Consider the following 72,089-nt stretch of genomic DNA (forward strand, 5'->3'; position numbering starts at 1 on the left):
AAATTGGATTCTTGCCAGCTTATCAGTATGAAACCTTAGGGATTGGATAAAGTGCCCCAAAGCACAGTTTTGTGAGAATAAACCTTGTAGAACTGTGTCATTCCAGTTATAAAAATGGATTATCTTAGCAGTTTGATTCAGGGATCTTACTAGCACTGTCTCTGAGACCTAGGATTGCCTTTATTCTAGCTGGTATCTGTTTTTGACAGGACAGAGCTGGTATGATGGATTCCCCTATCTTTTTCTCTCTAAGGCAAGATATTGTTTTAATATTATCTATAGGTTTCCACAAAACACTGTTTTTCAGAATCCAATATAAAAGATTTGATTTAATAACCATTATTCAGCTTTCAAAACAGTCACTGATGATTGGCTTTAGAGTAGGGGTGCTGTTAACCCAATCTATCCTGACTTCAGAAAAATCCTTAGTATGTAGTCATTGTGCCCCATGTATTCTCTTCCCCACCACCAACCCCCCAACAACCTCGCCCACCCTGGGCTGGGTCACTGTTATTCAGGCTTATAGCACTCATTTTTTTACATAGAATTTATCAACCACTTTTTAAAAATAAAAATTACAAATGCTACTGAAAATTATCTGAACAGGCAATAGATTCTCATGTATTATATGAAAAATACCTCATGATGATGATTCAGTTGGAAATGTAATGAAATTCCAAAATGAGATCCCTGTGTTGACTATGGTACTTTTGATTTTAATTGATCTTACTACATAATTTTACAAAGATTACTTTCTCTAAATGTTGTATCAACTCATACTCTTATCAGCAGTGTTTGTGGGTTCCTGTTTCCATACAGGAAATGTTCCTGTATGGAAATGTTCCTTGGTCTTTACTTTTTGCCAATCTGATGGGTGAAAAAAATGGTATCTCACTGATTTGACTTTTACTTTCCTGAGTACTAGTGAGATTAAGCATGTTTTAATATATTTTTTAGCCTCTGCATCTCCTCTTATATTAATTATCCATTTATATACTTTGCCCATTTAAAAAAATGAGTTTCATCTTTTCTAAAAATCAATTTGTAGGGTTTCGTTGTATAATATGGATATTATCTTTATTTTATCAGATATATTACTAGTATTTTCTCCGAAACCGTCATTTTTCTTTTGGCTTGGTTTATGATGTCTTTTGTCTTATAGAAAATTTTATTCTCTGGACCATCAAATCAGTCAATCTTTTATAAATAAAGCACATACTATGTATGCATACAGGCGTAGTATTATTTGAAAGTGCATTTGGATTATTTGTAAATATATATTGCAAAATCTAGGGCAACTGCTAAAAACAGTAAAAAACCCCACATATAACTGATATGCTAAGAAAGGAGAAAATATGGAATGATATAAAATGCTCAACTGAAATCACAAAAGGCAGAAAAAGAGTAGAAGACACAAACAGTAACAAAAAACAAGGGCAGTAAATAGAAAAAATAATAAATGTGGTAAATATTCATCTAACTATATCAATAATCATTTTAAACACTAATGGTCTAAATATACCAATTAAAAGAAAATTGTCAAAGTGGATCAAAAAACAAAATCCAAATACATGCTATCTATAAGAAACCCACTTTAAATAAAACTACACATATGGATTAAAAGTAAAGGGATGGAGAGAGATGTACCATGCCAACACTAATCAAAAGGAAGCAACAGTAGCTATATTAATTTCAGATAGAGCAGACTTCTGAGCAAGGAGAATTTTCAGGGATAAAGAGAAGCATTGCATAAAGATAAGGTCAATTCTCCAAGAAGATATAAAAATCCTTAATATGTATGTACCTAACAAGAGAGTGTCAAAATATGTGAGGCAAAAACTGATAGGAATGCAAAGAACAATGATGAATCCACTATTTTAGCTGGAGACTTCTACACCCATCTAACAGAAATGGACAGACCCTGTAGGCAGAAAATCAGTAAGGGCAGAGTTGAACTCAACAATACCATCAGTCAACTAGATATAATTGACATCTATTAACTACTTCATCCAACAACAGCAGAACACACATTATTTTTAAATTCACATGGAACATTGACCAGGAAAGGCCACCTTCTTGGCCATAAAACACACCTTAACAAATATAAAACAACAGAAATCATACAATGTCTGCTTTCAGACCATAAAGGAATTAAGCTAGCAATCAATAACAAAAAGATATGAACATCCTGAAACACCTGAAGATTAACACATTGGTCAAAAAAGAAATTTCAAGACAAAACAAAAAATTCTTTGAACTAATGAAAATAAAAATATGACTTGTCAAAATTTGTGGGATGCATTGAAAGCAGTGGTTAGATGACATTTATATCATTTAATGCATACATTAAAAAGAAAGATTAAAATCAATAATCTATACTTTCACCTTAGGAACTAGAAAAAGAAGAGCCACATAAATCCAAAATAAGCATAAGAAATAAAATAATAGCTATTAGAGCAGAAGTCAATGAAATCAGTAGAGAAAATTAGCAAAATCAAAAGCTGGTTCTTTGAAAAGATCAATAAAATTGATAAGACTGTAGTCAGGCTAAGAAGAGAGAAAACAAATTATTAATATCAGAAATGAAAAAGGTGACATAACTACAGATCTGATGGACATTAAAAGGGATACTCTGAACAATCATATGCCAACAAATTTGATAACTTAGATAAAATGGACCAATTCCCTGAAAAACACAATCTGCCAAAACTCACACAAGAAAGAATAAACAATTTGAACAGGCCTGTATCTATTAAAGAAATCGAACCAATAATTAATAACTTTCCAAAACAGAAAGCACTAGGCCAAGATGGATTCACTGGTTAATTCTACCAAATATTTAAGGAAGAATTTATACTGATTCTCTATGATCTCTTACAGAAGAGGGAGGCAAAAGGAATACTTTCTAACTCATTCTATGAGGCCAGCTTTCCCTTAATACCAAAATCAAACCAGGCACTACAAAAAAAGAAAACTATAGACCAATATCTCTCATGAACACAGACCCAAAAATCCTTAACAAAACATTAGCAAATTGAATCTAATAATGTGTAAAAAGAATTATATGTCATGACTAAGTGAGATTTATCTTAGGTATGCAAGGCTGGTTCAACATTTGAAAATCAATTAGTACAGTCCATTACATCAACAGGATAAAGAAGAAAAGCTACATGATTATATCAATAGATGCTGAAAAAGCATTTGACAAAATCCAACACTCATTCATAATTAAAAACTCTCAGCAAACTAGGAATAAAAGGGAACTTCCTCAACTTGGTAAAGAATATCAACAAAAAGCCTACAACTAATATCATGCTTAACGGTGAGAAACTAAAAGCTTTCCTGCTAAGATCAGGAAGAAGGCTAGGATGTCCTCTCTCACAACTCTTTTCCAACATTGTATTGAAAGTCTTAGCTAATGCAGTAAGATAAGAAAAGGAAATAAAGGGGATGCTAATTGGAAAGGAAGAAATAAAACTGTCTTTATTTACAGATGACATGATTGTCTATGCAGAAAATCCAAAAGAATCAACAACAAAAAAAAACTACTAGAAATATTAAGCCATTACTGCAAGTTGTAGGATACTACAGTTAATGTACAAAAGTCAGTCAATCACTTCCTAAACACCAGTAATGAACAGTAAAATTTGAAATTAAAAATGCAATGCCATTCTACATTAGCACTCCCAGAAATAAAATACTTAGGTATAAATCTAACAAAATATGTACAATATCTATATGAGGAAAACTACAAAACTCTAATGAAAGGAATTAAGGAACTACATCAATGGAGAGAGATTCTATGACCTTGGAAAGGAAAACTCAATATTGTCAAGATGTCAGTTCTTCCCACTTGATCTATAGATTCAATGCAATCCCAGTCAAAATCCCAGAAAGTTTTTTTGTGGCTACTAACAAGCCGATTCTAAAGTTTATATGGAGAAGGAAAATACCCAGAATAGTCAACTCAATATTGAAGGAAAAGGACAAAGTTAGAGGATTGACACTACCCAACTTTGAAGCTTCCTATAAAGCAACAGTAATCAAGACAATGTGATATTGGCAAAAGAACAGACAAATAGATCAATGGAAAGAATAGAGAGCACAGACATACACCAAAATATGTATAGTCAACTGATCTTTGACAAAAGAACAAGGGGAATACAGTGCAACAAAGATGGTCTTTTTAACAAATGGTCTGGAACAACTAAAGATCCATAAGTGAAAAATTGATTTAGACACAGAAGTTATACTATTCACAAAAAAATTAACTCAAAATGGGTCAAAGACCTAAATGTAAAATACAAAACTATCAAACTCATAGAAGATAACAGGAGAAAACCTAGATGACCTTGCGTATGGTGATGACTTTTTAGATACAACACCTAAAGACACGTTCCATGGAAAAAATTGATAAGTTGGATCATTAAAATGAAAACTTTTGCCCCACAAAAGACTCGTCAAGAGAAGGAGAAGACAAGCCAAAGACTGGGAGAAAATTTTTGCAAAAGACATATCTGATAAAGGACTGTTATCTAAAATGTACAAAGAACTCTTAAAACTCAACAACAAGAAAACAAACAACCCAATTAAAAAAATGAGCCAAAGACCTGAATAGACACCTCACCAAAGAAGGTACACAGATGGCCAATAAGCATACAAAAAGATGCCAACATCACAATTCATTAGGGAATGGCAAATTAAAATAGGATATCACTACACATCTACTAGAATAGCCAAAATCCAAAACACTAACAATACCAAATGCTGATAAGGATGTGGAGCAACAGGAACTCTTATTCACTGCTGGTGGAAATGCAAAAGCCACTTGGGAAGACATTTTTGAGTTTCTTACAAAACTAAACATTCTCTTACCATATGATTAAGCAATTATGCTTCTTGGTATTTGTCCAAATGAGTTGAAAACCTATATCCACACAAAACCTGCACACAGATGTTTATAGCAGCTTTATTGATAATAGCCAAAACTTGGAAGCAACCAAATTGTTCTTCAGTAGGTGAACAGATAAACTGTGGTACATCCAATCGATTATTATTCTGCAATTAAAAGAAACCATGAAAAGACATGGACAATCAATTAATGCAGTCCATCATATCAATAATATACATTAAATGTATATTATTAAATGCATATTTCATATTGCAAATAAGTCAGCATGAAAAGGCTTGTCAATAAGAGAAGAAAAAAGAAAAAAACATGCAGTTCAGATAGTTCTCCTATGCCCCACACACGAACAGCCTCCCCAACCATCAACATCTTGACAGAGTGGTACCTACATTGACACATCATCATCTCCCAAAGTCCATAGTCTATGTTAGAGTTCATTCTTGATGTTGTACATTCTTTGGGTTTTGAAAAATGTGTAATGAAATATATCCATTATTGTAGTATCATCAGAATAGTTTTACCACCCCAAAAATCCTCTCTGCTCCATGTATTCATCTCTCTCTTCTCGCTAGCCCCTAGCAACCACTGATCATTTTATTGTCTCCATAGTTTTGCTTTTCCCAGAATGTTACACAGTTTGAATCATATAGTATGTAGCCTTTCATATTGACAATTTTGAGATAGACATGAGATTCAAGTTTTAAAATATGGTGAAGTGAGGGCACAGTGGTACGTTTGTATAGTTCCAAGCTACTTGGGAGGCTGAGGCCAGAGGATGGCTTGAGCCCAGGAGTTTAAGACCAGCCTGGTGATACAGAAACACCCTGTCTCACCAAAAAGAAAAAAAAAAAAAAAAAGGTGAAATGAGTCTTAGAAATTGAAATGAGACCAGCTGAAAAAGGGACAGTGGTTAAAAAAAAAAAGGCACATAGCCAAGATGTTAACAGATGTTTCCCAGCAGGGAAATGGGGCTTTAGAGAACAAAGATTAGGTAGGTATTACAAAAATGCAGCTGTTTATACAAATATTGAAGAACAGGAATTGATAATAGGAAAATGTGTGCTCTCTTTGATTCTAACTGATGCTATTTGCTTCTGTGACTGTGCTTGCTTTTAGTTGTTTGATAAATATAGTTAATCAGAATGAAAAACAGGTATAAGAGCAAGGGTAACTCCATGATAGGCTAGGCTCCCTGGATGTGAGAAGCTAACAGCCTAGTTCTGCTTCTGTATATATGGCTTGCTGGCTTGGTGCTTAGCGTAAGTGGAGCCATGGCAGGCTTCACTAAAGTTAAGGAAAACAAGGCCCTGGGGAGGTAACCGCAAGTTACTTCCTGATAAAGGGCTGGAGAGTCCAGGGGCCCTCCAACCAACTAAGTAGATAAGAAGAGCAAGACATGATCAGCGCATGAACGGCTTGTGCAGGGCGTGTGTTCCCAGTATCGCTTGTAACCAAAAACTAGAAGTTATGCAACAACAGCCCCCGCCCCCGTCGGAGACCCTCCTCTTCCCCTAAATGACGTTAACTACAACTGGCGCCAGCGCGAAAAGCCCAAAGCTTAGAGTCAACCAATCAGGAGCCAACGCGATCAGCCACTTCTAAAAGAACAAATAAACTAAAGGGGGATGGAGTGCAGACCAGTATGTCATGTGCAGACTAGTGTGTCGTGTGCAGACTAGTGTGTTGTGTGCAGACTAACGTGTCGTGTGAAAACTAGCATACAGAAAAGTATAAAAGCTTAACCTTTACCCCAGGGCAGGGTCCTAGTTCATGGAGAGGCCACTGCGTTGGTGCTCTGGGACTTGGACCCTAGCTCGAGCTAGCCAATAAACTCCTTTGCCTTTTTGCAGCCTCAATGACTCTGCCTCTCTGTTCCTGGGGCCAAGGGGAACCGGCTCTAACAATATAAATATGTAAAATTTATGTAAGTAAAATAAATATCATTATTACTGCACACACATATAGATGATGATCGAGGATATGGCATGTAGGATTAGCCTTGAGAAATGGGTTGGAATTTGGGCAATACCTAGTTGAGAAACAGGAATTCAGGAGAAGGGAAGAGCTTGAGCAAAAAGGGCAAAAACAATACAGAACTGCTGCAGGGAAGCACAGAACTGGCTTAGAGGACCACTTTGAAGTCCACGTGGGCCAGATCATTAGGGTGTGTTAAGGGGATGATAAAGCTGGATGGGCAGTTTGCATCAAACGGTGGTGGTGATTCAGGTCAGGCGCAATGTCTAGTTTCCTCCCCACTGTAACCCTGGTGGTCAATAATCACTTGCTAAAAGAATGAAGTGACTGAACTACCAGGCGGTGGAGCCTCTCTTTTATGTTATACTAAGCAATGGACATCGAGTAAGGATACCGTTTAGAAGGGAATGACCTGGGTAGTCGTGTGAAGCAGGAACATTACTGAGGAGCCTCATCTCCACTCTGGGAAGAATTAGCCTCAGCTGGGAAGTTGAACAAAGAACAGTAGCAGGACCACTCCAGCCTTTGCGGACACTTTCCTTTTGGGGACCCTGGCTGATCCCCAGCACCAACACTTGCTGAAGGCTACTTTCCACCCCAGATTCTTTCTGGCATTTGTAATTTCTAATCCACTTATTCCACTTTTACTTCTTGGAAACTGTTTCTGTTGGAGCCATGAGAGGAGACAGTATAAGACGTCCAAGACCCCAGGGACGCCAGGTCCCTGGAACCGCCCATTCCACCCAGGACCACGTGTACCTTGCTGGCATCCGCCCCTCGCCCTCCACACAGCCAGAGGGCGCCCTTGGTCTCGGGCCCTCCTAGTTCGCAGGCGCGCTCCCTCCCTGCCGTGCCCGGCTAGACCACATCCTCGGACCCAGAAGCCTCGTCAGAGTTCCACGCCGGCCAATCAGAACTATCCATGTACTATCGGGGGCGGGGCTGCCAAGGGAGGAGGAAGATGGCGGCGGGGGCGAGGTGAGGTGTTGGCAGTGGAAAGGGGCTCGGGCGCGGGGGGCGGGGGGACGCGGAGCTATGGCCCGCGCCGGCCGCTGGGGCGGATAAAAAGCCGTCGCGCCACGGGTGTGGGCGGGAGGGAGGTGAAGGCGCCCAAGCGCCACAAGAGTATGACGGGGCTGTACGAGCTTGTGTGGCGGGTGCTGCACGCGCTGCTCTGCCTGCACCGCACGCTCACCTCCTGGCTCCGCGTTCGGTTCGGCACCTGGAACTGGATCTGGCGGCGCTGCTGCCGCGCCGCCTCTGCCGCGGTCCTAGCGCCACTCGGCTTCACGCTCCGCAAGCCCCCGGCTGTGGGCAGAAACCGCCGTCACCACCGGCACCCGCACGGGGGGCCGGGCCCGGCCGCCGCCCACCGCCGGCTTCGCTGGCGCGCGGACGGCAGTTCCCTGGAAAAGCTGCCTGTGCATATGGGCCTGGTGATCACCGAGGAGGAGCAGGAACCCAGCTTCTCGGACATCGCGAGCCTAGTGGTGTGGTGTATGGCCGTGGGCATCTCCTACATTAGCGTCTACGACCATCAAGGTGAGGCCCGGTGCAGGGGTGGGGGATGGCCGAGGCGTCTCCGACCGCGAGGACCGCTCAGCTGGCAGGTGTGCCTGGGACGCGTGCGCTGTACACTGCCGCTCTCCTGGCTCCTCGGAGTAGCCCGCGGCCGCTATGTGCAAATCATAGTGCTGGCGCTTTCGAGGAAGGGAGATTAACTTTATTGAACACCTACTAAGTCTTTGGATTTGATTCAGTCGCTTTTTAACATTTAAAAAATATTTCTTGTTCGTTGTAGTAACCCAGTGAGGTAGATTGTGTTTGTATACTTTCGTTTCACAAAAAAGGGAGCCGAAGTTCAAAAACATTAGCTGATTTGTCCAAGGTCACAAAGGTAGCAATGGGGAAATTGGAATTTTAGCTAGTCTGTGCTTTTGCACAGTCTTTGCCCTCTGGTTACACTACCGTGTTTCTTTGAAGAGGTTCAAGGTCTTGTTGTTAAGGAGCAGAGATGCTGTGGAGGATTTATGTATCAGCTGGGTGCTTGGTACTGCAAATGAGAGTGGTTGGGGCCAGGTGGTATTTGAACTGGGTTTATGCAAAGTAAGTGAGAGATTGGATAGGCGGAAAGGAAACTGGTCCCCTTCTGTCTCTGGAAGCCTGGGATGGCACATGATCCTTGATCATCAGTGGCCAACACAATGCTTGATAGAATTGTCCTCCCGTAAGTTTTTATTGAGGGAATCAATTTCACCATAGGGAGTACAAAAATTCAACACTTATTGTATGGTAAGTGCAAACCTAAAGCATGGTGCTAGGCATATTCCTTGGAATCTTGCATGTAATCCCACAGACATTCAGGCTTGTGGGAGCTAGGTACATACTCACATAGGTGACATGGTTAATAACAAGAAGTGTTAGGACTAAAGTAACTACCGTGAGGAAGGAGGAGAGAAATTCTGAATGGAGGAACTTGAGAAGTTCATGCAGAGGAGATGGGATTTAAGAGGACATTGAGGAATTGGTAAGGGATAAAGTTGAGGAAGGCTCTAAATGTCCGTCTTGGGTTTCAATCAAATCTTGAAAGCTTCGGAATTTCTTTAAAGATAAAGGTGTATGTAGTAAGAATGATTTAGGAGTATTGGCTTGAAGAAAGGGAAAAGAAACTTTTATTTTTATTTCAATAACTTAAATTACCAGTATGCTCTAGAGAAGCCACAACTTGATTTGTACCTTTAAATCTTTGTCAGATAGGTAGACTTAAGTGTAGGGTTTTGTCAGAGAGCGTAAGTGTAGGTCAGACAGTAACTTACTGGGTAAGAATAATCTCTGCTCTCCCTATCATCTTCCTTGCAGCTAGCAGGGAATATGGTGACTCAGTAGCCTGTCATCATCAAATGATGATTTGCTCTGTACATTTGATATATTCAGGGACAGACATTTTTTGTTTATTTTGTTTTTTTACAGCAAGTCAGAAGCTAGAGGGACAGACATCATGGAACTTGCTAAAGAACTCTGCAGACCAGTAGAAATCATGAAACTGTTAGAGGGGACACAATCAGTGCCTAAACCAATACAACCAGTAGTCTGGGGGAAAAATAAGTGAAGCAGAAATGGAAATTAGTTAAAGACATTAAGGAATGTGATAGATGGACTTATATGCAGGTTGTTATTATTTTTTTTTTTTTTAGGCAAGCACGAAAATGAGGTTTATTGAGGAAAGAAAGATAGGATTATAGGGCAAGTGCAAGATATAGGTTTACAGAACATGCTATATATGCCACAGATGATGACCAGACTCATTGTTGCAGCAAAGGGAGAGCAGAAGGAAGGGCGCAAAAAAGCTAGGTTATTCTTTTAAAGCAAGTATTTTTTATCTTCCAGTAGGGAAGGAAAATTATTTGTCTTGGTGACTGTGCCTACTAGTACAGACTATAATGTTGCCACACTTCCTTGTTCCGGCAATTCCTGTTACTGAATTGCTGATGTGATTCAGAAGTATCCAGTGTCATATTTGCTAAAAGAAAAATGATTGGTAATGACAAAGAAGAAGTCAAAGTCAAGCTAAACCAAGTTTTGAGTGAGAACTAAAAGGCAGTTAAAGAGCATTTTTAGTGAATGGACTTACAGGATTTTGTGTCTAACTGTAAGAGCAGTTTTTTTTTTTTTTTTAAAGGGATAAGGGATAATTTCATTCTGAAGTAAGAGACCTTCAGTTTCCCCATTTTTGTTTTTGATTTATTGATTCATTTTACAGGTGATAGTTGGGTGTCTATTAAGTTCCAGGTACTCTTCCAGGCATGGGAATGTGGACGTGTACAAAACAGACATTTCAGGAGATGTAGAAGTGCTTTATTCAGTTTTTCCAAATAAACTTCTAATTAAGCCTATTTCTGTATAGATATTAAACTTATAAAAAAATTCCTGTTGACATACTCATAAATGCCAAATTTATTAACTGCTGTGGTGTAGTGCAATGGCAACATTCCGTTACACTAGCTGGAACAATAGCATTGAGTAAAGTGTTGGGAACAGTGACTACAATAGGTTAAGTTTATGTAATGAAAAGTTGGGACATGTGGTCATATGAAGGCTTGGACAGCTGTTCTGGTTATCTGTTACTTTGTAGAAATCTACCCCAAAGCATAATGTTTTCAAACAGCAGTTTACATGTTGACTCAATTCAGCGGCAGTTTTCGCTCATAAGGTAGCAGTTAAATAGTGTCTGAGACATAAAGATTTCTTGTTATAATGTCAGATGCCTGGTTTATGGTGGCTAGAATAGATGAGGGCAGGTTGATCATCTGTCTTCACATGATCTGGAGGGCATGGCTAGCTTGGGCTTCCTCATTTAATAGTGGCTTCAGGATAATCAGACTTCTTACTAGGCGGCTGACTTCCTCCAGCGAATGTTCCCAGAGACTTACCGAAAGGCGCAAGCTGCAAGATTGTCTTATGACCTAGCTTAGAAAATGATGCACTGTTACTTTTGCCGTATTCTCTTGGTCAGAGAAGTGACATGTCTGCCCTGAATCAAGAAAATGGGGAAATAGACTTCACCTCCTCATGAGAAAATGGCTTATGCCCAAACGTGGGGAGAGGGGTGGTATGGAGGGGATTGATGATGTGGCCATTTTGGAGATAGGCTTACCACCTTACGTTTTTCCCTGCCCTCCATCCCTTCACCCCTTTCGCCCCCTTCACAAATCTAATTATGCTTGGATCTAGATTATATTTAACCCTCAGACTGAAAAATCCATTGATATTTACCTTGATTTGACTCTGTCAACAAACCGAGCATTTTATTTTTCATTTCATGATTATAATACTTTTTGCCAGTTCTTTCATCTATCAGAAATTAGAGTGGTTTTCTCAGGAGAGTAATCAGGAATTTTGAGCTTAGAATTCTAGTGAAGAAATTTGATTATTTTGTCTACATGATTATAATTTAAGAAATGACCATAACTGAAATGGTACAAAAACCAGGGTTTGTGGCGTGACTCTGACTTAAATGACTTTAGTGTTGCAGCCTTAGGGGTGTTAAGTTTGCCTGTGTCTCACTTGGAAGTATACCTAGTTCCAAGTTATCTGGATATACATTGCTATGTTCAGAGATGGAGCCTGTTTTTATTGCATGGCTATATTGTGCCATGCTGGGAACCTTTCTCTATGTCAGTATTTTTCAAAACCTGGTTTGTAGACTATCTGTGAATCATTCATTGGGGATGCTTATAAAAAATACAGATTCAACACACTTAGTGATCAAACTGGATGAGGTGAGTGGGACCTGGGCATCTCCATTTTTATCAAGCTACCTATGTGATTACTTCTGCACATTGAGATTTGACCCTAACACAGATTAAAGGATACTCTGCTACTTGCCTTAGGTCAGATTATTCATCTTACATGTTCCTTTTCATAAGTGAGGATAATTTGGGGGGGGGGGTACAAGGGGGCTTAGTATTATTTACTGTAAATTGAAATGATCCAGAATAAGGCATTGTCTTCTGTATGAGAATTCAGCAGTAAGACAACAAAAATCTTTTGTGTTGCTCTTTTAGTGTTATTTCCTTAGTTTAAATATGTACTAGGTGTCTTTTGAAGTGGTTTTTGGGTATAGGTTTCTCACACTATAATTAAAAAAATCTGCCTAGTATGATCCCAGTCTTTTCAACCTAATTATCAATATTCTGTATATTGAAAATATTTTGCTTTATCCATATTTAGGTTGCTTAATGTTTCCTCGTCCTGAAATATCCCCTTCTCCTTTCTCTGACAAATAGCTACATACCTGCCAAAAGGCTATAGTTGATCCTTCCAAGTACATCCTAACTATCACCACCTGTGTAGCATCTCTCAACTATTCATTCCATTCCCTGTCTCGCTCTGTCCCTGAATCTCCTTAGAATGTTGTACATCTCTAAAGGTACTTCTGTCTCTTTTGTATAGTAATGTTTATATGTATATGTACATGAATTTTCATGCGAGATTATAAGCTCCACAGATGCTATCCATTCTTCTCATTTTTGCTTCTCTTACAGAGTATAGCATGTCATGAGTAGTTAATATGTATTCTTTGAATTCAAAGAGGGCTGCATTTCTAGTAGATAAGAATAACAAACTGAGCTCCAATTTGTTTCCCAACACTAATACCAGGCTTCTTAAAGCAATGGAGGAAAATGAACATAGTTTGCCTCAGCTTACTTATTTCGCACACTGACACAGGTGCTATTGGGAAATATGACTTTATTAAGTATTGTTCTTCTTATGTTGAATTAGGTACCGGAAGTGTTGAAAGTCCAGATAGAAAGGTGATTACATTTATTATACTGAACAGTGCAACCTAGAGTGCTTGTCTTCTTTCATGTGGAAACTCACGTAAGGAAACATTCTATTCCTAATCTTCACCTTTGTAGTACACTTCTTGCACAGAATTTCACATCCATCTTAGTATCCTGGAATGTCCTCTTGTTTTTGTAGCAAAGGGCCAGCTACTTGTGAAAAGGCTATCATTGATTCTTGTAAGTCCATTCTGTCACCTCCTCAGTAGCCTCTCTCGACTATCCATCCCCAGTCTTGCTCTATCTTTAAAAAACTCGGTCTTGCTTTTGTCAACTTTAGAAATGACTTCATTTTCTGCATACCCTTTAATTTAATACCGGGTCTTTGTATTAAAGTAAACCGTGATCTTAATAGTAATAATTATCCTTTGTTGAGCTCTTACTCTGTACTAGATACTATATAAAAGTGCATTAAATCTTTAGCAGTTTTACACATCAAGAAACAGAATTAAAAAGCCAAGACCCATATCTAGTAAGGAGAAGATCTAGAATTTGAACCAGATTTTATTCCAGAGCTTTTGTACTTAATCATTATGTTATATTGATTTCCACTGGTAAGAGAATATGACCACAACAGTCACTTTTAGTACTATTCTTGATTAAACTGGGTCATCTTAAAGCCTTGATAAAGTGATACTTATCTATAGGTGATAGAAATTTATTTGTAAAAGATAATTAAAGGCAGATAGAATATTCTTTATCCCACCAATATAAATGTTCATCCTGTGCTTCATAGGACACACTTTTTTAATCAACTAAATTTAATTTTATGGAGCTCCTGCTTTGTGTTGAGCTATTACTTTGTCAGGTGAGCAGAGTCTGTAAAGATACTCTCATTTTTAAAATGTGCAACTGGAGGCTGAAAAAGCCCACATGACTTGTTCATTTTACACATCTCTTGAGCCTAAGAGCTGGGACTGAAAACCCAGCACTCATTCCATTACACTTTGCCACCGTTTAACACAGTACCTGTTTCTCTCCTACAGATGCTAATTCCAGGATAATTTTCTGTGAGGTATCCTGGGCCTGGCTCTTGAAATAAAATAGTTTAATGGCTTATTTATTTTGTTACGATTTATCTTGTTATGACTACTTCAGTCGTGTAAAATTTTAATGGTAGTTTTTTTTTCCATTTTAAATAATTGCTCCATAAGTATATGTTTTCTTCTCTGAAGATTGCTTTCTAATAGTTTTATAATTGGGTTGTTAGAGGTAACTTACTTAAGTGTCTAGTTTATAAAGAAAAAACATAGGCCCATTTGAAGAACTGGCATTTATTTATAAATATTACTTTAATTCCACAGCTGGTGAGGTTCTTTTTAATGAGGAGAGATTGTTTCAGTGTTTATATCGTTGTCTCCCTTCTTTTGTTCTTACAAATACTTACTATATTTCTCTAAAAAAAATGTTTCTATAGAAAGGCATGGATACCCATAGTAAAAATTCTAATTTCAGATTTAAAAGAAGAGATATTAAATGTGTATTTTTAAAATCTCATTTTATAGACTTGATTATACATTTCACATAAGTTTTAAAAGAATCAGTATTTAAGGCATACAGGTGAGATTTGCTGATGGAATACTCATCTAATTAAACTCCTTGTTACTTAGTTCCCTTAATTTGAAAAAAGTGTATGTCATGGCTTTATTAGCCAGTACATGCTTGGGTGCTAGGGTGGACTAAATATTGAAACCTATAAATAGTTCCAAAATGTCATTGTAACTTGTAGAGATTTTAAAAAACTCCAGTAAGGTATCTGAATACAGTGTATAATCTAATAGGTAGATTAGGCATACTTAATTCTACTCTCTCTGAAATAGTTTCTGCTCCTGGCTTCCATGACATCAAATATGCTTGAATGTCTTCCTCTCACTGCCTGTTCCTTCTGATCCTTATGTCTGGCTTCTCTGTTCCACTTCCAAATGTTGTACTGTCCTAGAGTTTCAAGCAGTATATATGCCCTTGTCTTTCTGTTGTTCACTCTATTACAACTTCTCAACTCTGTGAATATAGGAAATAAGCAGCCATAAATGAATGTGTGTGGCTGTGTTCTCATTGCAGTAGTTTGCTGACCCCTGTCCCAGATGATCTCTCCAATCCTATGGCTTTATGTATGGTGAGTGCTTACATGCAGATTTGTATCTCCAGCCTTGACCTCTCCCATAATTCCAGACTTCTGTATCCAGCTTACCTAATATCTCTACTTTTATTTTATTAGGCAAATCAAGTGCCTAACACATCTAAAATAGTACTTTTGCATTTTTCCCGAAACTTGCTCCCTCACAGTTTTTCCCCATCTCAGAAAAATCTACTACCTTTTATCCACTTGCTCAAGCTAAAAACTGAGATATATGTGAGTCTTTCCTTACATATTGTTCCAACTGTAATCAATAGGCCTCCTGGGTCTTCTAGAATATATCCCACATCTGCCACCTATTTTGGTCTCCATTGTAGCCATCCAAGTTTGCGTTACCATCATCTTTCTCCTTGATTACTGTTGTAGCCGCCTGATTGGTCTTCATTTCTATTCTGGCCCCAGTATAATCCATTCTTCACCCACCAGCAAAGTGATCTTTTTTGATAACATCATTCAGATGCTGAATAAAACCCTCCAGCAGCTTTCCATTGTTCTGGGAATGTTTTCTAAGTTCATTACCAAGGCCCAGAGGCCCCTTCATGTTATGGCTGCTGCCAATACTGCTCTTTCTACTTACTTTTTTGTTGTTGTTGTTAGTTTGTTTTGGAGTGTTTTTTTTTGTTTTTTGTTTTTTTTTTTTTTTTGAGGCAGAGTCTTGCTCTGTGGCCTGGACTAGAGTGCAATGGCATGCATCATCATAGCTAACTGCAACCTCAAACTCCTGGGCTCAAGTGATTCCTGCCTCAGCCTCCCAAGTAGCTGGGAGTACAGGAGTGTACCACTACACCCAGCTAATTTTTCTATTTTTTTGTAGAGATGGAGTCTCGCTCTTGTTCAGGATGGTCTCGAACTCTTGGCCTCAAGCAATCCACTTGTTTTTTTATGATCATAGAGGCATTTTGCTTTTCTTTGAATATGATGAGAAACCTGAATGCTGCAAGATATGCAATAGAGTCATCCCTCTAGTAGTAATCTAGCTGGAAAAATATTGATTTTTATACTTTTAAGAACTGACCAAAATCAGCAAAGAACTTTTGAAAAAAAATAATGCGATTGTTAAAATAATCATGAGACTAGTACCAAGGAAGGATACATGTTATACAAATGAAAAAAGCAGTATACAATATTGCATAAGCATATACACCAGGATTGCATATGCAGATAGACAAAGACTAAGGAATATCAATAAGTGGAAATACCTGTGTTATGATGGTAAGGTTAGGGAGATTCCAGTGGTTTGTTATCATCAAAGGTTAGGGAACATTCCCTTATTGTCTAAACTTTGAACATCTTAAATAGTTTTTAATCCTAGAATTTAAAACAAATGTTTTTTAGAATATAAAAGAAGCCTACATTTAGCTCCCAAAGTGCATAGCTAGTATTTATCAAGAAATACCAAAAATATTATAGTCTTCCTGAGATATAACTTTGCTAGAATAAAATTTTATTCATCATGGAAATTGAAGATTTTCTTCTGTGTATGTTTTTCCAAATATGGCCCTTTCATTTATTTTATATATATATATATATATATATATATATATTTCATATAGTTTATGGTTGGGAAATTGAGAGTACATGAGATATAGTTGTAGAACAACAAAACATAATATAAAATTCTTTAAATCATTATTGCAAAAACTTATTTTATATTCCCAAGTCATACCTAAAGGATTCAAATATGTTTCTCCTTTGAAACCTCCTTAAAAACTTTTAAAAAAGAGCTCTAGTCTTATTTTTTCCAAAAGATACTACTCGTTTGATAAGAGATAAGTTGTATTTATTTAATAGAGTTCAACTTTTTTGGAGGGACATCCAAAATTTAATAGTAAAGTAGGTTTAGCATTGTTCATTTATCAGAGTTGGAAATAGTTATTGAACTGAATAATTAGAAAGGAGACCTGGATTTCAGGTCATATCCTTAGATGCTTGGCCAAAGAATTGCTTGCACTTTCCAGGTCTATTTCCTCATCTGTAAAAGGATGGGATAAAATAATTCTTGAAGCTCAATACTATATAATTTTGTAAAATGCAGTTTTCTTAAAAATTTGAGTATTTTCAAGTGTTTTCCCATTAAATCAGTTATTTCTGAATGAATGTTTATAAATGATTTTTGTGGTAGTTTCCTTTATTTCATCATTTTGGCTTTAAGTTTAAATTCTAGAAGGGAAACAGGATGAATTACCAGAAAAAGAATCTCTACATATGTTACTACTAGAGGAATTGACTATCTCAGTCAAAGCCACCCGTATGTTGTTGCATTTCTTGTGTATCACATGCAGTGTGTTTGTAGACTTTGAATCCTGAAGAAAATTGAAAGCTGATGATATTGCCTATGGGTAAGTAAGATAAGTAGCATAGAGTATAATCAGATTTCTGGATGGATGTCAAGCTATAAATTATTAGGGATCATCTTGCTCATAATTTGTCTTATCTATGTACTTAAAACTTCTAGAAACTATACTTTTAAATTTCATTTTTTTATCCAAATCAACCAAGACAAAGGTTCTGTTTAAAGTAACTTTATGAAAGTCTTTATAAAAGATACTTTGTAATTGTGTCTTCCTATAACATTCTTCCTTTTTAACTGAATTTCTGCCTATATGTGTGCAATAAGGAAGTATCTGCTTTTATTATGAGAGGTTCCTGGAAACTTTTTAAAAAATTCCATTCAGTGACATGTTCCTTTATGGGTTTTTTTTGTTGTTGTTAGGTGGCACTTTGTGCACTGGTAATTCTGTTTATTAAATAAACATTGAATTCCTGCTGTGTGGAAAGTGGCTTAGGGTAAAAGAGATGGATAAGATGCAAGTTCATAAGTAAGACTACAATTTAGGGGGTAGGGGTAGATTAAACTATAACTATAATAAAGAGTATAATATTAGTTTATTAAGAAGTTTGAATAAAATATGTGTATGTGGAGAGGGTGAGTCAGAGGAGGAATGGGGTACATCAGTCGGGGGAATTGGGAAAGGCCTCCTGAAGGAAGGCGACATTTCAGCTGACCTGTGAAGAATTAGGAGAATTTTATAGGTGTGGGCTTGGGAAGGTAACGTAAAGGATGAAGACGGGAATCACTCCATGTGTTTTTGAGGAACACGGGCAATTCTGATTTGCTGGGGATAGAGTATTAGAGAAATACAAAGATTCATTTAGTTCATAAACAAATTATTTCCATCAACCAAGCATGGAAGCATAGGCTAGAACGTTAATGTCGAGCTGAGCAGTTTGTTCTTAATATACTAGGCACTTTAGGAGCCCTTGAAGACACTGAAGTTAGAATGTACCAGAATTGAAGATGCAACTAAAGAAGATGAATCTGGTAGTCAAGCTAGTGATACTTGCTGGAAGGGGCAGGAAGACCCAAAGAAAGTGATTGTAATATTATAAAGAAGAAGGCAGTGGAGCTTGGAGCAGTAAAGGCAGCGGACAAAAGGAATATGGATACAGGAGATATTGCTGTAGAGGAGCATCTGGGCGTAGCATATTAATAAGGCATATGGGGAGTGATAATGCTAGAGAGTAGAGAAGATGCCTGGGCAGATAGTAATGTCTTTATTAGATATAGAACATCAAAAAGAAGGGTTGTGTTGTTTTGTTTTCTTTGCAAAATTTATATAACCAGCTTTACAGCAGTTAGGATTTTAAATCACCTGTTATCCCACCACCCTTACACATTTACTGTTCTCATTTTGCCTATTCTCTTCCAGAGTTTATCCTTCAGTGCATATAAGTTTTATGCTTGTAGTCCTGCTCCTTAAAAAAAAAAAAAACCCAAAAACTTGATGTAATATAAATGTTTTGAGAGCTAGCTTTATAGGTAAGCCACCAAGTTTTTGCTTTGTTCATTCTCAGATACTGAACTTTGAGGTAGAATGAGATGTTTCAATGAACTGGAAATGTTAGGAACCAAATGATGATCCTATTTCTACTTAAAATTTTAATGTTTTGTTCATTATGGATGCTTTTGCATTAATTTTAATTTTTAAAGATATTGCATTAAGTTATTTATCTTAATTGCTGAATCTTTTGCACCCCCTTAAATTTTGCACCCAAAATTTTGCCTCACTCATCCTTGTTCTGGCCCTTAGTGTTTTAAAGTCTTGTGAATGACTAGAATCAGAGAAGGAAGAGCACATGGATAGAAAGAAAGGGCTGAGATAGGAACCCTGAGGAATAATCTCCATTTAGGGGTGGAAAGAGGAAAAGGATTCAGTGGAAAGTGAGAAGGGGCCATTCAAGGAACAAACTGAGAGTTGAACCAGGAGAGGACATTCAGACAAGCTGAGATGAGGATAGAATTTTGAGAAGAAAGCAAGGTGGTCATTAATGGTAATGCTCCAGAGAAGTTGAAAAGGGAAGACTAAAGCTTTAGAGGAGGTAGTGACCATTTTGATGATTAAGAATGTCATTGATTGCTTTGAAGAGAGCAAGAGTTCTTGAAAAGATTTCCCACTGTAATCTGGAGGCTAAGGTAAAGATGAGCAAATTAGTGAGAACTACAGTGTAGGTTTTTAAAAAGAATATCAAAGAAGGGGATTGATATGATGTGAGTAGACAAAGCAAGAGTTCCTAGTGTTGAGTTACTGTTAAAATGAATAAATCTTAGTTTATATGGGAAAGAGATTCAGTTACCATTTTGTTTTTAATAAACGCATGTTTTGGCTGGAATGTTGGGGAGATTTTGCATTGTTTTTAAATTAAGAAATTTTCAAAATTCAAATGATTTCCATAATTTATACCTACAGTATAGACTAAAGTGTGGTCTAACTTGTGTATTCTATACCTGCATGGATAATTGGAAATCTTGTAACATTCGTACACCTGTATCATATATTTATATGCTGTTTTGTAGTATATGCCTTTTGTATTGTACATGTGCATTTTATGATTGATTTGAAGATGATTATATCCTGTACATCTGTATTATTGTATAAGTATTAATATTATTATTTTAAAGATTGCCATTCAGATAGCCCTGATATTAACCATCTTCCTTTAAAAATTTTGTGAGTATTCAGTAATATATTGTTTGTTTAATCTTGCTCTGGATATGGATGTTTCAAAATTTTCCCGTTTATATTTCCAAACTTAAGAGTCTTATGATTATTAGCTTTCATAATAATTGTGGGCATTCATAAGGAGTCATATCTTAGCCCTGTACTTTTCCCCACATACACCCATTTACCTTTGAAATCTTATTTATCACTTCTTGTGTATATAGCTTTCTCATCTTAAGGAGGATGACTCCCGAATGTATATCTACGTCTCAGTCTGTGAGTTTTTGTCTTTTCAGCAGACATTTATTTGTTGAGTGTTTGCTATATGCCAGGCACTGTGCTAGGCCCTGACAAGCAAAACAGATAAGATACCTACCCACATGGTGCTTATATAACCTCTTTGAACATCCTTCTGTCTCATGTCTCTTAACTATTGGGAGTTAGCTACACTGCTAGCAAAAAATTGGGTCCCTTTGGCAGGGGTCGTTGTAAGGGATAAAGAAATATTAGAAAATAGAGAATATAGAAATAAAAGAATACACAGAGAACAGTTTTATAAAGATGGGGAGCCAGGGGACCTCCAGCATTCCTGAGAGCTTTGAGGCCATGAGTGAAGTCCCACATCAGTATTTATTGGTACAGTGATCGGTTGCCAGGGGTAACAGATTTACATAATAACAGGTAGTTTGTTTTAGGTTAAAAGTCTCTCAAAAAGCTTCTAGAGATCCCTTAAATAACTCTCTCTATGTGAGCAAATGGTTACAAAATCTTTCTAAGACAAACTTTTAAGTTCTAAGATAAAATTATCACTTAGCAGAAAGGTTAAACAGAAATATAGTGGCTCTATATTTCTTTATCTAGTTTTTTGTTGATTGAGACAGGTAGTGAGGAGTGAAGCAAGAACTGTCCCTTAGGCTAATTGTTTTTAGCCGCTGGTGTCTCTGGCGAGGGCACTCTTTGATCAGTTCTCATCCTGGGGACCCATACCAAGCTTCTGAAGCATCAGGCGCAAGCCCACAGGTCTGAGACACAGCGTCACCATGGAAAGCTGCTACTGATCTGTGAGATGCCCTCCTGAGGCAAGGCAGCTTTTGATATGTGAACTAACATTTTCACATATTCCTTTAGGGCAAAGCCCCGCAAAACTCCTGAAATCTTGTATGTTTCTATAGAACAACATTTCTATAGCGCAACATTAATCACTTTTGTAGTAACTCCCACCTTAATACTCTCTCATCAGCTGTCTAAAACTGAACTTATCTTTTCCTTCAAATCTATTCTTTTTGTAGAATTTCGTCACTTTTAAAAAACGTTACCATTTTTTGCTGCCTAGGACAAAAGCCAGGGAATTTTCTACATTCACCTGTAAGTCAGTCATGTACCATATTCTCTCAGTTCTTCCTTTGTGGTAAATCCTTCTTTTCCATTTCCTCAACAGATCATGTATAGACTACTGTAGTGGTCTGCTGCCTGGCCTTTTCTATGCTGTTGCCAGGTTAATTCTGCTGAAAGAAAGACATACCTTTCCATGTTGCTCAGAAATTGTTGATTATCCATTTGGTAGGCCGGATGAAAGAAAAATTAGGACTACTCCCTCACCCCTCTTCTCAGATCTTTGTATCAGCAGTATTTATCCCTGTCTTTTGAACATTCTGAACTCATACTTTTTCTTAAGCGTCTTCCCAATGTAATGTCCTCTCTGTTTTCTTCTTTTTAACTTTGTGAGTTAGCTCCACTCAAGTCTTGATTATTTTACAATCAATCTCCTTCCCCCACCAAAGGAGACTGCTTTTGTAAATGCTGTTACATATATACTATCAGCTTGGCATTTGTATACATTATATATCAGCAGATTCTGTGCTATACTTTTATTATATAATTATTATTTCTATTTTTAAGTTGTTTTTTTTTTTACTGTGTTCTCTCTCCCAGTTAATCTTTGAACTGCTTTAAAGTCAGGCCTGAGTACAGAGTAGGAACACTTGATAAAGATCAAAAAAGCAATGGCCAGTAGAAAGCTGCCTCTTTAAAAATAGTCAAAAACTTGTGGCCCTTTTTTTTAGTTAGAGCTGTATATTAGTTTTATATTAGATGTGTGTCATGTAGTTCCTTTGTCTTTCTCAATAACATGGTGGTAAAGTGTTAAACTTTTCTCCGTATAGTTGGAGAGTATCAAATACTGTTTTATATAGTGTTTTATATAGTTTAGTTCTCTGCTTTGTTTGAATTTACTAAATTTTGATTTTGTTACTTTTGTCTGTTCTCTACTTTTTATATAATTTATATTAGTTCCTCTTGAGATTAAAAAAAATAATCAAATTGAGGCAGTAGTTTAATGCATATAGTAAATCTGTGGTCTCAAGACCACTGCTGCAGTATTATCCTGGATAGAGCTGGAGCCCATTCCACTAAGTGAAATATCACAAGAATGGAAAAATAAGCAGCATATGTACTCACCGTCAAATTGGTATTAACTGACTTAACTGACCACTTAAGTGCACATATAGTAGTAAATTCATCGGGTATCAGGGATGGGGGAGGGAGGGGATGGATATATTCACACCTAATGGGTACAGTGTGCATCGTCTGGGGGGTGAACAAGCTTGAAGCTCTGACTTGGGTGGGGCAAAGGCAATATATGTAACCTAAACATTTGTACCTCCGTGATAATGCCGAAATAAAAAAAAAATTAGAAAAAGAAAAAAGACCACTGCTGCAATTTATAAATTCTTGGAGAGGTCCCTTAAAGACATTAGGTCTCAATTTCTTAATCTGTAAATAAAAATTTCAAGTAAGTTAGCTCTTAAAACTCCTTGCTAAGTCAAATTTCTTTAACATTCATATTGCCACTAAGTATTTGCCCCTGTCCTCTTTAGCTTGAAGCCAGACTCTTGTATTAATAAAGTTTTGTTGTCATGTTTTCCTTTTAGATTCCTGGTTAGGATTAGTCATTACCGCTTTATTTGGAATTTTTTTCAGTTCTGGATCCAGTATTGTTTTCACAACAAGCATCCATTAATCATTGAAGAGGAGAAATTGACCTAATCATGATTTGTTGTTTTATTTTTTTCTTTTTAAGGTATTTTCAAAAGAAATAATTCCAGATTAATGGATGAAATTTTAAAACAACAGCAGGAACTTCTGGGCCTAGATTGTTCGAAATACTCACCAGAGTTTGCAAATAGTAATGACAAAGATGATCAAGGTAAGCATGAGTGTAAAATTAAATATGTAACTTATGAAGATGTATATTTTGTGTTTCAGGGCTATTTTTGTTACTTATTTATTTTCACTTTGCTCTGTTAATCTTTATTATCAATCTGTTAGTCTTTACTGTGGACATTTTTAATCATCAGATTTAGACCCTTCCCTCTTCATCTTGTTAAAAGGTAATTTTCAGAAAGAGATAAAATAATGACTCTCATACTGATATTAAAAAGTGAACACGTGTTAAAGATTTTATTTAACTGGGCAGATTTTATAACTGGTTCCACTGAGAATCCAAAGAATGGATGCGTTTATGGACCATGAATATTGAAATGAATATGAAAATAGAGACAAAATTGGTTTTTCTATGGAATGAGAAGGAAGATAATTGAACCTCTACAGGATAAGAAAGAATTTGTATGTTTATAGATAAGAATTTTTCGTATCGTTAGAATCCAATAAGTTGTAAAATAGCTCCCATAGATTCAGAATTTGATAATGTGTGTGCTGTAGACAATACATATTCCATTGTAACACAATTTTTCTACAATCTTTATTTTTTTCTTTTATCCTGTGTTACTGCCAGCTGTACCATAATTATAGATAGAATTTTTGATGTGTGAAAATTAACTAGCCTATAGTTAAAATTCCTATTTTTTAGAAGATTTAGTCAAAATCCAACGTCATTCTGAGCACTTTGAGAAGTCAGTATATAAATGTGATTTAGGGTGCATGGATCCTTTCAGAGGGGAATAGCTACATCTGTTTTGATATTGAAATTGAAGGGCTTAACTGATTCTTGTTTGCTGTAAGAATTGTACTGTTATTTTGGTCCGAGCTTAATATTTATTAAAACTGATTTTGAAATATATCTGAAAGAGAGTGTTTTAAAAAATACCTTGTTTGTTTTTTCCTCCAGTTTTAAATTGCCATTCAGCAGTCAAGGTGCTGTCCCCAGAAGATGGAAAAGCAGATATTGTGAGAGCTGCTCAGGACTTTTGCCAGTTAGTAGCCCAGCAACAAAAGAGACACACAGATTTGGATGTAGCTGTGTTAGACAGTTTACTTAGTAAGTCATATATATTTTATATATATATGTTTTTAGCTTTGTCCCACAAGGATGCAGTACGAAAGAAAATATTTACATTCCTTTCACACTATAAAGCCTGATTTTTTTTTTTTTTGTTCTACCTGTTATATTTCTGAAATTTAAAGACCTACATGTAAAAATGGTTTTGAGATAATGAACAACTCATATGCATGAAGTCTTTAGGAGAGGACTTTTGAGGATTTTTTTTTTTTTTTTGCATTGAGAATATTCTTGAAACTAGGGCTTCTGCTTGTCAGCCTTCCTCTTTCTCTCCCCTCTTTTTGTAGTTGGAACTTTCAAGTTTGAACTTAACAGCTTTTTATGAGGTGCTCCCAAGAATATAATCTTACTGTCCATGACTCCTTTTTTAGTATTCTTTCTATTATGCTATATCATATATGCCACCATATTTGTCATGCTATACAAAAATAACATTTTATTTTTTTCTTCAGCTGTTTATCAAAGCTTTTGGTTTGCTTATTCTGTCTAGAGCTCCTTTTGGAACTTTTTGCCTTAATTTCATGGTACTTCTGCTTACTAGCATTATCTTTGATACTTTTAAAGAAAGACAATCTCCCTAACAAATTCATGCCCATTAATAGCTTCTGTACCTGTACAGTTTCAGACATTTAAATGAATAAAAAAAATTTTTTATTCATTCACATAAGAGTATCCATTTACCTTAATTATTAATCATGCATTTTCTATTATATTTCTGTCTATTATTTGTAATACTTTATTCTTCATACTTTGTTTTTTCTACTTTGATACATGTCCATCACAGAGCACAGTCCCTCTCTGTCTTCGTGGTCTTGCTGTCTCCATACTTTCATTGACCACTCACTTCTTACCCTCTCTTGTATTCTCCACTCTGTCATTGCCTATATATTCAGGCTCAATGAGTAGCAGACCATTGTAGGGGCTCGATGGTCATAGATTACTGGGATGTTGCCTGTTTTCCTGGACTCTATGAGGCCTTAACCAGAGTGTAATTTATGAGGACATCCTAAAAGTTGGTGTGGGCCCCACAGGTAGGCTTCAGGTAGTCCATGGAAAAGTGCTAAAGTGTTAAGGCCAGGTGTTGCCTTCAAAGATTGTAGACTCATAATAAATGAAAATGTACAAAGTCCTAAATTAACTAATCTAACAAAAGTGGGCAACCTGAATATTGTCACCCCTGAAAGTTCCCTTGTGACTGCACATAGTCCCCATTCCTTCCCCCCCAAAGCAATAGCCACTGGTCTGCTTTCCAACTATACTTTTGCCTGTTCTGGAGATTTTATATAAAAGGAATTAAACAATATGTAGTCATTTATGTTTTGCTTTGTTTACTCAGCATATTTTTGAGCTTCATCTGTGTTAAATGCATTGGTAGTTCATTACTTTTTATTGGTGAATAGTATTCTGTTTTATGGACGTACCACATTTTGTTTATTCATTCATCAGTCAATGTACATCAGGTTTGTTTCTGTTTTTTTAATAATGCTGCTATGACCATTTGAATACAAGTTGTCGTGTGGACATGTTTTGCTTTCTCTTGGGTAGATACCTGATACTAGGGTTGCTATGTTGTGTGGTGAGTGAGTGTTTATAAGAAACTGCCAAACTTTTTTCCAAATGGGCTGTACATTTCCTGTCTCTACCAGCAATGTAGAGGGTTATAGTTTCTCCACATCCTTGCTAAGACATGGTATTGTCAGGTTGGTTTTTTAAAAATTTTAGCTATTCTAGTGGGTATATGATAGTATTTTGTTGTGGTTTTAATTCAGATTTTCCTGAAGACTAATGATGTTGACCATTTTTCATGTGCTAATTTGTCATCTGTATCTTCTTTGAAATGTCTGTTCAAATATTTTGCATATTTTTACTGAGTTTATCATATTATTGGGTTTTAAGAGGTTTTTATATATTCTGGATACAAGTCTATCATCAGTGATATAAGATACGATTTGTAAATACTTTCTTCCAGTCCATGGCTTTTTTGTTTTCTTAATGGTTTCTTTTAAAGTGTTTAATTTTTATGAATCCAGTTTATTCATTTTTTTCTTTTATCGATCGTGCATTTGATTCATATCTAAGATCTTTGCCTAACCCAAAGTTACCATAATACATTTTGACTTAACTTTTGTGAATGGTGTGAGGTAAAGGACACTGCTTATTCCATCACTGAAGGATATTGGATTACTGTGGTTCCTTTGTTGAAAATCACTTGACCATAAATCTTTGAGTTTATTTCCAGGCTTTTTATTCTATTTCGTTTGTCTTTATGTCTGTCCTTAAATCCAAACTGTCTTGATCACTGTAGTCTTTTATGGTAAGTTTTGAAATCCGGTAGTGTAAGTCCTTTAAGTTTGATTTTCTTTTTCAAAGTTGTTTTGTCTATTCAGGGTCCTTTGTATTTTCTTATATATTTTAGGATCAGGTTTTTCAATTTCCGAAAAAACCCTACTGGGATTTTGATATGGATTGAGTCTGTAGCTCGTTTGGGGGAGAATTGCCATCTTCATAATATTGAATCTGCCAATCCATGAATGTATTATATCTGTCCATTTATTTGGGTCTTTTTCTCAAAACAATATTTTGTAATTTCAGGATATAGAGTTTCTACTTTTGTTAAATTTATTCCTAGATATTTCATTCTTTTTGATGCTATTATTAATGGATTTTCTTTATTTTCAGATTGTTTATTGATAGTATTTGGGAATATACTTGTTTTTTAATATTGATTTTTGTATCCTGCAACCCTGCTAAAATTCACCTAATAGTCCTAGTAATTCTTTTTATGGAGACTTAGGATTTTCTAAATACAAGATCATGTTGTCTATAAATAAAGTTGACTACTGCTGTCTCTGCTGAGGTTTTTTTTTTTTTTTTTTTTTTTTAATTTTTTAGTCTGGATTCCTGTATCTGCGTAGCTTAGTAGTCAGAAAATTATTTGCACACTGGTTATACTTAGACACCTTAAGTTTGTAAGGCTTCAGTGATCTCTGTGTGGAATTTGAAAGTGCTTTCAAGTTTACCACCAGTTCTCAAGTCTCCTTGCTTTTGCTTTTCAGTGGACTTACTTCCTGCCCGGTCCCCCATATTTCTTCCCCCTTAGTGTGTATGTAGTTTTCCAGTCAGCCATGAATGTGTGAGAGTTTATCTGAGCCCTTACTTAAAGGATCTCCCTGGTAAATTTCTTGCCATTCTACTAACTGGGCCTACAATCTCAGGCAAGGAAAGCTGTAGGTTTTCCTCATTCGTTCCTTTTTGATTTTCCCACTTTTAATTGGCAAACCATGGATTTTTGTTGTGCTCTCTCTCCCTTCTGGCTACAATCTCCAGTTCCAAACTGAGTCCCTATCTTTTAGCAGCAAGTGGCAAATCTGCTAGTTCTTGCTGGTAGCCCATGCTGCTGATTGGCATTTCTCCTTCATTGATTGGTGGTAGTGGTGTGGGGGTTGGAGTAGTCCCAGGTAGGAAGGCCATGGACTCTTGCCATTCTTACCTGAAGCTGTAGCTGATTTTTTTGTTTTCTTAAAGAACAATTGTTTGCCTTTGGGCAATATCTAGTACTCCTGAATAATTGTTTTTGTCCAGTTTAATACATATTTTTTAAAGAGAGAATTTGTCACCTTCTTCATATCACTATTAGTCAGAAGTTCCTTCTGGTCATTTTTTACTAAAGAGGATTAATTGCTTTTTAGGTGATGGAGGAATATGTGGTATTCTTCTTTAGTCAATTCACTCTACCAACATGGACTTTTAAAGGCATTTTGTTATGGAAAGAATTCTTCAATATTACTACTGAACAGGCCTGCCTAATCTAGTCTCCTTACTTGACAAATGAAGGAACTGAGCCCTGGAGAGATTGTGTGACAAGCAAGTTAGTGACAGAACTGAGGATATTAAGAACACTTAGAACCTGGGTCTCTTGGATTATAGTATCTTTTCTCTTATACCAGTGGCTCTTCAAACTTTGTTTTTAAGGAGTTGAAACATTCCTATCCCTTTTTTCCCAAAGCCAGGTCTCATATGGGAACTAGTTCATAAAAGAGATTAAAAAATGACCACACCTTTGTTGAGGCAGATGTTTAGTCTCGTTTTCCCTCTGAGGGTGTTCAGCCTCGGGGAAAACTGAAGACATTTGTACTGCTAGGAATTGGCCTTTCTGAGTCCTTACCTATAAAATGAAGGGCATAAGGGAAAGAAGGCGAGTAGATACTTAAGTTCCTTTTTATCTCTGAAGCTATTCGATTCTACGGCCAGAATCAAGCTATTGTGCCCTTGGAGCAGTGCCTTTCCCAGGATTCCAAGGGAACACCTAAATTGAGTCTTGGAAGATGGATGGGATTTGGAGGGTACCATTGGGTTTAGAGTGGGAGTTGGGTTACCCCTTCATATCAGGTAATCAAACCAGTTAAATGGACTTTTGAGAAAACTTCCACATTGGGAATGAACATAGATACTAAAGTATTTGTTGGGGAGGAGAGTGGGGATGCATAGAGTCATACAGATAAAGCTTTTGAGGAAAACAGTTAAAGCATAAGAAACCAATTAGATTTGCCCCTGGTCTGTCTTTTTTTTTTTTTGATAAGCAATGTATGTTAAGTTCGTGCATATTTCTTTATTTCTAAGGTTCAAATGGTTTCCCTGATCCTGATTTAGTATTGAAGTTTGGTCCTGTGGACAGCACATTAGGCTTTCTTCCCTGGCACATCAGATTGACTGAGATTATGTAAGTAACTAAAAGTGCATTGACTTTGTTTCAATTTAGCAAATGTTTCCTGAGCCTAGCATTGTATTAGATCCAGTGGGAATTCTCAAAGAATTATTATACCAGATACTTTAGCTCAGATATTTTGCAATATCAGTAGTAAAAAAAAGACATAAATTAGACACAAGAGACTGTATGGTTGTGCAGATGTTTGGTTTATTATCTTAGGAGATCAGGAGTGAGAAAATACCTCTGTAGAGCAGAGTTGTTGATTCAACAGAAAGGTATGACTTGATCTAGGATATATAAAATGGGTAGAATTTTTGTATTTAGCAAAAAGGTGGGAAGTGTAGGGGGTGGGAAGGGAAAACCTGGGTGCGTTTTAAAGAATTAGAGAATTAGCCACAACAGAGAGTCAGTGTTAGGCAGTAGAATGAGATGAAATCAAATAGTTTAGGGATTTTGAAGCTTGGAAGTCTTTAAGTGCCAGCATAAGGAATGTGTATAATGGTAACTAGGCAGTAGGAAACTGTTGAGCCTATAGATAATGTGGGAATGGTGATTTTGGAAGATTTGTTTGGTAGTTATATATTAGATTGGATTTGGGAAAGGATGAAGTAAAAAGTCAAGTGAAGAGGACATAGCTATAAGTTAGGTGAAATTCAGTGAAGAAAATGAAAAATGAAATCGTTTATTTAGAACAGGACTTGGGAAACTTTTTCTGCAAAGGGCCAGATAGTAAGTATTTTAGGCATCGCAGGCCATACAGTCTCTTGCAACTACTGCTCTCCATTGCAACTACTCAACTCTGCTAGTGTAGATAAACAACCGTAGACAATACGTAAGCAAATGGTGTGACTGTTCTTATAACACCTTGTTTACAAAAACAGTTATCGGGTTCATGAGCTATATTTGCCAACCTCTGATTTAGAATAAAGGAGAGACTTAGTAGCCTTTAAAGTATATTTAAATTCTGGGTCGTAGAAGGAAAATATTACAAGTTCTATCTGTCATGAGTAGTAGTTACCAGGTATGATTGCAGGCCTAGACTTTATTAATTATGATAAAGTTAGAGAAGAACTGAAATGACTCCTAAGTTTTTAAATCTAAGTGACTGGGTGATTATGGTGTTATTGAGAGGAAACTAGCAAGTGAAGGGAGTATTGATTTTTGAAGAGAAGATGTAGGTGATTTTGAGGCCACAGACTATTTAGATACAGACACTTAGTAGGACAGATACACAATTGATGCTTGGGTGAGAAGTCAAAACTAAAGATGTATATTTGGGGATCATCAGTACTCAGGAATTAGTTATAAACCTTTAAGAATTGAGGATCTTTCTAAAGTTTGTGAAGGGGTCCTTTAAGAAATGCTTCTAAAGGCACTCCCTGAATCCATTTTCTTCCCTTGCAAAATGAGAAACATTAACAACTATTTTATATGATTACTTATATGAAGCTTTAAAAGGATCTACTGTATACTTAGTAATCACCAGTCACTCAAAGTATGGCTATGATAATAATTATTCCTATTGATATGTGCTTAATAAGAAATCTATTCTAGGATTTTAACAAGTAACAATACCTACCCCAGCCCTTTGTTTGAGCCAATGCTTCCGTTTTTAAATAGGTGCAAATTTTTGATGTTCTGAGAGTTGTCATCAATAACTGGAAAAAAAAAAAAACAGGATCCACTGATTAATCAGTCCTACTTTTTGCTAAGGAGATGCTGTTAATGGCAACAAAAGAGAACAAAGGAATAGGAGGAAGTCTATTCTGACAAATAACATAGAAAAGAATCAAGAGATCTAGGATATTCACCTTAAAGTCTTTATCATCCTTTATGCTCTGGCAAATACTACTTCTAGCTTTTGCTATGTATCAGGCACTATCCCCAGCAATTTACAAGTATTCACTCATTTGACCCTCAAAATATTAGTAATTTACCATTTTACACATTGAAAAAATTGAAGCACAGAGAGTAAAATAAGTAACCAAAGCCATGAGAGCAATGGCAGAGTTCAATGTACTTTGAACTTGACGAGTCAGGTCCCACAGACAGGACAACAAAGTAGTAAGCTTTGGTTCCATCTTAATTTTGTCTATCTCACTCCCTCCCTCCCTCTCTCCTTCCCTCCTGCTCCCCAATCATCTGGTGAAGCTGCCCAAGCCACCCAAGCAAAACTAAGGCTAATGTGTTTTATTTCATTTTGTAAGTAGGACACCTTCCCTACAGTCGTTCAGAGTCTAAGAATGTTTAAACCTATTCTGCCCATATCGCAAAATATTTCTGGGCACATGACACAAAATGGACTTTTTTAAATCTTCTCTCTCCTTTGTACAGAGTTAAGTTTCCAGACAGCTGCTTTGTAGCTTTATTGTCTCCTTTTAGCCTGGTTATCTGACAGTATTAATTAAGACTTTATAGCTATTGACTAAAACAAGTGGCTTATACGAAGACAATGGCAAAATGGGCATGGAGAGATTCTTTAATGAACTCTAACTAGGTAGCTTTGGTAGAAGTGTCTACTTGCTGTGACAAAATACCATAGGTTCCCCATAATAGCTTGTTTTTTAAAAAAAAAGTTGATAGGAAAATTCAGTTTGTATTTAAACTGCTACTGATCTCCCATTCTCCTTTGGGTTCTTCCTCAGCAAAAAAAAAGAAATCATTTTGTCAGCAAATATTCTCAGTCAACAAGCCTGATACATGTATACACACATACATGTGCGTATACACACAACACACACACACACACAGTGTGTGCATTCCAATGAATAGGTGATTTAGGATATGCATCATTCAGAATATATGTTACTGCTAGCAGTAATGAGGAAGGACTTGGCTTCATTTTTGGTTTTCTAAATAAGAGAAGATACCATATAATACTATGATCCAAGAGTTATATTATTATTTTTTTCCTTCTACATTTTCATGAACAAGTTATTTATTTAAATACTGACTCAAAATTCTGTTTTGTTGCAGTAACTGTGATAAAACACTAGTGAGGTGACTCATTGTTAAATGATAATACTCATCACCTGTCAGCCACTCATTAGCATGATTGAAACGGTATAATGTAGCAATTACTATGAATCGTACATTCCTATCATAGTGTCTTCTCCCAGCATCAATAATTGAGGATGTTTGCGAAATCACAGAGGAAAAGCAGAAAGTTGAATTAACCAATTCAGGTGTCTACCACCTCCACTACCAGAGAATAATGACAAGAGCATCTGGAATGAAAATGACAACAGTGATGGTGACAGCTACTATTTATTGAATAATTATTCTTTGCCAGGCACTATACATTGTTTTACATATATTATCTCATTTACTGCTTCCATTCAGCCTGTAAAATATGTACTATTATTAACAACATTCCACAGAGAATAAAACTGAGACTTAGAGACATGATGTAAATTGCCCAAGATCACGTAAGTAGTGAGCAGAAGAGCTAGAATTCAAACCCAGGTAATCTGAATCCAAACTCCATGTGGTTAACAGTTTAACTCTCCTCCAGGATTTCTGAACCTCAGCACTGTTGACACACATGCCAGGATAATTCTTTGCTGTCGGGAGTTGCCCTGTAGTACTGTAGGATGCTTAGCAGCTTAGCAGTATCCCTGGCCTCTGCCCACTAGATTCTAGAAGCACTTTTCTCCTCTGCTTCCCTCCTCCAGTTGTGGCAGCCAAAATGTCTCCAGATGTTGCCCACTGCCCCCCTGGGGGGGCAACGTTGCTTACCTGCTCCAGTGGAAAACCACTCTAACCTTTCCTTATACTGATTATATAACCTCATGTCATTAAATAATCTTTAGAAATATAATTTTAATGGCTATAGTATATTTTATTGAATACTAAATGAGTCTTCTACCTAAAATATTACTTTTGATTATTTTATAAGGAAAAATTTATGTTTGAAAACTTAAAACAATCAAGTTCTTTGAAATCTACCGTCTTGTTGTATGTAAGATATAAAGGTAAGCCTAGTCAATAAAATAATAAGCAGGAGGCAATTTACATTGCAGAGATCATTAACTTCATTCTTTAACATGTGTCACCATTTTTCACCTGGAATACTTCAGAAGATAAAATGAAGAAGATTTTCAGTAACAAATTTCTTTAATAGTAAAAGAGTTTATTTGTTTACTGTACATTGACGTAGTCTAAGTTAACAATCAGATAAAATATAGCTGCATGCATATATTTCTCAAAATGAAAATAAATTCATTATTCAAATGTTTAAAAATCAGAATTTTATTATTTTCCTAAAATGTCTAATAAATCAAAATTTACTAAAAAACATTCTTCAATCTTGGGTGCAAAAGGGACAAAAAGTATCAAAGAGACAGAAGAAAACACACAGCATGTTAGAGTCAGAAAGAATTGTACATCATCCGGTCCTACCTTCTCATTTTATAGGTAAGGAAAATGGGGAAGAGAGATTGTTCAAGCTTGTAACAAAGTAGTTATTAATAGAATCCAGATCTCCCAAGTCTGAGTTCCTTATGGTGGGCATATGTTTCTCTTATCTGGTTTTGTCCAGGAATTTTCAAGTCATTTTCCATGTTTTTCAGTAGACTACAAGAATGGCAGCAGTGATGTCTTGTGAAGCTTGGGAGTGGTTTGAAGGGAGAAAGAACAGATAGATCTTGGCTTGAAACTTGGCTGTGCAGCTCAATAACATGAGTTCGGAAGGTTATTTAAACTCCTCTATATTTATAAAATGGACATTTTAATGTGGAGTTGAGGATTTAAATTGATAATGAACATGAGATACCTAGAACATAACAGACTTTTCCGTGGACCTGTGTACATACGTCTGTTGTAGATCTGTCACATCATTTTGAGGTTTGCGCTATATTTGTCTACCCTTCACCAGACTGAGCACCATGAAGGCAGGGAAAATGTCTCAACCATAATATGGAGAAGTAGAAGGATGGGGCCCTGACAGAACAGACTGGGAAATAGCAAGAGAACTTCTGAAGCATGGAGGGGTAGTGGCACTGAGTGTTTATTGAGGAGTGATAGGAGATGAGGCTGTTGGGGTAAGATGAGGAAGACGTAGGAAAGTGGGGAGTTTGAGGAGGACATTTGAAGCAAGCTTTAGCAAAAAGAAGGTCATTAAATGTGTTCTTTGAGGATATCATTTTAGTAGAGTGGGCTAATAGCAGACAGTATTAAAAGATGATAAAGAATTGGGGGAAGTGGGTGACTTGGCTCACCATATGGCTTCAGTATATCATCACGTGGGGATGCTGTGCAGCTCTGCCCAGCATTAAGCCTAGCTTTCCTAAACCGTTAAGTAGTGCTGGCATTACTCTAAGAGGAGTTCTTAAAGTGGCACTAAATGAGATCCTTTATACATAGATCTCCAGCTTTGCATTAATCTAGGCTTATGCTTTAACAGGTTATGCATCTCTAACTCCAAGTTGCTTTTTTCTTGTGGGAAAAAGAGCAGATGAATTTTTACTTGAACTGTTTCACAATGAATTTATATAATCTTTTAGTAAAAATGGTTTGGCATATTCTGCTTATAATTTACTTTCTTTTGTCCTTAACCTTTGTTTTTTTGGTAATTATCCTCTGGTTTCCCCCATCAAACTACAGTGTATATCTAATTGCTTTTTCCTCCCTGTATTTTCAGCTCTTTGCCTTCCCACCTAAACATCAGTTATGAGGACTTTTTCTCTGCCCTTCGTCGGTATGCAGACTGTGAACAGCGTGTGGGGAAGTAGTGATCCTTGGTTGTGTAATTTGATTTAGGCTTTTGGAGAAAAGGACCCAAGTGACTCTGATGTTTACAAAGCACCTATGAAGCCCTGTATACACCTAGTTCATAATCCTCATAATTTATCAACAAACACAAAAAAGTGTCTTACTTGAGAGTGAGTGCGTGTGCGCTTGTGTGTGTGCATGTGTGTATGTATGGAAATAAACTTATAAATGGGGGAAGTATTGGAGAAGGAAATAGAAAGACCTACAACCTTGAGCAAATAGCATTGTTTTAGGAGCTGACATTTCAGATTTTAAAGTCTTCAGTCCCAACCACTTCCCTGTTTTTGTGGGGAGAAGGAGGGCTGATTAGAGCTGTTCTGGTTGTTGGGGGAGGAGAATAATTTTTGTTCAGTCCTTCCTAGTGACCAAACTTTAATTTTTAAGAACAATATATTGACTTATTAAATGGAAGCATTCTGAGTTTGAGGGAGCTCCAGAGGAATGGAGTTCTGTGTTGGTCACATGTTAAGAGCTTGCTCACTTTTGAAGCTGAGGGAATACCTGTCTTCAGATATCCGTCCATTTTCATCTCTTCATTATAGTCAAACAATGTGACTTGAGAGTATTGCTCTGGTGTCAGTGTTCTGGGTTGTGAAGATCATTTGAAAAAGAATTCTTACTACATTGAAATGCAGAATTTTAGAAATTTAAATATTGGCTTAGTCAAAAAAAAGGGTAAATAAGTTGTAATGTTAAAAGTAAAGTTGGAAAATTTCCTATAAAAGGAAAGAATGTTTTGATTTCCTTTTTTGTTTGGTGGGCAATATGCTATATAATACCCAAAGTTGGTTCAAATAATATTTCCATTAACTATTTTTATTTAAAATAAATATTTGAGGGAAGTTACCAAGGCAGCTCTTTTCCTCAGAAGTAACCTATTCCTCTTCGGAATAGCACTTTTAGGGCCATGTTAATACCTGGGATTTTTACTCAGTAAATCCTGATGGTTACTTTGGATGAAAGATCTTTAAAGTAGGTTTGAGGCCTGTGGAGGGAATAAAATACTACCAAAGTCTATAAAAATAATTTAAATTAATTTTATGTGTTCTCTTTTATGACAGAGAACAGCACTGGTTCTGTTATTTTTAAAATGAATAAATGATTTCATGATATGTGTTTAACATTTCTTCCCTCACTGCTGATTCTTGGGTAGAAACCATTCTGATAGACTGTTTTCAGAAAACTCTCTTATGAGTGCGTGTACAATAGTTATCTAAAATTGTACATTCAGATGGAGTAATTCAAATATTAGATTTCAGAAGTATGAAAAAGCAAAGAAGACTGGATTTGGAAAGCATGTTCTAGAATTGCTTGTCAAATTCTGAACTATGAAGAGTAAATGTTTCAACTTTGGATTACAAAACCCCATTTATGATTTTAAAATACAATTGAAATAAAAATGATTAAATTTAAATTTTGGTCTAGTCATGTTACTTTGTATTTCCTAGTCCTTTGTATGTTTTAAGACTTGAATTTTTTTGTCTTAATTTATTGCTAAAAGTTTTGTGTGAAGCTTATCTAAACTTTATCAATTTCTGATTTCTGTTCCCCTTTCCTGTGATTTATGTTATATGGAGGCTTTTTTGGCTTAGGTTAAGACTGAATTTATGCCTTTTATAAATATGATAGGTATAAATGTCTTTTATAAACATTCTGGAGTGTGTATAATTTAAATGAATTTAATTTAATGGGCCCAATTGAAATGAAGGGATTTAATATTTGTTAAAATGAAGGTAGCCAAATTAATTACCCATTAGAATATAGCCCAAGTTACTAAAGGTTTAATATTTGAATTTTTGTACTTTTATTTTCTCCTTCCATTTCATAAGTGTGTACATTAAAGTACATCCATAGCCTGTGACCTGAACTATTGTGAAGTCCTAAGAAGAGACCCTTACAACAAGTTGCTAAGTGTTCTGAATTCAGATATGGGCATTCCAGAACCTTCTATGTATGAGCTCAACTGCTAGTACAGTCTTCACAACTTGAATGGCATTGGTTGTTCTATAATTCCTGCCAAAATTATCACAATTTATGCACCATAAGGGCTCCCTTTGATCTACCAAGAACTGATAATTTTAAAGAAAAGTTTGTGTCTTTATACATGTATTGAAGGATATTATCTTTAAATTATTTCTTCCTGACACTCTCAAAATGGAAAAATTACTAAATTAAACCTCCTTTCTAGATGGCAGTTTGGAGCATGGAAAGAAATTGGAGGATTTGAATTCCATTCCCGCTTCTCATGTTTTGTTTTTTTAAAAGCAATTGATTACTGTCGTAAAGTTTAAAGCTGGTTTTAATGTGAATAGCAGATTCTGGTATATTGTGACTAAGGCTTAAGAATGCCTGTCTTTAAGAGGAAGGTGTTAACAATATTAATGAACAGTGCCAAATACACTGTGCATATCTACAATTTAATCTTTGAATGTATGTTGATTAGCTAGCTCTCTCCTCTTTTAGTGTGGTGGTACCATGCATAGAGTCAATCAGATCCTTGTGATGTTTTGTATGGACTTTGGCAACATGTAAATAATGTGTAAAGCAAGTTTTTATGATTAAGGAATCAAATTTGTTGAATTTTATTATTGAAAGTTGAAATTTAACATGTATGAAAAAACACCAATAAAAGAATATACTCTTTTCATGGACTATAGTATGTGAATGCTACATTTATTGTGAACATTTAGGAGCTGCAAAAATGTAATGAGACACTCATATGACTAGATAGTAATACTATTTTTTTAGATGATATGCTCGATTGAAATACATTCTCATTTTTACCAGGTTAAACATATTGAAATCTTACAATGTTACTTTTTGTTGGATAATAGATAAAATTTAGCTTTGCCATTGCTGGAATTGTCAAAATTCCACAGTAATTAAAATATGAATTGATTTTCACTGAATATGGAATTGCCAAATTAAAAATGTAAATGTTTATCCTTTTAAAAAGGAATTTGATAGGAAATTAAAAGATAAGAGCTATAGTTTGTCTTATGCTGCATAGAGTATTCACCTCCTAACTTGAAGAACTAATTATAAGACAGTTGGATTGTTTTGCATCGTTTTCATCTGTTAATAAAATCAAGTTTACCAAAGGTCACATTTTAACTCTGATTAATGGAAAATACCTTTAACAAAAATTTCTATGGTAAAAGTTCAGGATAGTTTGAAGTAAAACCCAAGAAACAAGATTAGTTTCAGCAGTTGTCCAAGATCCTGGCTGATAGGACATAAACGGTGATAAAATTGGTGGAAAAAGGTAGTGAAAAAGAATTTGCTTAAGGTTTAAAAAAATTAGAGAATTATAGAAAAAATCAGAGAATTCAGAGAAGCAAAAATAAAGCAAAGTAACCTCATTGATTACATTTTTGGTGATAATCATGCCAGAATTTTTTTGTACATGTATTTTAAAAAATATATCCTACTGTAACAGGTTTAATAAAGAAATTCTTTTTAAACAATAAACTAGAAGTTGAGAGTCTTGTGTTCTGTTTTGTATTTGCTATTGTGTCTGTATATAAACAATTATATCAGCATGTGAAAATAAAATGTTTAGAAAAAATTGGTCCACATTCAGTTATCCTTAATGAATATTTAACTTTGGTCCAAATTCTTCAAGTAATTTTATGTTCATCTCTTCTGTCCATCTTATAGTGATTCAGAGACTATAAATTAATTTTAGCAATCATATCCAGATGATTGCAAGAAACAAAAGTTGACTCCCAGATCAAACTATTTAGAATATCTGCTATTGACCATGTTTATATTCCCCTTCATTAGTACTAGTAATTTCAATTTCCAAAGAAAAATTCAGAATTTGAGTGAGTGCTAATAGCATAGTTCTATATACTAGTATCTAATATTTCCACTCTGATGAAGATTTATTTCAATTGCTATATCTTATGGATTTGGTTCTGTGAACACTTCCTTTATTTTAATGGGTACTTTGCAATGTTAATTATCAGTAACAGCTGTACATAACACCTTACTTGAATTTCTTATTTTTACATGTAATGGAGAAGTAGATAGGTAATGCTGATGGCAACCAACTGTTTTCTCCAGAAAGGAACCTGTGTTTTAATTAGATTTCAGACAATTAGAAAGAAAATAGGACATCAAGAAAAATGTGGAAACTACTTACACAGGGATGTTTGACATACCATTTGTCTAATACAGTGATTCTCAATTGGAGCTGTCCCCCGCACCCCCCCAGTGGACATTTGACAATATCTGGAAGCATTTTTGTCAGCCCAGGGCAAGGAGAGATACCACTGGTATCTGGTGGGAAGAGGCTGAGGATGCTGCTAATCATGCTACGATGCACAGGACAGCCCTTGCAACAAAGAATTACCCAGCCTCAAATGTCAGTAGTGTCGAGGCTCAGAATCTTTGGTCTGGTGTGATTTCTATAGTTTTGTCACTTTCTATTTGAGGAAGGATGGTGCTGGATGTTGCCTAAATATACTATAAAGTAATTTTAAAAGACAAGTTTGTTTAGATTTCAGTCTGTAGATCCTATTTTTGAGATGAAAAAAATTCATTATATGTGCATGTTTTAATTGTATAAAATGATATATTTTTCCCACTCATGGATTTTATCCATTATATTTACATTTATCTGACATTTTGTACCTACCAGTTTTCCAAGGTCTGTCAGTTTGTTGTCTTAAGTTTATTTGAAAGAAAATAAGGTTTATTTGGACAGAAGTAATGTTTTACCCATGTATATAATGTTATAAGAAATCCCATGCTTCATATTACACATTATAGAAACATTAAATTAGCAGCTTCTTTCATTGTTCTCAAAATTGATGTTTAAAATGCTTGTTTGTAGCACATCCTAGGCTTGTTTTTGAGGTCACATCTCCAATAATAATGACTAAATCATTGTTTAATTTCTTTGCCTCTTGTTTTTAAATAATTCTGGTGGCTTTTTTTTAGCCTTCTTAAAGTCATTGATTGAGGTGGTTCTAACCTAATGTGATTTCCCCAAATATTAATTGCAGTTCAAATAAGTAAATAGAGTGTGCTTTAAAAAGAGATTTTGCTTGGCCTGGAGAAAGACGACTTTTCTGAGGGTTAACTACAGAGAAATAAACCTACTTTTGTTCAGGTGCATATGGGATATAAATGTGTATGGGAAACTAGTCCTGATAACCTTTGTCATTGACTTTAGAGTGTGCAGTTCAACACCATATATAAAGAATTCAGGAGATAAATAGGAATGCCCAGAAAATCTCCAGGCAAATGACATCATTAAAGATTTATAAGTTAGGTCATTAAATATGAAACATCTGATTTCAAATCAAAAGTGTAGTTTATTATATCTCAAACAAGAAGCAGTACAATTAATCAAAGTATGAGCTTAAACTATTGACACAGTTTTGCCATCTTAACATTAGCTTGTTTAAGCCAGCAGCGAAGAAGCCTGGAGAGCGAGTGGCAATGAAATCATAAAAGGTGGTTTCCACAGCTTGTTGAGAATTGAATATTTTTCATTGCAAGAAGTGGGTCAAAGCCTGGAAGAAGTGGTAGTCAGTTGGTGCAAGGTGTGAGTACGGTGGATGACAGAGTTTCCAAGTCCATCTTCTGTAGTTTGAGCAGCATTATTTGTGCAACATGTGGCCAAGCTTTATCTTGCAAGAGGATTGGCCTGTCTGTATCGACCAATCTCGGCTGCTTAATCTCAAGTATCATCATTCATTCAGTTGGTTGCAGTAGACATCCTCTGTAGTCAGTCGACCAGGTTTCATGAAGTTGTAGTGGATAATACCAGTGTTGGACCACAAAACAGACACCATTAGCTTTTTTTGATGAATATTTGGTTTTGGACTGTGTTTTGGCACTTCATCCTTATCCAACCATTGTGCCGAATGCTTGTGATTGTCAAAAAGAATCCATTTTTCATCACACCTAACAATATGGTGTAGAAATTGTTTGCCTTTATGTCATGACAGAAAAGAAAGGCAAGGCTTAAGATGATTTCTCTTCTGACGCTCGTTTAATTTATGTGGAACCCACCTATCCAGCTTCTTTACCTTGCCAATTTGTTTTAAATGGTCCAATATTGTTGGAATAGTAACGTCAAACCTTGCTGCTAATTCACGAGTAGGTTGAGGTGGATTCACTTCCACTACGGCTTTCAGCTCATCATTATCCACCTTGGTTTCAGGATGTCCATATGGCTCATCTTCAGGAATTCAGAAATTTTCTTCAGAAATTTTCAATTTCTGTGTTAAAAATCTTCCCCTGAGCCACAAATGTGGTCAGGTTTTTGTTTATTTTTTTCCCCAAAATATGGGGGTACAAATGTTTTTGGTTATATGGATTGCTTTTGTAATGCTTGACTCAGAGCTATAAGTGTGCTCATCACCCAGATAGTGTACATTGTACCCGTTAGGTAGGTTTTCACCCATCCCACCCCGCGCCCCCCACCCCCCACCCTGCACCCCCCTTGATTTCCACTGAGTTTTGCTTCCTTCTGTGCACATGTGTGCTCATCGGTTAGTTCCAATTTAATAATGAGTACATGTGGTGTTTGTTTTTCCATTCTTTAGATATTTAGGATAATGGTCTCCAGTTCAATCCAAATTGTTGCAAAAGGCATTAATTCATTTTTTATAATGGCTGAGTAGTACTCCATGGTATACATATAACACATTTTGTTAATCCACTCATGAATTGATGGACACTTGAGTTGATTCCACATCTTCGCAGTTGTGAATTGTGCTGCAATAAACATTTGAGTGCAGGTATCTTTTTGATAAAATGACTTCTTTTCCTTTGGGTAGATACCCGATAGTGGGATTGCTGGATCAAATGATAGCTCTACTTTTAGTTCTTTAAGAAATCTCTATACTGATTCAATAGAAGTTATACTATTTTGCAGTCCTACCAACAGTGTATAAGCGTTCCTTTCTCTCTGTATCCATGCCAGCACTTTTGTTTTGGGACTTTCTAATAAAAGCCATTCTAACTGGGGTAAGGTGATAATTTCACTGTGGTTTTAATTTGCATTTTCCTTATAATTAGTGATGTTGAGTGTTTTTTCATATGTTTATTGGCCATTTGTCTATCTTCTTTCCAAATAGCCAAAGCAATCTCAAGCAAAAAGAATGAAGCTGGAGGCATCACATTACCAGACTTCAAACTGTACTACAAGCCTACGGTAACCAAAACAGCATGTATTGGCACAAAAGTAGAGACAGACCAATGAAACAAAACAGAGAACCCAGATATAAAACCATCCACATACAGTTCACTGATCTTTGACAAAGCAGACAACAATATACACTGGGGAAAAGAAGCCCTATTCAATAAATGGTGCTGCGAAAATTGGATAGCCACATGCAGAAGAATGAAACAGGATCCATATCTCTCTCCACTCACAAAAATTAATTCCAGATGGATAAAAGACTTAAATGTAAGGCATGAAACCCATAAGAATTCTAGAAGAAGATGTAGGAAAAACTCTTCTAGATATTGGCCTAGGCAAAGAATTTATGAAGACCCCAATGGCAATCACGGCAACAACAAAAATAAATAAATGGGACTTGATTAAATTAAAAAGGTTTTGCACAGCTAAGGAAATAATTAACAGAGCAAACAGACAACCGACAGAATGGGAGAAAATTTTTGCATGATGTACATCTGATAAAAGGCTAATAACCAGAATCTACAAAGAACTCAAGTGAATCAGCAAGAAAAAAACAAACAACCCCATTAAAAACTGGGCAAAAGACATGAACAGAAGGTTTTCAAAAGAAGATAGACAAATGGCTTCAGGTTTTTTATCTTTTTTTATTCCTTCAGTTATGTGTGGCTTCTCTCCTTTCTCCCTCACTATTTAAAATCCTGAAAGCCTTTATTGCCAATATCCTTATTTCTTCAAAATTCCTGATCCTCTTACCATTTTCCCATATCACTTAGCACCTAACATACTATGTGATTTACTTAATTATTAAGCTTATTTTTTATAGCCTGCCTCCCACTGGACTGTAAGCTCAATCAGGGTGGGAATTTTTTTTTAAACGATTTATATATTTTAATTGACATAAAACTTGTATATTTTTATGCTGGTACTATGCTGTTTTGATTACTATAGCTTTGTAGCATACTTTGAAGTTGAGTACTGTGATGCCTCCAGCTTTGTTCTTTTTGCTCAAGATTACTTGGGCTATTTGGGGTCTTTTGTGGTTTCCTATGAATTTTAGGATTGTTCTTTCTATTTCTGTGAAAAATGTTACTGGAATTTTGATAGAGATTGCATTGAGTCTGTACATAACTTTGGGTAGTGTGGACATTTTAACAATATTCTTACAATTCATGAACATGGAATATCTTTCCATTTATTTGTGTCTTCTTTAATTTCTTCATCAGTATACTTTTCATTGTACAGGACTCTCACCTCCTTGGTTAAATTAATTTCTAAGTATTTTTTTGGTAGGTATTGTAATGGGATTTTAAAAAATTCTATACACCAACAATGAACCATCTAAAAATGAAATATTTTTTTTGATGAGTATCTATTAACTCTTTTTAAAATCTAACTTTTGCCAACCTGCTCTGTTAAACAATGAACCTAGAAATTACTAAGGCCAAATCTAATAACTTGTTGCAGCATTTTACACTTCTCACTATGTTACTTATTTTATGTTTCTCTTTTGGTTTCTATGCTTTATTGAAGTTTATCATTCATTTGTTTTCATTTAAAAAAATCCTAGAAAAACCTCTAGTATTACTTTAACCTGTTTTTGTTGTTCTTATTAAATTCAAAAGCCTGCAAGTGGTCATCTCTTATTCCAGGCACTGTGCTAATAAATACTAGAGATGTAAGCAGGAATGTCAGAAGGCCCTACCTTAAAAGATACAGTGCAAGGTTAGTATTGACAAGAAGGAAAACTTTTTCCTCAGAGATAGAGCAGATATTTTGAGGTGTGGGAGACAGACACATAAATGGGTAATTATAGTTCAGTGTGGTATCTGCAGTCATGGTTGCCTCACCATGGTGGGTCAAGGAGGATGCCTAATCCAGTGTGGTGGCTGGGAAGACAGGAAAGGGTTTCAAGAAGAAATGGCATCTGAGCTGAATGAGATTGCTTGTTAACAGTGAAGTCAGTGGGGGCAAATAAGATACCTCAGGAAGAATAAAAAGAATCTGAAGTGAGCATGGGAATTTCAACATTCGAGTTACTGGAAGGGGAAGTGTGAGGCAGGAAGTAATGAAAGGGAGGCAAGAGAAGGACTCCTGGGCCTGAACGTAAGTTTAAAAACTTCACCTTTGTAGGTAGCAGGTGACAGAGTGAAATGGTCAGAATTGCACCTTTGAGGATTCTGGCAGCTGCAGGAAGAAGAGGAGATTTGAAAGGAACTATACAGTGAGAATTTGGTGTAAGGAAACCAGCTTTTGAACCTCTCATCTCCACATTGGAGAGACCTGGCTCAGGGCCAGAAGATGGACAAAGGATTATGATTGTTTTTGAGACAGAGTCTGGCTCTGTTGCCCTGGGTGGAGTGCAGTGGTGTCATCATAGCTCACTGCAACCTCAAACTCCTGGGCTCAAGCGATCCTCTTGCCTCAACCTCACAAGTATTTGGGACTACAGGGCTCGCCACCATGCCTGGCTAATTTATTTATTTATTTATTTATTTATTTATTTATTTTAGTAGAGATGGGTCTCACTCTTGCTCAGGCTGACCTCAAACTCCTGGCTCAAGCAATCCTCCTGCCTCAGCTTCCCAGAGTGCTAGGATTACAGGCATGAGCCACTGCGCCTGGCCACAACAAATACTTTTAAAATGAATTATAAGTATCTTGTGTACAGAGATTTAATGTTTCTATTCCCTGCAATATATAACATGGTGTATAGTGTATGGTTAGACCTCCATGAACTATTTAAATGGATTTGATGCCTTTTGGATCTCTTATATGTATAGTAACATTGTAAAACATTCTGTATTACTTCACCACGCAAAGTCCTTCCTCTAATCCACCGTATAAAGGCAAACTCTTAAACCAGACATTCAGGATCCTGTATTGCCTAATCCAACTACACCAACTCTTCTGAAAAGTTGGTTTATTTATTGACGACACCATCACTGCCTGTTGAGCTTTGTATAACTTGCCAGGCTGGATCTTAAATTTTGCAGCTTCCTTTTCCTTGCTCTAGGAGCCCTGAGGCCATCAGAGAGGGAAGAAGGTAAAGAGAGAGAGAGAGAGAGAGAGAGAGAAAGAAAGAAACCCAGCCAGCAGGCTGTTCCAGCCATTCCCAACATGTGAGTGAAGTTATCTTGGATATTTCAGCCCCAGCTGAATGCAGCATGGTGAGTGACTCCATGCTATGTGGAGCAAAAGAACTTTCCGGCAGAACACCTTGCTTGAATTTCTAACCCACTGAATCATGAGCAAATAAAATAGTTGTTATTTCAAGCCAGTGAGTTTTGGGGTAGTTTGTTCTGCAGGAATAGAAAACCAAAATATGTGTCTCTTTTCACAAGTAAGTTTGAAGGTCTTTTCACGTTTAATAAACATTTTCCTTTTTTGGAATACTTTCCTTTTTTTTATGTCTGTACACTTCCTTGCCTGCTACTTACCTCCTGCTGTGCCATCTGTTTCCTAAGTTTCATGGAAAAGAATTTTCCCCTGGACAGAGAGTTGGGGTGTGTGAGTTGGGGTAGGGTAGGGGGGTGCTGGGTGATGGCGGGGCGGGTGGTGGAGCTCAGGTGGTGATCAGGCAGTGATGTATGGCTGGATTCCTAATAGGCTGGAGACCAGTACCAGGCTGTGGCCCAGGGGTTGGGGACTGCAGGTGTAGTGGACAGCCAGCATTTTGATGGCTGTCCATTCTCCAAACTTTCCCTCCTGTTTGGGATAATATACCACTGGTGTAGTCTTGGTGGCAGACAGGCTCCTATCCCTAATTATGGTAGCCAAAATGGCCAAATCTTCCCTCTCCTCCTTTCCTAGGAGTCGGGACTTGGTTATGGGATCAGGGCTCAGTTAATCAAACTTTCCCACCCAGAACTTTGCACCTTTAGTGACTAACGTGCATAAGCACAGTTGGGCATAATTCGTGGCAGCAGGGACAGCTGTTTCTCCCAAAAGCTCTGCCTTTGGTGTTGGCCCACATTTGTCAACTCCCAGTATCCTTCTGATAAATTCTCTTTTTACTTGGAAGAATGAGTGTTGGTTTCTCTTACTTTCAGTTTAAAGATTTCTAAAAGTTATAACGGTTCTTTTTAGTATGTTAGTATCTAGCTTAGTTCTTAATATTTTCTTAGCAATTCAGGCTTCATTAATTCAGTAGGATTTCTGACTCAGAGAGAGTGCAAGTGAGCCATCATGTAGTCTTAAACTTATTAACGTTGGTTATATTTTCAAACCATACCAAATTGTATAAAGTAATTGAAATGTGGAAGCAGATGTTTTGTTTTTTTTTTTTTTGGACAAGTTAGCTAGTGTCTTTGCACCATTATATCACCCAGAGTAACTAAAATTCTCCTTTATACTCAATATAACATAAAGTGACAAGGTATTTTTGTTGAATAAGTGGATGAATAATATGGTTCATATAGGAAATTATATAATAGATAAACTTACTATTGAGAGCTTACTTCATGCCAGTCATTGTTTTAAGTATTTACATACTTATTTAATCCTCGTAACAATCTTGTAAGAGAGGTACCATTAAAATTCCTATTTTGCAGATAAGGAAATGGAGGCAATGGCAAAAGAAAAAAAAAAAAAGGCAGCTGGTAGTCTTGTTACTCCCCAGTGCTTATAACTTCAGTCATGATGAGTAAGTCAGTTCTGTAAGACTTTCTGGCTTCTGAAGTGCAGCCAGGTCCACACAACTCAGCCACCGCAAGCTTCACGTGTCCTTTACCTGTTGCTTAGTGTGGATTTCAAAATAGCACCACATACAGATGGTGCAGCTGGCCTGGCAGATGTAGACTGGAGCCATCTGCAGAATTTCACAAATAAATCTGTAGTTTAATTTGTTACAGGTATATAAAAGTAATAGTAGTGCACTATCTTAATGTATAATCCTTTTTAAAGGAACACCTTCCTCATCTAGAAAATCATTTGGGATCACTTAAGGCAATCTCAATTTTATACCTCAGTTGAAAACCATATGGAGAATCTCGATACAGAAGTGTAGACTAAAAATAACTTTTAAACAAGTCAGTATGGCTTAGGTTTCATGATCAAACTGGCAGAAATAGAGAGCTTTTTAGGCTGTTCTGCCCCAGCCCCATACGCTGACCCAGTGATATTTTTCTCTCTTTAGTGCAGTGGGCTAATGGTGTTATATAGGTGGAATGGATTGTCTGAAGCATGATTCTATGTTTTTGGCATCCTCCTGTTTCTTCAGTATGCATCTGCCTCAATCTCCGCTGCCCTTTGCTTTTCATCTCATTCTCATATTGCCTCCTAACTCCTTCTACTTCTGGCCCCAACTTTACCTCTGGAGCTTATCCCGTTAGGTGTCTTTCAGCTATCCAGTGCTGCATAATGGAGTACCCCAAAATTTACTGGCTTAAAACAACAACTGCTTTATTATTTCTCACCATTCTGTGAGCCAGGAATTCAGATGGGAAACAGCAGAGATGACTCATCTCTGCACCCACATCATGTCTGCAAGGGCTAGAATGTCCATGATGGTTTCCCTACTTCCATGTCTGCAGCCTCCAGTAGGAAGTGTCCAATGGTGGGAGCTGGCTTGAGTGACTCTGCTGGGGTCGTATATTTAGGGCCTTTGTTCTTCCTGTTATCTGGATTCCTCACTTGCTCTTTGTGTCACTCATGACATCTCCCTCCCCATGGTGTCTCCAACAGGGTAGCCAGACTTCTTAATTGGCAGCTTGGGGTTTTTAAGAGTGGAAAAGCAGAAGCTGCCAGGGCTGCTGCCTTATTCTATTGGTCAAAATAGGTCACTGGGCCAGCTCAGATTCAAGGGGAGGAGATCATACAAGGACTTCTTTGGGAACTGCCAAGGAACCAGGGTACCATGTAGTGTAATGACAGCATCCCAATCATGTTTGTGTCCAGACACTGTGTGCATGCACATGCTAGACATTTGATGAAAGCATTTTTTCCATCCTTCTTGCATCAGGTTAGATCTTTATTTCAATCATCTATATACAGATATAAAAATAATTATCTCACATACCATTTTTGTCATGCTATTGCTGCTTCTTTGAGTTAAGTCAATTTTTTAATAATTTTGGTAAGACGGAATTTAGAAAGCAATGAGTTATGCCTTATCTTCAAATAAAGGGATGATCAGAACTAAGAATAAATTTCTGAGTAAAAAATAGGGAAAGCCTATGGGTTTATTTTTTTGAACCAACATTCTTAAAGTATAATATGTAATTTATAAATTATAAAATATGTAATATATAATATAATTTAAGGTATAATTAACATAAACACAATATATAGATCTTAAGTATTCTTTCCCTGAGTTTTGACAACTTCATATACTATGTAAACACTATTCAAAACAAGACATAAATTGTTTCTATCATCCAGAAGGTGTTATCATGGCTCCTTTCTGGGCAATTCTTTCTCACCCCCAGAAATAGCCATTGTTCTCATTTTTACCACCATAGATGAGCTTTTCTGGTTCTTGCATTTCATGTAAATGGTATATACTATGCCTACATAAGACACTAGACTTAAGTGTCCACTTGATGTTTTTGAAATTCATTTTGTTTCGTTCAGTGTATTAGTAGTTTGTTCTCTTTACTAATGAGTAGTTTTCAATTATATGGATACATTATGTTTTGCTTCTCTATGCTCCTGTTGATGGAACGTTTGGTTATTTCCAGTTTTGGGGTACTAGAAAAGGAGGCTATAAACATTCTTCTCCCTCTCTCTCTTCCTCTCCTCTTTTCTCACTCTCTCCTTCCTGAGTCAAAGAGTAAGTTTATATTTAACTTAAGAGTTCTCCGAAGTGGTGATACCATTTTACAATCCCAATAGCAATATATGAGATTTCTAATTGCTTCATGTCATCACCGACATTGTTGCCACTCTCTTTAGCATTCTAATCAGTACATATATAATGGTGTCCCATTGTAGTTTTATTTTGCATTTCTCTTATAACTGAAGACGTTGGGCACCTTTCCATGCAGTCACTGGCCAATCAGATACCTCTTCTGTCAAGTGTCTTCTGTCAAACGGTATTTCCCTGTTTGTATAGTTGATTTATTCTTGATTGTGGGAATTCTTTATATATTTTGATACAAGTCTTTTGTCAGATAAGATATATGTATTAAAATTATTTTCATCCCCAATCTGTGGCTTACATATTCAAATTAAGGATATCTTTTGCTGGGCAAAAATGTTTAATTTTGATTGAGCCTAAGTTATCAGGTTTTTTCTTTTATGGTTAGTGCTTTTCATCTTGTTTAAAATATTTTCATAGCCCAAAGTCACAAAGGTATTTTCCGATGTTTTTAACAGATATTCTAATGGTTTTAGCTTTTATATTTAGGTCATCTTCCATTTTGAACTAATTTTTGTGTATACTGTGAGATAAGAGCTGTAGTCCATTTCTTTACATATGAATATTCAGGACTACTTTTTTTTAAAGACTATTCTTTCCCCATCAAAGTACCTTGGCACCTTGGTCAACAGTGATTGACTGTATATTTATGTGTATTATTTTCTGGTCTCTTTTTTCTGTTTCATTGATCTATTTATCTAAGCTTATATCAATCCCACACTGTCTTGAAGAATGTACATTATTTTTTTTTTTTTTTTTTTTTTGAGACAGAGTCTCACTCTGTTGCCCAGGCTAGAGTGAGTGCCGTGGCATCAGCCTAGCTCACAGCAACTTCAAACTCCTGAGCTCAAGCGATCCTCCTGTCTCAGCCTCCCGAGTAGCTGGGACTACAGGCATGCACCACCATGCCCGGCTAATTTTTTCTATATATATTTTTAGCTGTCCATATAATTTCTTTCTATTTTTAGTAGAGATGGGGTCTCGCTCTTGCTCAGGCTGGTCTCGAACTCCTGAGCTCAAACGATCCGCCCACCTCGGCCTCCCAGAGTGCTAGGATTACAGGCGTGAGCCACCGCGCCCGGCCTGAATGTACATTATTTTAAATCTTAAAGTCATATAGTGTAATTCCTCCAACTTTATTCTTCTTTTTCAAGTTTGTTTTTCCTTTTCTAGATCCTCTGCCTTTTTAGATAGAGTTGAAAATTTCTGAATAAAAGTTTGCTGGGATTTTAGTAGGAATTGCATTGAATCTACAGATCTATTTGGAGAGCGTGAAAGTCTGATCATCTTTGAGTCTTTCAATCAACATGTAATGGTGTATCTCTCTATTTAGGTTTTCATTAATTCTTCTCAGCTATGTTTTGCATTTTTTTTAGTATAAAAATTTCCACATTTCTTATGTTATTTCTAGACAATTGATTTTTTATTAATATTAATTTATAATTATTATAATTATATATAAATATATATTTATAAAATATATAATTTATTAATATTAATTTATTATTTATTATTAATTAATTTATTAACATTAATACCCTGTTGCATTGCTAATTTTGCTTATTAGTTTAGTAGTTGTTCTGTAGAGGGTATAGTTTCTTTATATGTAAACATGCCACTTGTGATTAAGGATAGTTTTGCTTCTTCCTCTCCCATCTTAATGCTTCTTATTTCTTTTTCTTGCCTTATCAAACTACCTAGGACTTCCAGTACGATGTTGGAAAGAATATACATCCTTGCTCTTTTGCCAGTGTTACGGGAACTATTACAATAATTTTCCATTGAGTATAATGTTGGCTATTTATCAAATTGAGAGTTACTCTGTATTTCTTGTTTGCTGTAAGTTTAAAAAAATAAAATCATGAAAGTGTATTGTATTTTATCAATATTTTTGCTATCTATAGAAATGATTATATGACTTTTCTTCTTTATTCTCCTAATGTGATGAATTACATTGATTGTTTTTCAAATATAAAACCAATCTTACATTCCTGGATAAACTCCAGTTGGTTATTGCTGGATTTGGTTTGGTTTGCTAATTTTGTTAAGGAATTTAAAAATATTTGTTCATAAGGTATATTTGTCTGTGTTTTTCTTTTATTGCACTATATTTAGTTTGGGTATGAAGGTTATGCTGGCCTCATAGAACAAGTTGGAAAGTGCTTTTATTCCTTTATTTTATAAGAGTTTAAGATCGGTATTATTTCTTCCTTAAATGTCTAATAGAATTTGTTGGTGAAGCCATCTGGACATGGAGTTTTCTTTGTGGTAAAAGTTTTGATTACAAACTTAATTTCTTTCATAGATAAAAATTTATTAAAGACATTTGATTTTTCTTGAGTGAGCTCTGTTTGTGTTTTTCAAGGGATTTTTCCACTTGATCTTGTTGAATTTTTTAATTGGTATAGAATTGTTTATAATCTCCTTCATAATTCTTTTAATACCTGTAAGATCTGTACTGATGTCCTCTCTTTTATTTGTAATATTGATAATTTATATTTTTTCTCTTTTTTGATCAGCCTTTTCAGAGGTTTATTAATTTTACTAATATTTTAAACTAACCATCTTTGGATTGGTTCCAGGTTGACTTTCTGTGTTGTTTGTCCCTTTCTTCGATTTCCAATCTTATATTTATCTTACCTTTATTTTTTTAATCTTGGCTTTAATTTGCTCTTTTTTTCCTGGCTTAAGGTAGAAGCTTAGACCTTTGTTTAGCTGTTTCTATTTTTTTTTTAATAATATAGCCATTTAAATGTTTTAATTGCTCTCTAAGACCTGCTATAGAGGCATCTCACACATTTGCATTATTATTTTATTCAGATTATTTTCTAATTTTCCTTGTTATATCCTCTTTGGCCCATGTGTTGGAACCATGTGGCTTAATTTCCAAATATTTGGGAATTTTCTAGGTATTTTATTCTTACCCATTTCTAATTTCATTCTTATGTGGTCAGAAAATTACTCTGTATGGTTTTATCATTTGAAATTTATTGAGACTTTCTGGCTTGACACATGGTGTATCTTGGTGTATATTCCATGTATACTTAAACAGAATGTGTATTCTGCAGTTGTTGGGTACAGTGATCTATAAATAACAGTTAAGTTCAGTGGTATTGTTCAAATCTATGTGTTTGTTGGTTTTTGTCTACTTGTTCTTCAGGTACTGAGATGAGGTATAAAAATTTCCAACTACAATTATCTGTTTGTTGATTCTTTTAGTTTTGACAATTTTGATTCATGCATTTTGAGGTTCTGTTATTAGGTGATTACACATATAGTGTTGTTGTATCTTCTTGATGCATTGTCCTTTTTATCATTACCAAATCACTTTATCTATAGTAATACTTGTCTTAAAGTCTTCTTGGTCTCATGTAGCATAGTCACAGATACTTTCTTATGCTTAAAGTTTATGTAGTATAACTTTTTCCACCTTTTACTTCTTTATATTTAATGTGTTTAACTACTATACACTTGGTCTTGCTTATTTATCTAATCTAATAAACTCTGCCTTTTAATTGGAGTGTTCAGTCCATTTTTACATAATGTAATTATTGATATGGTTAAGTTTAATTCCACCATCTTGCTATTTTTAAAAATTATATCATATTTTATATATACATATATATATGTATGTCTATATGTACATATAGTGTCTACCTTGCTCATCTCTGGATCCCCAGCATCTGCAATGTCATCACATAGCCACGTTCCTACTGTGTCCTCATGTGGCCTTTCCTTTGAGTGCAAGCTGCTGGTGGTTGGAGTGAGGCAGATCTCTTCCTCTTTTTATAAAGCCACCGATCTTTGCAGATTAAGGCCCCATCTTTATGCCCTCATTTAACCTTAATTACCTCCTAATGCCTTTATTTCCAAATACAGTCACATTTGGATTAGGTCTTCAATATGTAAATTTAGGGTGGCAGTGAAAATGGAGACAATTTAGTCCATAGCATCTATTGAAGGACCCCTTGGTTGCTTCCACCTTTATTTTTTGACAATGCTATAAACATCTGTGTGCAGAGTTTTTTTGTAGATGTAAGTTTTTAACTCCATTGGGTAAATATCATGGAGTGTGATTGCTGGATCATGTGGTAAGAATATGTTTATTTTGTAAGAAACTTCCAAACTGTCATCCAAAGTGACCATACAATTATGCATTCTCACCAGCAGTGAGTGAGAGTTCCTGTTGCTCCACATCCTTGCCAACATTATTGTTGTCAATGTTCTGGATTCTGGCCGTTCTGATAGGTGTATAGTGGTATCTCATTGTTTTAATTTGCATTTCCCTAATGACATGTGATGTGGAGCATCTTTTCATAGCTTACTTGCCATCTGTCTATCTTTTTTTGGTGAGAAGTCTGTCTAGTCTGAGAAGACTTTTTCCTATTTTTAAATCAGAAAATAGTGTTCTAATGCAAGGTTTAATTTTATAGATTAGTAAACTTTTAAAAATAACCTGTGAGTCTGCAGAAATTTTTTAAATGTTGAAGCAATTTGTGAAATATATAAATATAATCCTTACAGTTCTAAAGAATTTGACATATTTTTCTTCTGGGGAAATCTCACTTTTTAGATAGTTGTTCAAAACCACATGAAAATAGGCTTTGGCTTGGGTAAATCCACACTCTACATAAATATGAGATTGTGAGGTATTTTGGTTTTTAAGGAACAGTAACACACAGAGGGAGGAAAAACAAGAGGGCATCTTTTTCTTATATCTCTAAGAGCAAGACAACATTTCCCAGAACCCCTCACCACCCTGACCATCTCATCCCACCAGTAACATTCCTTGGCTGGATTGTATCATACATCTTCTCAAAGCAGTCCCTGGAAAGGAGATGTTTCATTTTACTGAACCTGTGGCTGGAATCACCCCAAAAAGCTGTGATGGGGAGTTTCCAGAAAGGAGTCCCCCAAACTCCAAGATGAGCCAGTTGAGATTCCAAAGAAAGAAGCACAAAGGTCAGGGTGATTGGTCCAAAGTGTTTATTAGGAAACTTACAGAGTGGTCTCTAGGTATGTCAGCAGTGAGGGGTCAGGATATGGCATTTATATGAAGGTCTAAGGAATTTGGCTCAGGGCTGGGGCAAGTTTCTTTGTATTTTGGGCAACAACCTAGATACCTTTATCAATGCCTAGGAATATTCAAGGCCCCCATTTGGGTTCAAGCCTGCTGGAGAAAACTTCAGCTGACTGGGTCACAGAACAGTCAAGACACTCTGTGATCTTTAATCAGGACACAGAAAGAAAGTGGGGTGGACTGAGGACCCTACAGGGGAACAAAGTCTTCATGATTGGCTTAGATCAATTAGGACCCAACCTTGGGCTTAGGGATAATGTCAGCCTCCTCTGAATTATATGGCCCTATGGAAGAGGTGGATGTTTGAACAAAATCACTGTACTATTGTTAGGAAGAGACGTTGGAGGCAAACAACAATGCCTGCTAAACCCCATTTCCACAAATTAAGTTTACTTCCTGTGACCTTGGAAAGCTAAAAGCATCTGGCACTGAGGGAGTGCTGCCACATAAGGAATAAATGCCAACCTGGGAGAGAGAGTCATATAGTAGAAAAATGGAGTGGAGAGCATGGGGGCAGTGAACCCCACGTAGAGGTAGGCTCAGGAAGGGTTTTAGGCAGAGAGAGAGAGGTCAGGAAGCTGATCCCAGAGGGAGGAAAGCAAACTTCAAAGGCCAGCTTGGCTGGCTGCAATTTTTGCCTTGGGCCGTCAAACCCAACTGTTTGTATAGCTCATAAATAAACCAGCAGCTCTAGGAAATTGCAGCACAGTTATAAGCTGAGGGTCAGGACTATGAGCTGTTTCTCAAAATAATTAAGTCGGGAGGATCTCACCTTTCTGGATGTTTTGGGGTCTTATTTACTGCACAAAGGGATGGCGTATGCATGTGCTCGTAAAGAGCAGGATCAGCTACATAATTTGTAGGGCCCAGTGAAAAATGAAAATTCAGGGCCCCTTACTAAAAAATTATTACAAGTTTCAAGATGTTGACGGCAGAGCATTATATAAAATGTGCCTTTGTATGCCTGCGGGCCCTGTAGCACTGCACAAATCACACAGCCATGAAGCCGTTTGTAGTGAGGAATGTTGCTCCCCATCAAGTCTAAAGAGGCACCAAGTGGCTACCATACAACCCTTTAATGAACCCCTATACGTATTTTGATACAGCAACCCCACTGCTGCCACGTAACATCAACTGGAGCGTGATGTCAGAGCACAGTATGGGGAATTGGGAGAAGCAGTTCCTAACTCGAACCCTGCAACTGAGGACAATTTATTTAACTTTTTCACATCCCATTGGGCTCATTTGTTAAAGTTAATCTAGATCAGTAGTTTTCAAACCTTTTATTTTAAAGCAATAGAACCTCCTTTTCCATCCAAAATTTTATTTGGAGTTGGCTATGGTCTGAATGTTTGTGTCTCCTGAAAACTCATGTTGAAACCTAATTCCTAGGGTGGTGGTATTAGAAGGTGGACTCTCTGGGAGGTGATTCAGTCATGAAAGTGGAGCCCTCAGGAATGGGACTGGTGTCCTTATAAGGGGCCGAGATCACAGCAAAAAAGATGGCCATCCATAAACTAGGAAGTAGGTGCTCGGTAGACACCAAATCTGCCAGCACCTTGATCTTGGACTTCCTAACCTCCAGAGCTATGAGAAATAAATTTCTGTTGTTTAAGCTACCCGGTTTATGGTATTTTGTTATAGAAGGCCAAACAGACTAAGACAGAGTCCTAAATACAAAACAGATAAAAGAGAAAGTTCTCTAATTAAAGTCTTCTCTCTGATAGAAGCAGCTCCTACGACTCCACAGAATAATTTTACAACCATCTATTTAGATCAAGGTTGCAAACTACAGCCCTAAGGTTAAATCCAGGTGCTGCTTGTTTTTGTATATAAAGTTTATGGGAACGCAGCCACACTCAGCTGTTTATATATCATCTATGGCTGCTTCTGCTCTACAATGTTAGAGTTGAGTAGTTTTAACAGAGTCTGCGTGGCTGGCAAAGCTAAACTATTTACTATCTCATCCTTAACAAAAAAAGTTTGCCTCTTCCTGATCTAGATTATTTATTTTGATGACATTGGGAAGATGGCAAGCACAAGTCACAAAAGTTCCCACACCTGGAGAAATGGATAGGCTAATAAGATAGGAAGTTAGATATCGGCTAACAAACTAGAGACCTAATTAGTGGAACTAGTGTGTGGCACATGGATCTAGACTCTGAACTAAGACAGAAACCCAGTTACCTAGACAGACACACAAGGCTGGAATGAGAAAAGCAGCAAGTTTACCTAGATGTCAACTTACCAGAAGTAGGACTTAGTCCTGAAATTTCTCCCAAGTGTGGTCTAGATCCCAGAGCCATACCAGGAAATAGAGCTGGAGAAGAGAGAAGTATTGGGGCAGGGACCAAGTGGGTCCTCATCAAAGTTACAGAGATGAGAAAATAATAGCCCCTATATAGGTATAAGAGTGCAAAACAAGACATTCATGTCAGTAATAAATTGAATATAGAGAAGAAAAAGGAGGGGAAAAAGCACAGAAGAGAGTAATAATTAAAGGAAAACAAAATAGACTGTTTCCTAAGCATCTGTCATAAGTACTATAAAATGAATGGGACTACACAGATGCACAAGTCAGTCTCTGATTTCAGTGATTATACATAGAAATCAGAAAATACAATATCCTGGAATATAATCCCGTGCATTGGAGGCTCCCGGTGCTAGTTTTGAAAGTAGAGATTCCAAAGTATTAGGTCATTAAGTATGAAATGTCCGATTTCCTTAAGTACTAAGTTTGACAGTTGTTATCTATCTCTGACATTTCACTTTGACTCTTCTTGGTTTTTTTTTCCTCTCGTGAAGGTACATCCTCAGTCTTTCTAATGCACCATTTGGCTTGTGATTATCTTTCACGTTTTTTTTTTTTTAGAGCAATTTTTGTGAAACTATGAATAAGTAAAAAAATCATGTTATTTTTGAGTATGAGTTCCCTCATGGAGCCAATGCAGTGCAGACAGCTTGAAATATCATCGAAGTGTTTGGGAAGGATGTGGCTAATGAATGCACGTACGTCAATGGTTTGAGAAGTTCCGTTCTGGTGATTTTAATTTTGAAAGTGAGCCATGTGGGTGACGTGAGACCAAGGTGGATAATGATGAGCTGAAAGCTGTGGTGGAAGCGAATCCATCTCAATCTACACATGAATTAGCAGCAAAGTTTGACGTTACTATTCCAACAATATTGGATCATTTGAAACAAATTGGCGAAGAAGCTGGACAGATGGGTACTGCATGAATTAAACAAGCGTCAGAAGAGAAATCGTCTCGAAGCTTTCCTTTCTTTGCTGTCATGACATAAAGGTGGATCATTTCTACACCATATTGTTATGGGTGATGAAAGATGAGTGATGAAAGACGGGTGATGAAAGATGATGAAAGATTGTTATGGGTGATGAAAGATGGATTGCAAGCATTTGGCACAATGGTTGGATAAGGATGAAGTGCCAAAACACAGTCCAAAACCAAATATTCATCAAAAAAAGCTGATGGTATCTGTTTTGTGGTCCAGCACTGGTATTGTTCACTACAGCTTCATGAAACCTAGTCGATGGATTACAGTGGATGTCTACTGCAACCAGTTGGACAAAATGATGAGGATGCTTTTGATTAAGCAGCCGAGATTGGTCAATAGAGACAGGCTAATCCACTTACAAGATCACATGTTGCAAAAAACAATGCTGCTCAAACTACAGAAGATGGACTTGGAAACTCCCTGTCATCCACCATATTCACCAGACCTTGCACCAACTGACTACTACTTCTTCCCGGCTTTGGCCCACTTCTTGCAAGGAAAAATATTCAATTCTCAACAAGCTGTGGAAAACACCTTTTGTGATTTCATTGCCACTTGCTCTCAGGTTTCTTCACTGCTGGCATAAACAGGCTACTGTTAAGATGGCAAAACTGTGTTGATAGGTTAGGCACATACGTTGATTACTTGTACTGCTTCTCGTTTGAGATATAATAAATTATACTTTTGATTTGAAATCAGACGTTTCATATTTAATGACCTAATACTTTCCCAGGCCTACTGCGTCTGAGTCCCTGTGCTTGGGGTTTGGGGAAATGTGAGGAGCTAAATTTTATTCCCCCCACCCCCCACAAATTCATGTGTTGAAGCCCTAACCCCCAGTACCTCAGAATGTGACTGTATTTGGAGACAGGGTCTTTAAAATGATTAAGTTAAAACAAGGCTATTAGGATAAACCCTAACGTGGTCTGACTAGCATCCTTATAAAAGGAAGAAATTTGGACACACAGGGAGACACCAGCATGCACGTGTGCCGAGGGATGACTATATGAGAACAGAGCAAGACGGTGGCTGCCTGCAAACCAATGAACAAGGCATAAGATGAAATAAAACCTGTTGAAACTTTAATCACGGACTTCCAGCTTCCAGAACTGTGAGAAAATACATTTCTGTTGTTTAAGCCACCCAGTCTGTAGTATTGTTATGGTAGCCCTGGCAAATGAACACACCATGTGTGATACTTAAAAATCTATACAGATGATTCTGATACTCACACTGGGTTGACAACCACTTTGTTAGAGGTAAGATGCAGACCCAGGGGAAAGATAAGGAAAAAGTGCTGAAGAATGTGTAAAAGAAATGTTGTCTTATAGATTAAAAAAAAAAAAAAATCACGAGCTTTGTGTTGCCTGTGGAGGTCCCTGTGCCTGTTACTTTGGATCGCAGCCCTGTAGGAGCTGTGTTTGTGCAAAGCCCGCTGATGTCCACATGAAGCCATTAATTTGCTATCTGGTGCTGCTTCTGTTGTTTTGAGTTGAGTCAGGTCAGCTCTCTTCTTGTTCTTGGGAATTCTTGCCGCCAACCAATGGGAGCTGGCCCACTTTCCTGTTATGTGCTTTTTATTGTCTCCATCTCCTCTTATGTTGGAAACTGTGCAAGAGACAGAAGCCAAAGAATGAAGGCTTTTCTTACCATTAAACAAACTATTTTTCAACTAGACAAAATAAGGGCCATTTCTGATGGAGCAGTCTTGTTGCTATCCATGGCTTGTTGTTATGAATCCCATTTCTCAAAAGAGTTCCAGCATTAGCAGATTTTAATGAAGTGGTTATTAGGCATATTTGGCTCTGATGAAGGCAGATTCATTTCCTAATGATCTTTATCTGACTGAAAATAGCAAGTCTTGAATATGTTAGTCTTTGTGCAGAGAATATTAATGTTTTCTATTTTTTCAGTGATATTGAATCAAAACAGCTTGTGACTAATCAGTCAACTGAAACAAAATCAGAGGTCACAGAACTCCTGTCTTATCACTTAACATAACTTACATTAGAGTAAAATTCCAGTGGCCCATTTTCTTAGTGGTTACAATGGAAAAGATCCACAACTCAACCATTTGTTTAAATACTTCTAGCTTCTTTTACAAGGAGATAACATTTGCTGTTAAAGACTAGGTTTTGAGGAATGATGTCAGCAAGATGGTAGAGTAGGAGATACCAGCCTTCATCCTCTCACAAAAAATAACAATTAGACATTTATCCACAAATGAAAACAGCTCTTGAGAACTCAGGTATCCATTTGAGAAGCTGCAGCAACACAGTGGAACAAGAAACCCAAGAATAACTGTACAAAAGTGGTAGGAAGAACAATTTCATTTTGCCTTCCTTATCCCAACCCCTGGCTGGCACTGCTCAATGCCAAGAGGGAACTTCCCAGCCCACAAGTTCCCCTCTCAGGGAAAAGGAGAATAGGGTGAATTACCAACTTCCCCAGATTTTGGGGGCATTGCCTTAAGGATCTGCTTTGATTTCACCCCACCCCAGGTCTCTGGGGACACCAACATAGCTGAGACATCTGGAGATGGCTCAAAACAAAGAAAGGTGGAAACTCTCAGAATCAGTCATGTGGTGGGTGCCACTGTGATTCCCAGTGGCCTGATCTCCAGCTTTCACCACAGAAGATCTCAACAGCCTTTGCAGCACCGCATACCTCCCATAGCTTTCCCCAGTGAGGACCCCATGGTGTTTGCCATTGTGGACCTCAGGGGTCTTCTCCACAAGGGTGCCAGTAACTTTCACCTCTGAGAGCCACAGATTTTTGCCTTTGCAGATTCCAGCTGCTTAAGCTGCTGTCCTTCTCTCTCTCCCCTCCCCAGAGCTTCCCCAGCTGGTACCACTATGAGTTCCCTATCCCCAGACCCAGCATGGCCACTATGCGTACATGCTTGCAAATGACCTGGGCATCTGCAGCAGGCCTTGGCTTCCAATGCTGTATGTGTGCCCATGACTGAGCCTGCAATTGTGTGTGCACACAGCTGACCCTGATACCACTGCCAGCCCCCACTACCATGCAGGCACCTGCAGCTTGCCCCTAGAGCCACACACGTGCATGCCACCAGCTCCATCCCCCACAGCAATGTGCATGCACACAGTCAGCCTTGACTCACATCACTGGCCCTCACCACCATGCTCATGCCTGCAGTTGCTCCCTGCCGTTGAGCTCATGCTCATTTTAGGATATTCAGAAGGAGAAAGCAGAGAGAGAAAGTAACCGAAAACTTATTTAAAGAAATAATGGCTGAAAACTTCCTAAGTCTGGGAAGAGATTTAGACATTCAGATACATGAAGCTCAAATGTCCCCCAAAGACTTCACTGAGACATATTTTAATCAAACTATAAAAAAATCAAAGACCAAGAATTTTCAAAGCGGCAAGAGAAAAGAACTTGACGCATACAAGGGAACTTCTGAAAATCTATCAGCAGGTTTCTCAGCAGAAACCTTGCAAGCCCAGGAGAGTATAAGATGATATATTCAAAGTGCTGAACAAAACCTCTTCCAAACAAGAATATTTTACCTGGCAAATCTGTCCTTTAGAAATGAAGCATAGATACGACATATGTTAATATATCTCTACCTTATAGGAGAGAAAATCTTGATTTGGTGTATTCTGAGAATATCCAAGTATGGTGTTTCTGGAGTTAATTCCTTGTACTTTCAGTTACTAGGTGAAGTTTCTCTTATTGACACTGTACATGCATCTTCATGTAATAGATTCTGTTTCTCCCTTTGCATTGGCTGCTAGGATGCTCAGAACCAAACGAATGTTCCACTGCTGTTGAGCACTAATATTAACTCTTCCTTCATGTTATAATTTTTAGCGTTATTTTTCATTAAACTCTATTTTCTCACTCACTTATTTTAGTTTTTGAAAAGCTTAACTGGACATACTTCAGTTGTCCTAAAAAAGTAGATTTTGCCTCTACCTACACTAAACTGAAGAGTAGCCAGGATGGGATGGGCACGTTACCCAGGCTTTAGAAGCTTGAGAAGTTATTCCCATCAGCAAGTGTAGCTCAAGTCTAGCTGGTTCTAGCCCTTGAACTTCTTTCCCCTGGGCTCTGACACCTGTCCACTTGGTGCCAGATGTGTCTTCCCTCCCTGGCGCCTCTCTCCTTTCCCATGCACCTGAGCACAGGATTCTCTAGGCAGATTTTCTCCACCCACTTCCTCCCTCATTCAAATCAAGTCATGCAAATAGATGTTATAGGCTTGCAAACTACACTACTTCAAGAAAATTCCTAAAACCTCTTTAGCTCAACCCAGATCCACATTGTAGATTTATCCTGCCCGGGAACCCTGGGAAATGTACCACTCCAGAGCACAGGGGAGTGGCCCAGCTTGCTCTGCATGCCCCACTCTTGTTTGTTTCTCTCCAGCCCCAGGGCTATGTTCCCATTTCAGGTACTCCAAGCACTCTCACTGCTCTCTCCTTTTCCCCATTATACAGCCAGGGCGTCTCCATCTGGGGACACCTTCCCATATAGTCCTCTCCTCTGTGCTCTTCTCGCCTCTGACTCACATGCTATTTGTGGGATATGGATGGAAACAGGCCAATTGATCTCCTGACACTTGAACAAATACGTGCTTCTTGAGAAAACAGTGTGTGCTGATACCTTTTTGGGAAAAGTACAAGGGTCCTATGCCCTTTACAGATTCAAACAAAAGAGCATTAATTAAGGAGATTATGCTCTTTTTTTATTTGATTCCTTCCAAGTTATGTAATCAAAATGTGGTTGTATAATTTTTCCGATTCATGAATTATCCCCATTAACTATTCAAATCAAGCTAGCTCAATTAAATATTGAACCATATATAAGAGTTATAAACTATAAAATAAATAAGACATTGCTCCTACTGATAAGAAATTTTAAAGTAATGTATTTGTTCTCACCTGTGGATGTGTAAAAAATTACTTGGGGAGGACTTAATGCTGATGTCAGAGCCCCATTCCCAGGAATTCTGATTTGAATGGATTGAGATGCAGGCCAGGAAGTTTTTAAAGGTGACATTAATATGCAGCCAGGGTTGAGGACCATTAGATAGGGGCATGGGTTATGCACAAAATAGCTGAACTGCAAAGCAGAGCAAGATTGAACTGTTATAAGACAGATACCAAGTGCTAAGATAAGGTGCCTCTTCCCCATGGCTTCCCCGTAACCACCCACCCCTCTCCCCAGTGTGTTCTAGCTTAGTTGCTCCACCTCCCTTATTTCATAACTCCACAGGTACCTCAGCCACTTATAAGTAACCATTTTTTTTTTCAATTTATCAGTAACCGGTGCATTTGCCACCCGGCTATGAGCTTCTTGAAGCCAGAGACCAATGTGTGCTACTGTCAGTTCAGATCCAGGCAGCTCATGATTTAAGCAAGTCACTGAACCTCTCTGCATCCCAGTTATTTATGTGTTAGATGTCAATAATAATAGTGCCTAACTCATAGGGTTGGCATGAGGATGCAGTAAAATAGTGCCTATAAAGCACTTAGTTCCGTGTCTGGAACATACTGAGTGACCACAAATGTTAGCTATTGTTATTAGTCTTTCTCACCCCAGAATCTGGCATGCTGCTTCATACTTAAGTACTTAATAAATAAAAATATCCCTATACTTGACTTCACAGGCCAGACTTACTGAACTCTGATGGGTGTTCAAGCAATTCTTTAACAAAAAGCAGGCTGCTGCTAGTTCACATGGTGCTGCTGTGCAACTCAGGAAAAGGGCCTCGTGCCGCTTTTGCTGTTTATTTCCAGGACCAATCTGACGTCCTGCCCTAGTCCGTCCCCAGGATCCTTTGCCAACAGACATGAGTTCTGCCTTGCGGGTGGCCCCACAAGGGGATTAAAAAGGTGGAAGGTGAGGTGAGAGGTGGGGCGCTTATTCCCTGCTCCCTCCCTGCTTGGGCCTGCATTTGTGGTAGTAGCTGCATCTGGCCACACCTGCACCTCCTGTCAAGAGGGAGACCCATCCACCCACAGCTCCAGCTTTCAATGAATGCTTTTCTTTTTCCTTTAAAAAATTTTTTTTTAATAGAATTAGGGGATACAAGTTGAATTCTGTTACATGTGTATATTGTACAGTGGAGAAGTCTGGGCTATTGTACCATCACTCAAATAGTGTACAGTGTACTCCATAGGTCTGATGGCACTATTTCCTTCCCTTGCTCCTTCAGGTCTAGGGATGGTGGTGGCTTTCTGCTCTTGCTAGTCTCTGAGTGTAATATCCCCTTATTGGTTTCCTTAGCCCTGTCCACACATGGGAAGGGTGGGGAGGTAGTCTTTTTGTTAAAGTCTTTTGAATTGAGTTGGACTTGGTTATTTTATTTATTTATTTATTTATTTATTGTTTGGGACAGAGTGTCGCTTTGTTGCCCTGGCTAGAGTGAGTGCCGTGGCATCAGCCTCGCTCACAGCAACCTCAAACTCCTAGGCTTAAGCGAGCCTACTGCCTCAGCCTCCCGAGTAGCTGGGACTACAGGCATGCACCACCATGCCCGGCTAATTTTTTCTATATATATATTTTAGTTGGCCAGATAATTTCTTTCTATTTTTAGTAGAGACGGGGTCTTGCTCTTGCTCAGGCTGGTCTCGAACTCCTGACCTCGAGCGATCCACCCACCTCGGCCTCCCAGAGTGCTAGGATTACAGGCGTGAGCCACCGAGCCCGGCCCTGGACTCGGTTATTGATGAGGTGCCTGACTGATACCTGCCCGTTTCTTAAAGACATTTTACTGCCTTCAACTGGGAACTCGAGGTAATCAATGCGTACACACGTGTTAGGTCTCCAGAGAAAATGGTGCCACTGAGATGTGTGTTGAACTAAACAATCCAACATATGAGTTTTTCAAGGAACACAATTCAGTCCATAGCATCAGTTAAATCTGAATTTCAGATAGACAACAAATAATTTGTTGGTGCATATTTATATTGAAAATTATTCATTGTTAATCCAAAATTTAAAATTTAGTTGGACAACCTGTATTTTTATTTGCTAAATCTGGCAACCCTACTCCTTCTATGGCTATTAGTTGGCAACACAAACCCTGTTCTAGGATCAAAAACACAAGAGGAATGTGGTTGATTCTAGACTTACATTTTTACAGGGTAGGTCTGATTTGTCCTATAAAACATATCCCCTTCCTACTGCTTGTCTGTCACTCGAAGAAACATCTCTTCATTAACACTAGTGTGTTTGTTCCAAGTACAACTATTCCCATTCCAGAATGTGAAAAGAATAAATGTTACCACTTACAGTTGGAATATTAATTTAATTTATTTTTGTATGCTATAGATATTGAACAATTTAGAAAGTAAAAGAAATTTTTGTTATGGTTTGCATAATTTTCAGTCTCAACGTTAATATCTTAATATTATTTATTGATGAAGAATAACAAATCATTTAATTATCTCATTTTTAATATGGCATATTGCTGATACTCTGACACAAATTTTTATATATCATCATTTACCTCAAGGACCTTATTAAAACACTACCAATTATTCGATTATTTACCAGTTCAAAAAATTGCAAAAATACCAAAAACTACTCAAGGTCTTAGTCTATATGGAGGGTCTGTCTCGTTTTGCTTATAGTTTCTCATTAATTCATCAACAAATATTTTTTAATACATATAATGAACAAGACATTTGATAGACACACTGTACAAACAGCTAAGACACTCTCACTGGCTTTCTAAACTTCATACTTTTGCAAGTTACCACAATTGCTTGGCAGTTTGTATTAGTTATATGTTGCTACCTAACAAATTAACCCAAGTCTTAGTGGCTTGAAACAACAGCATTTGTATCTCACAGTTTCTTCGGATGACTATCTGGGTAAAGCTCACCTGGGTCTTTTGCTCCAGAGTCTTTCACAGGCTGCAATCAGTGTTGACCAGGGCTATGGTCTTATCTTAAGGCTTGAATGGGGAACGAGCCACTTCTAAGCTTACTCATGTGATTGTTAGCAGGATCCAGTTCCCCAGGGGTTCTTGGACTGAGAGCCTCCATTCCTCACTGGCTGTTGGCCAGAAGCTGCCCTCAGTTTCTTTCCATATGGGCCTCTCCATGAGATAGCTCAGAACAAGACAGCTAGTTTCTATAACAGAAGTCAAGTGTGGGGACCAGCATGATGGAAATAATCTTTTGCAACCTAACCATGGAAGTGACATCCTAATACTTTTGCTATGTTCTATTTGTTAGAAGGAAGTCTCTAGGTCCAATCCTTAGGAGAAATTAACATTAAGGACAAAAGCTGAAGTTATTTCTAGCATACTACTTTAATTTCTGGCCTTTGTTTTCCAAAAAGTCTGAATCATTGGAGTGATAATATAAGTTACCTTGAGGGACAGAGGAGAATAGAGGGGAATGCTTTTCACATTAAGGAGAGAGGGTGGGAAAGATTTCCTTAGAAGTAAAGAAGTCGAAAGTCAGACAATATGTTGAAAGCTGTTGCCCTAGGGTTGAGTGGGGTGAGGAACCAGAGTTGACTCTAACTGGATTTAAAGACAATAAACGGATATTTCTTACACAGCTGTGTAAATTTGTATTATAGATGGACACTTATTGTCCTTTATGGTATTTGTCAACATTTATTCACTTTAAGAGTTGATATGTGATTGAGAGAGGACTAACACCAATATTTTAAATTAACAGCATAGTCATTTTATGGATTTAAATCTTGGTGTGTCTAATTTACATTTGTTGTTTGTAGAATTCTGTAAAGGCCATTAAATCATGTTAGGTAGAATTTGTTTCAGAGCAATTATCGACGCTTCCATTAGGCTTAATTTTCCTTTTCATAATTATTTTCCAATACATGAAATGCTGTAAAAATACCAGAACATATAAGTTTTTGCTCATTTAATTTGCTATTTTAGAGATCAGAATATGCTGTTTATTGGGCTTGGGAGATGAAAATATTACGTTTTCAAATTTGAGATAAAATCTTGGCAAAATGAACAAAAATAATGATATTTCCTATGTCTCATTCTTATTTCTATTGCTCCTTCCATTTGGAAAAAATTCCAAACATTTAGTATTATCTCTTGTTTCCTCTGCCTTGGATCTCTCGGCAATCCTTCCATTCCCACTGCTGCTATTCAGGTGGGAGCATCTTCTCTCTCTGCGGGTCTCCTGCCCCTCAAACCGATCCACTACACAGCAGGAGATAGATCTAAAGCTGCAGTCCCCAATGGGACCAGGCTGCAGAGCTCTGCACCCCCAGTCCCCTGCCCCTGGAAAAATTGTCTTCCATGAAACTTAGGAAAGGGGGGCGCACAGCAGTAGGTGAGCGGCTGGTGAGCTAGCGAAGCTTCATCTGTATTTACAGCTCCTCCCCTCCCCATTGTTGGCATCAGCGCCTGAGCTTCACAACCCTCCATCCCCCAAATTGTGGAAAAATTGTCTTCCATGATGAAACCTGTCCCTGGTACCAAAAAGGTGGGAGATCGCTGATCTAAAGACAAACAAACAAACAAATGAAGTCAGATCACACCACTACCTTCTCAAAACTCACCCAAATCTTCTCATTCAACTTTGAATAAAATGCAAACTCTTTAGATCTCCCATTCTGTTTGTCCAATATCAGCTACACTCTCCTCTCACTCTACTTTTGTTCTGGTCCCCCCACGAATTAAACTATAAAGCCTAATTCAGGTGAGTCAAGCACACCAGTACACAAATAAAAACAAACACACAAATAAACAAAAAGCAAACCTGCCTGAGACAATCAAAGTGCTCTACTGATTATTTTCAATAGATAAGTTTCCTATTAGCTGTTGTTTTGATCAAGACAGATTCTGTCTCAGGTATTCACTTGTAGTTTATTAAGACAAATGACTGATGATAATTGAGGACTTCCTGTGGGAAGCAGATTAATGTAGCCTTCTCTGCCATTACCCTCCCAGGCAAGTGAAGATGACCTATTCAGCTGTTCAGCTAGTCCTTTGCTGAGAGTTAAAGACTCATAATAAATCTCTTTATTTGATAAAGTTTAGCAGTAATATCTGCGGGCCAGAAATTTCATGATATTTAGCAACCAGGCAGCGGATATGTGAACCCAATGCAAACTTACTTGTTATTAACGTCTCTCGCCTTCAGCTCATCAGTCCTCATGAACAGATATATCCTACTTGTTAAAAATGACATATGTGCCAACAACTTTGGAAGCCCCAGTTGGCTATATCCTTAGAAAGGAGATACATTTTCTTGATTAAACAATACACTATCACACTGGGTAAGCTTGAAGGAGTTGGAGAAAATGGAGTTATTAATCATCCTTAAGGCTCTTCAGAAAATGCAATTTCTATTTCAGCGAAGCAAATCATGTCTGTTTGGTCAAAAAAAAAAAAAAAAAAAAAGAAAGTGAACTCTAGACACCCCTCACCTTTGGGTCATGCGTTAGCCTAAGTCTATTCCACAGGACCCAACTCCTTCTGTGTGGCATTCTTTCTCCCAGTGGTTTCTACATGCTGGACAGAGCTGAGGTCAAGCTTAGGTCACTTTTCCTGGAGGTTTTGTGTTATGACTCTTGTAGTTCTTCTAGAGTGTGCACACATTGCCTGAAGGGCTTCAAGTTCTCAGAAGAAAAATAAGTGTAAGCCATAGAAATGTATATTAAGAGATGATGAAAGCAAACAAGAAATGATACATTAAAGGCTCTCATCCCTTCCTCCAGTGAGACAAAGACATGCCTGTATAGCACCAACTGTGTGTTTCAACACTTCACTAGGATAAACAAATCATTTATTTGGGGTGCAATAATGGCATATATACCACAATGAAGAGTATGAATAATATGTAGCATAAGAGAAGACAAAATCAGAGACTGTAGGGGCAAAAAGGTTGGATTCAAGAGGGCTAAGATAAGCAGCAAAGCCTTCAAGGGTCTTCAGTGATGACAATGATTGGCTTAGGAGCCAAAGCCTTAACCAACCTCCTTGTGAAGCCTACATGATGGTTTTCCTGTTTATTTTTTCCCAGATAACATTCCATCTCCTCAGTAGTATGATTACTTAGGCCACAGCTGGCTCCTTAGGAGAGGCTTAGGTCCTGAGTCCTCCTGTTTATCTGGGGACTCCAGATGTTTTCAATGTAAGGTGAGGCTTGTAGTCCCATACAATACCATTTCTGCCTTCAAATCTGGGCTCAGGTTTCCTTGGAGGCAACACATAATGACTTCTTACCAACACTCTTAAAAACCTGCAAAGAACTGCTCAGCACAGGACTAATCAGTCTCTTTTGTCCAAGAACCTCAGGAGCAGGGCCAAATGGCATTCTCCTAATTCCCAATATGACATATAAACTGTTACTCCTAAACATCCATGCAAAAATCCTTTCTCTTTGGAGACTTGGGCCTTTTATCTTTCTCTTCTTCATAGCTGACATATACCAAACTCCTGGTCACTCTTCCATACTCAGTAATGACTATGGACTCTGCATCCCTGCCCTCCTCTTCATTCCAATCCCCACCACTATTCTTGAGAGGACCGTGGGCTTTGGAATAAAGGAGAACTGGGTTTGAGACACAGGTCTACCCTCTACCAGTTGTGTGACCATGGGCAAATCATATAACTTCTTTGATCCTTAGTTTCTCCATATGTAGAACATAATAATAGTATTTTCTTCAAAAAGCCTATGTGACTGTGCATGTAAATTGCTCACCACAATGCCCAACTCATAGAAGGTGGTAAATAAGTGTTGTGTATGTGTATTGTTATGATGTGAACAGCACACCCAACACCCTCTTTCATGGTTCTTCAATCTCCACAGGTCTACCAATGTCCACACTTCTCAGCCACCTTCAGCTTCGGGCTACAACTCAGCAATCTGAATTGCTCCTACTGTAAAATCTTAAACATCTACATTTTCTTACACCACCTTTTTCTTTAGACTAGTCCTCTTATTTCTATACTCATATTATATCTTTTCTTCAACTTTTCTTAATCTCCAGTTCATTCTTGTTCTCCTTCCTCTTTTGTTTCTCAAAGGAGTCTAGACCTCACGATGTCTATAACAATCTTTGACAACTCTCTTGCTTCCTATCTTTCCTCCCAACTTTCTGGGAGAACCTTATTCCTAAGTCAAACCGGGTTATTATCTCTTCTGTTTTCATATCCAGTCTCCAGAGAGCAATTAGAAAGAAAAATACATTTCAGTGAGGATCTATAAGGTTCCAGTTTCCAGCCCAGCTCTGGTGAACTGCCTCTGCCATGCCTCACACCACCATTCTAACCTTCAATGCTCTCTCCAAGTTCCCTGTCTCTCACCTCTCGGAAAGTGCCCAGCTAAACCTCTTGACATCTACATCGTGAGAGAAACTTCCCTAACTTTCTGCTACTTCCTCTCTCTCAACCGTTTCCCAACTACCCCCCGCTAATAATATAGATTAGAAAATTCAGTATCCCACCCTTTCTTGTTTCATTAGAATGTCATTTCCTTGTTTATTTCTGTCCTCTTCTGTTGTTTTACCCTTCCTCGACCCACTTGGTCTTTCTCTCAGAATATAAATGTGTTCAAGATCTTCCTTTCTTCATATGCTCCTCTTCCGCAGACATTATTTACTGAATTCTCTGTTTGAAACATTCCTCCTGGTGTTTCCTGGTATGATGCTCCTGCCTCCGGGGCCAGGCTTTCTCAGCTGTCTGTTGTTCCTTCTTCTCCTCCTCCTCCTTCTCCTTCCTCTCTCTGTCTTCTTCCTCTTCCCCTTCCCCTTCTGCTCCTCCTTTCTTTCTTCTTGATTTTCAGAATTCTATCTTCAACCTTTTCCTACTGTTATACTGGGTCCTTTTATATAGAGGTGGTCGTTACAGCATCTGACAGGCACAGCTGAGTACTGACAAATGGACATGGTCATTGGCAACTCACAGCCACGTCATGGCATACCAGCCGAGTATGTGTCCTGACCCCATGGCATCAGCATCACCTGCTGTTTACATCTGTACTGCCATCCTAAACCTCTTTCCATAAGTCAAAGTGAACACATGCACTGGGATATATCACAAGCACCATAGTTTAACGTTTCCGAAACTGAACTGCTGTTTTCCTCTTTTCTCTTCTCCAAATTCTGCTTCTCCTGTACTCTAGCTACGTGTACTGACAGGGGAATGGAACCCTACTCTGTCCTGGGTGCTGCTGTATCACCACTGTGACCTCAGGCCCATTTTATCTTTGCTGCAGTGGGAAGAATACAAATCTTAAACTGTAACTCCTTGCTAAAATTCTGCAATGGCTTCCTACTGCTTTTAGGATAAAATTCGAACTCCTTAGGGAATACAAGGCTCTTCAGGATTTGGCCTCTGCCCACCTCTTTAACTTGGCCTTTCTGCATTTCCCTTGCTACCCTTTACCCTTTGTGCCCTCCACCCCGTGCTAGATGGAGCCCCAAATATCCACCCCAAAAAGTCATGCTAAGTTTTGCCCGTGCCTTTCCACAGCATCTCTCCAGTAACTGGCCTTGTTATCATCTCCTGCTCATTTCAACCTTTTTGTTAGAATAGCTCCTGCTTGTCTTTAAAAACTTAGTCAGATAGGTCATTTCTTTTCGTAGGACTTACTTGAGCTCCCCATTCTCTGGTTTAAGTGCACTCGCCCTGCTCACATTGCCTCATGACTACCTTTTCCACTGCACTCAGCCAAAATTATTGGATCTGTCTTTTCCTTCTCTAGCTCTTCATTCTCCCTTGAGGGAGAGACTGTGTGTCTCCAGCAAAATTAGTGCTTGGCATACAGCAGGAGCTCAACAGGAGTTTATGGATTGAAGGGCTGACTGCACCAAGCAGGAAGATTGTAAATGATGAACATGAGCACATTGGGTCTGTTCATTGTTGGTATGTGGGTTTTGTTTATCATTTGAAAAAACTTGAAATGAGTGATGCCGATAATATTGCCTGGTCTTTGTTCAGTGTGCGGAGAAGCTATCAAGACGCACAGAAAGCGTCCCTCAGGAGTTCCTGAGAATCTATAACTGATTAGAGGGCTCTGCGAGCACCTGCTGCCTTCCCCTGTGTGCCCATGGGTGCCTAATGAATCTTGACTACTCACTGCACCTTTCTCTGCACTTTGCCAAAACAAGTCCATATGCTTTATGTTAGTTTCACTTGCCACTCTCCTCCTTTCTAGATTTTTCCTTCACAGAGTAAGAAAAGCAGCAAAATGGACAGACGTAACATTCTTCAAATCATCTTGTTTTATATTTTGGGTGCTTTCTCAAATTCTGCTTCTTTTTCATTCATTTCAGTAAAGCTAAATAATTTATATTTTATGCTTCTCTGTTGTCCTATAATTTTATTACATCCAAAGTGTGTTCTGGACACAAAGAGGAGAGGGAAGCTGATTTTACTAGAGGCTCAAACCATGGCATCTCTGGTGACTTGGAGGTAGTGTGAACGTGTCGGGACAGCACGAGTCTATGAGTGGCAAGGGAACAGGTCGCCCTCAGTCATCAGAGGAGGCCAAGTAATCTGGAGCTGATTAACTGCACAGTAGTGGAAGATTCTTCCTTCAGAATCATCTTTTAAATTATTACTCAAATTGTGGTTAA

The 72,089-nt window shown here is 37.4% G+C and overlaps 1 protein-coding gene across 1 annotated transcript; it reads left to right on the top strand.

Annotated features, from left to right (window-relative positions):
* Nucleotides 1–7,856: 7,856 nt before the first annotated feature.
* Nucleotides 7,857–36,496, top strand: NUS1 (NUS1 dehydrodolichyl diphosphate synthase subunit). The gene is made up of 5 exons (XM_069487793.1): nt 7,857–8,425; nt 23,444–23,569; nt 24,491–24,640; nt 29,282–29,381; nt 35,011–36,496. The coding sequence occupies exons 1-5, from the start codon at nt 8,011–8,013 to the stop codon at nt 35,099–35,101; spliced, it is 882 nt and encodes a 293-aa protein (XP_069343894.1). The 5' UTR covers nt 7,857–8,010; the 3' UTR covers nt 35,102–36,496.
* The last annotated feature ends 35,593 nt before the right edge of the window (nt 36,497–72,089 follow it).

The sequence above is a fragment of the Eulemur rufifrons genome, chromosome 15, assembly GCF_041146395.1.
Source record: "Eulemur rufifrons isolate Redbay chromosome 15, OSU_ERuf_1, whole genome shotgun sequence".
NCBI lineage: Eukaryota > Metazoa > Chordata > Mammalia > Primates > Lemuridae > Eulemur > Eulemur rufifrons.

Bases quoted from the DNA above. Each gene is read 5' to 3' on its own strand.
- NUS1 (XM_069487793.1), top strand. From the start codon at position 8,011: ATGACGGGGCTGTACGAGCTTGTGTGGCGGGTGCTGCACGCGCTGCTC. The intron at 8,426-23,443 runs GTGAGGCCCGGT...TTTCTTTTTAAG, and splicing joins TAGCGTCTACGACCATCAAG to GTATTTTCAAAAGAAATAAT. The intron at 23,570-24,490 runs GTAAGCATGAGT...TTTTTCCTCCAG, and splicing joins TAATGACAAAGATGATCAAG to TTTTAAATTGCCATTCAGCA.